Source organism: Dasypus novemcinctus, chromosome 16 (assembly GCF_030445035.2).
Source record: "Dasypus novemcinctus isolate mDasNov1 chromosome 16, mDasNov1.1.hap2, whole genome shotgun sequence".
Taxonomy (NCBI): domain Eukaryota; kingdom Metazoa; phylum Chordata; class Mammalia; order Cingulata; family Dasypodidae; genus Dasypus; species Dasypus novemcinctus.
Genome location: NC_080688.1, coordinates 9,593,068 through 9,665,156, shown reverse-complemented (window position 1 = coordinate 9,665,156; position 72,089 = coordinate 9,593,068). Strand labels below are relative to the sequence as shown.

At 37.3% G+C, this 72,089-nt stretch overlaps 2 protein-coding genes across 2 annotated transcripts; one reads left to right on the top strand and one right to left on the bottom strand.

Annotated features, from left to right (window-relative positions):
• Window positions 1-23,816: 23,816 nt before the first annotated feature.
• On the top strand, window positions 23,817-25,229 carry LOC105745080 (endogenous retrovirus group K member 5 Gag polyprotein-like). The gene has a single exon (XM_012521129.2). It carries the CDS (start codon window positions 23,817-23,819, stop codon window positions 25,227-25,229), a length of 1,413 nt encoding a protein of 470 aa, XP_012376583.2.
• A 17,747-nt stretch (window positions 25,230-42,976) lies between these two features.
• LOC101420270 (olfactory receptor 2L13) lies at window positions 42,977-45,570 on the bottom strand. The gene is made up of 2 exons (XM_023585716.2): window positions 44,663-45,570; window positions 42,977-43,001 (listed from the first exon to the last, which is right to left on the bottom strand). Exons 1-2 carry the CDS (start codon window positions 45,568-45,570, stop codon window positions 42,977-42,979), a joined length of 933 nt encoding a protein of 310 aa, XP_023441484.2.
• Between the last annotated feature and the right edge of the window lie 26,519 nt (window positions 45,571-72,089).

Sequence of the window (72,089 nt, the reverse complement as noted above, 5' to 3'; positions counted from 1 at the left end):
TAATTTTTAAAAGATTTTTACATTTTAAAATTTTGTTTTATTTTTTAATGATTCTTTTTTCTTTTTCTTTCTTTCTTTGTTTACTTTTTAATAATAAATTATCTACTTTAAATGATAGATAAATCACAAAAAATGTTACATTAAAAACTATAAGATGTTCCCACTTACCTCACTTCCCACCCACCCCCACTCCTCCCACATCAAAAACCTCTTTCATCATTGAGGCACATTCATTACATTTGGTGAATGCATTTTGGAGCACTTCTGCACCACATTGATTAGAGTTTACATTGTAGTTTACACTGTCCCCAAGTACATTTGATGGGTTATAGCAGGATATATAATGTCCAGCATCTGTCCCTGTAATATCACTTAGGACTGCTCCAAGTCCCAAAAATGCCCCCATATCTCATCTCTACTTCTCTCTCCCTGCTCTCTTGGCCACTTTCTTCAGATGAATGCTACAGTTTCATCCATTACTAGTCACAATAGTTCCACAGTAGAATATCAGTAAGTTCACTCTAATCCATATTTTATTCCTCCAACATATGGACCCTGGGTTGGTGATGTCTGCTCCCCTCTATATTGAGAGGGGACTTAGATCCCACATGGCTGATAGATGTGATTCTTCTGCTTGGAGTGGTAGGCACACTAAGTTCCCTGGTGAAATGGTTAACCATCTCTGCCTTCCTGTTTGCCAACCTGTGCAAGTCCAGCAAACCAGAGAGTAGGAGCTGCAACTCTGTAGAGGCTTAGGACCCAGCTGGCACATGGCCTGTCCAGAGATTGAAGCTGAATATACATCAACCCCAACACCAACCACAGGTTCAGTAAAAGAGATAGAAGAGGCATGTGTAGAAAGTTCATATCTGAGTCCAAATCCATCACATACAGGAACACAAATTCCCAGGTAGGGCACTCTGACAAGGCACTGAACACCAGAGCCAGTCACCATGATCATAGAACCTGTGTATCTCCATAGTCCTCAGGAGCACCAGTACTTGGGGTTATATCTATTTTGGCTGTCTCTGGGATCCTGCTGACATGTGAATAAGCTTGACCCCACTGATGACCTCCTGACTCCTTTTTGAGGACTCTTAGCCATAAAATTTCATTTGTCTTTACAATTTCCCTCTTTTATTTAAGGTCTCTTTCTAGATGCATCACCAGTTAATGATAGGTAGAAATCTCTTTGCATTAAGGAGGCTCATCCCTGGAAGTCATGTCCCATGCAGGATGGAAGGGAGTGCATTTACATATTGAGTTTGGCTTAGCAAGAGGCCCATGTTTGAGCAACATGGAGACTCTCAGGAGGTAACACTTAGACACCCTGCAGCTCTAGGCCTCATCATTCAAATTTCAGGTACACAGGCTCTTAAGCATAGTAATCAGTATCAAGGACCTATCATTGGACCATTCTTCTTCACTGGTCTTTGCCCTTGCATTTGGGGGCATTGTTGCTGTTCTATTGGGGGAATGCAAGAGAGCTCCCCAGGATGGGAACCCAGCATTCCCTCAGTTGTCATGTGAATCTCTACCCACTGTGTCAATACCAAATGAACATCCAAAAATATCTATAAACCCCATATGCATGCCCAGCTGAACTCCCTTCCATGCATCCCCCATCAATTACACCTCACATAAATGCTCCTACCCTTGTAAATATATATATATATTAATATTTATATTTATAATATGCTATGATAACAGTTTAATATGTAGCTTGAATCCTAAAGATGTTTAAGAAGGAATTGCTCTACAAGTTCCATTCAAAACTTACTTCTTTTTCAATAATCAATTGAATTCACACTGCTTCAGGACCCAGCCCTTCTGTTTCTCACAATTTATTTGGAGAGTCAATTTGTAATAATTGGAGTATGCCTACATTTTTAACTGTGACAATTTCTTAATCATTTCATGTTTTTTCAATTATATTTTATTAAATTAATACAGCAACATCTCACAAGGTAAAATAAAGGTCCTATAAGCCATTCTTCCTCACCTTCACAAACAGAGATTCAAATTATTTTACCTTTTATATTTATAAGTTTCCAAATATTTTAAAACAATAATAGATGCAACCATCATGGCCCACATGGACAAATTTGAACTGAGTTCTCATACAAATAACAAAACTAATACAAATAGCCACAGTAGTTTCTATTGAATCATTGTATACCTGGTTCAACACATTTATGTTGCATAATACATTAAGATTGGGATATAGAAATGTAAGAGGAAAAAAAATGTAAGGGATTGGGGTATAAGATGGTATCTGAGTGAGTGCACCTCATAATCTCTCCTGCAAAGAAGCAGCTGAGTAAGGCCGGAGTCCTGCTGGACCAGGCTGTTTCAGGTGCTTGCAGGGTAGACGGTTTCTGGGCATTAATTTGGTGAGACAGTGACAGAAGAGATTCTTGAAAGAAGTAGAAATTTATGTCTCTTACATGGAGGTCAGAAGTTGTGGGTGGGACCCTTCCTTCTAGGGTGGGCAGCCTGGCTGTGGTGATTCCTGAAATCATTGTTGTGCTGAGGTATTCCCTAACCCTGAGCGGGCTGTTTTGGGGGCTTGCAGAGCAGGAGGTGTCTGGATGTTGATTTGGTGAGACAGTGACAGAAGAGATTCTTGTGAGAGATGGAATTTTGGGTTTCTTTCATGGAGGTCAGAAGTTGTGGGTGGGACCCCTGCCCCTAGGGCTGGCAGCCCAGCCGAGACAACCCCTGAAAACTTTGTTGTGCTGCGGTGTCCCCAAACTCCATGTTTACTGGATGTGTGGTTCCCAGGTCTGTATCCCATAAACCCTGGTGGACCATGCTCCAGAGATTCACACACATTGAGTCTGCAATATCACAGACTTCCCATTCCTGAATCCACCATGCCCTGAAGTCCATCTGAGATCCTTGATTACCCTAGCCCTCCATGTTTTGTGTTGTTGTTGTTGTTTTCTACTTGAGCTTGGAGGAGTATACCAGCTGATCTGGGGAGAGTTCGGAAAGAAAGGAGAGGTGAATCTGCTGAGGAAGCACAATTTACCTAAATGTCCAAGGAAACTTGGTGTGGGAGAAGGTGGAGTCAGAAAATCAATTAGACCTCCCCTAACACACCTAAAGGGGAGGGACTGTAGGACATGCTATCCAAGCTTCCAATAGCATATTTGGGGTTTCTGGCAAGGTGTTAGAGCTCTCACGCTGGAAATAGAGAGTCATAGTGTTCTGTGTTGAGTTGGTTCAATAAGGACCCACTTGAATCTCCTACTACTGGACCTCTCAGGCAGCTTTCCTGCTGCCCTGGGAGAGAGAGAAGTGAGGAAGGGAGAAGGGGAGGGTCAGATCCCCAAGCATTTTATTTAATTGTAAAGAGGATTCCTAGCTTGAAACTTTGGTTATTTTCCTTTTTTTTTGTCATGATTGCTAATATTGCATTGTCTCCTGGGCTTTTCTCCCATTTTATCTCCCCAGTGTCCTTTTTATTTTATTGTTTTTTTCTCTTTTTCTTTTTCTTGCTTCTTTCCCCCCTCTTTCCTTTGCACCCCCCTTTTCCTCTTTTTTTCCTCTTTTCTCTCTTTTTCATTTTTTATTTATTTTCTTTATATAATAGGTGCTGCAGGGAGTGCTTCACATTTGTTGTGTTTCCTCATCCCCCATTTCCTTTTTCCTGTGTGTATTGATTTTGCCCACCTGCACGATTCCCTTTTCCCTACCTCTTTCTATCCTCCATCATCTACTGTTTCTCTTACATTCCTCCTCCCTTTCTTTGGCACCGAAATTGACTGACTTTTTATTTTTAATACCTTTGCTCTGTTTTCTGTCTTTTATCCACTCTTGATATTATTGTCTTTTTTTCTCTTTCCCTCTCTCATGAAAACACAGGCCTTTTAATCGATACTATATTCCTCCCCATATTCAGTTGACTGTCTCATTATAGGTACTCTACTTACTTCTATAACTCTACACAACTTACATGAGTCTAATATCCATTCTCTTAGATCTCACATTGTTGCTTTTTTAACATTTATTTACTATATTACTTTATACATTTTCTTTTCTTACTCATTTTGCTTTCCCTGGTGCTAATATTTTCCTTCAAAGTGAACTTAGCCAGCAATAACAAAATAGAGTAAGAAGAACAAAGTGACAAAGAGAAGACATGACACTTCTGCATGAACAACAATTAATTAATCCCCAAGACAAGACAAAGAAGCTAAAGAACTGATTAAATCTGTCAAGATAAAATGATGACCACACAGCAACAAAAAACTACAAACCAAAGCAATAATCAGGAAAACATGGATGAATCCAATGAACAAACCAACAACCAGGAAGGGGAGCAGAACATCAGAGAAGTAATTGGAGATCTCAAAACATATATTAGAGACCAACTTAATGAAGTAAAGGAGGAGATTAACAATATGAAGAAAACACTTGGAGAGAATACAGAAGAAATTTCAGACATATGCAAAAAGATAACAGATATGATGGTGATGAACACCACAGTTCAAGAAATCAAAAATACATTATCAGCAAATAGCAGCAGATTAGAAGAGACAGAGGAGAGAATTAGTGATGTGGAAGACAGTACATCTGAAATCAAACAGATAGTAGAACTGATCGATAAAACGATAGAAAAAATCCAATTGGGACTTAGGGACCTGAATGACAATGCAAAATGAACATACATACGTATTGTAGACATCCCAGAAGGAAAAGAGAAGGGAAAGGGGACAGAAGGGGTGTTGGAGGAAATAATGGCTGAAAACTTCCCAAATCTACTGAGGGAGATGGATGTACATATCCAGGAAGCCCAATGCATTCCTAACACCATAAATCCCAACAGACCAACCCCAAGACATATACTTGTCAAATTATCCAATGCTCAAAACAAAGAGAAAATTCTAAAAGCAGCAAGGGAAAAGAACCATCACATAAAAGGGAGACTCCATAAGGTTAAGTGCTGATTTCTCATCTGAAATAATGGAGGCAAGAAGTCAGTGGTATGATATAGTCAAGGAACTAAAAGAAAAACATTTTCAGCCAAGAATACTCTACCCAGTTAAGCTAGCATTCAAAAATGATGGAGAGATAAAAAGATAAATCTGTTTATTCACAGATAAACAGAAATTAAAAGAGGAAACCAACAAGAACTCTGCCCTTCAAGAAATACTAAAGGGAGTTCTGCAGGAAGAAAGAAAAAAACAGGAGAGGCAGAGATGGAGGAGAGTGTAAAAGCAACAAAAAAGGCAAAAGGAGAAGGAAAAAAAACAAACAAAATATGAGAAACACAAGTCCAAAGAAAATATGGCTAACATAAATAATTCCTTGAAAGTAATAATTCTGAATGTCAATGGATTAAACTCACCTGTCAAAAGATTCAGAAGGGAAGATTAGATAAGGAAATATGACCCATCTTTATGCTGTCTACAGGAAACACATCTTAGACCCAGAGATTCAAGGAGGTTGAAAGTGCATGACTGGAAAAAAATACTAAAAGAAAACAGTAACCAAAAAAGGCAGGAGTAGCTATATTAATATCAGACAAAATAGACTTTAAATGAAAAACATTTGTGATGGACAAAGATGGATACTACATATTAGTGAAAGGGATAATCTTTCAAGAAAAATGAACAATCATAAATATTTATGCTCCTAACAAGAGCACCTACAAACATGTGAGGCAAACACTGGAAAAACTAAGTGAAAGAATAGGTGCCTCTACAATTATAGTGGGGGACTTTAATACACCACTATCAACTTTGGATAGAACATCTCAAAAGAGAATCAATAAAGAAACAAAAACTTTGAACAGTACATTAGAGGAGCTGGATCTAATAGACATGTACAGATCATTACAACTGAGTACAACAGGATATACATTGTTCTCAAGGGCGCATGGATCATTCTCCAAGATAGACCATATGCTAGGTCACAAAGAAAGGCTCAGTGAATTCAGAAAGATTGAAATCATACAAAATAAATTCGCTGACCACAGTGGAGTGAAACTGGAAATCTGCAAGGAGAGAGGCCCATATTTGACACAAAATTATGGAAATTAAACAACACACTCTTAGAAAAACAGTGGGTCACGGAGGAAATCTCAAAAGAAATGAATAACTACCTTGAAATTAATGAAAATGATAACAAAACATAACAAAACTTATGGGATGAAGCAACAGCAGTACTGAGAGGGAAATTTATAGCCATAAATTCATGCATCAAAAAAGAAGAAAGAGCAAAAATTGAGAACTAACTGCACATATGGAGGAATTAGTAAAAAAATAACAAAGTAACCCCACAGGAAGAAGAAAGAAAGAAAGAAAGAACAAAGAGCAGAACTAAATGAAATAGAAAGTAAGAAAACACCTGAAAAGATAAACAAAACCAAGAGCTGGTTCTTTGAGAAGATCAAAAAATTGACAAACCCTTAGCTAGCCTAACAAAGAAAAAAAGAGAGAAGATGCAAATAGACAAAATAAAGAAATGAGAAAGGAGATATCACCACTGACCCCACAGAAAAAAAGACTATCATAAGAGGATACTTTGAAAAACTATATTCCAACAAAAATGACAGTTCAGAGGAAATGGACAAATTCCTAGAAACACATAAGCAGCCTATATTGATGAAAGAAGAAATTGACAATCTCAACAAAACATTCACAACTAAAGTGATAGAATCACTCAATAAAACCTCCCAACTAAGAAGAGTACAGGGCCACACGGCTTCACAGGTGAATTCTACAAAACATTCCAGAAAGAACTCACACCAATCTTGCTGAAACTCTTCCAAAAAATCCAAACAGAAGGAACATTACCTAACTCATTCTATGATGCCAACATTACCCTAGTACCAAAGCCAAACAAAGACACCACAAGAAAGGAAAATTACAGACCAATTTCTCTAATGAACCTAGACACAAAAATCTTCAACAAAATATTGCTAACTGTATTCAACAACACATTAACAAAATTATACACCATGACCAAGTGAGATTCATTCCAGGTATGCAAGGATGGTTCAACAAAAGAAAACCAATCAATGTAATACACCATATAAACAGATTGAAGGAAAAAAAAATCACATGATTATATCTATAGACACAGAAAAAGCATTTGGCAAAATATAGCACCATTTCTTCATAAAAACACAGCAAAAGATTGGAATACAAGGAAATTTTCTGAACATGATAAAGAATATATATGAAAAACCCACAGCCAACATCATTTACAATGTTGAAATCCTAAAATCTCTCCCTCTATGATCAAGAACAAGACAAGGATGCCCAGTATCACCTCTTCTATTGCACATTGTCTTAGAAGTACTTACTCAAGCACTGGGGCAAGAACCAGATATAAAAGGCATTCAAATTGGAAAGGAAGAAGTCAAAATTTCATTATTTGCAGATGATATGATCCTATACAAAGAAAACCCTAAGAGGTCTACAATAAAGCTTCTCGAACTCATAAATGAGTTTAGTAAAGTTGCAGGTTATAAGATCAATGCACAAAAATCAGTAGCTTTTCTGTACACCAACAGTGAGCAAGCTCAGGAGGAAATCAAGAAATAAATACTATTTACAATAGTCAATTACAAAATCAAATACTGAGGAATAAATTTAACTAAAGATGTAAAAAACTTATACACAGGAAACTACATAACACTGTTCAAGGAAATCAAAGAAGACCTAAATAAATGGAAGAATATTCCCTGTTCATGGATAGGAAGACTAAGTATTGTTATGATGTCTATCCTACCAAAACTGATCTACACATTCAATGCAATCCCAATAAAAATCAACATAGCATTCTTTAATGAACTAGAAAAACTAGCTAGGAAAGAGGCCTTGAATAGCCAAAGAGACAAATTGACATATTGAAAAAGAAAAACAAAATTGAAGGAATCACACTACCTTACTTCAAAACATACTACTATGCTACAGTAGTGAAAACAGCATGGTATTGGCACAAGGAAGAAAACACAGACCAAGGAAACTGTACGGAGAATTCTGATATAGATCCTCATACATATAGTCATATAATATTTGATAAAGCCACCAAACTGGGAGAGAATGGCCTATTCAACAAAGGGTGCCTGGAGAACTGAATATCCATATGTAAAAGAATGGAAGAGGATTACCAACTCACATCTTATACAAAATTCAACTCAAGGTGGATCAAAGACCTAAATATAAGGGCCAAGACCATAAAGACTTTGGAAAGCAGTGTAGGGAAGCATCTACAGGACCTAGGAATAGGAAATGACTTCATGAATTTCACCCCAAAGCACGAGCAGCAAAACAAACAAACAAACAAACAAAAAACCAAATAGATAAATGTGACTTCTTCAAAATCAAAGCCTTCTGCACCTCAAAAGAGTTTGTCAAGAAAATGAAAAAGAGCTCACACAATGGGAGAAAATATTTGGTAACCATATATGTGACAGGAGACTTACAATCTGCATATACAAAGAACTCCTATATCTCGAAAATAAAAAGACAATCAACCCATTTTAAAAATGGGACAAAGATTTAAACAGACACTTCTCCAAAGAAGAAATACAAATGGCCACAAAGCACATGAAAAAATGCTCGAAATCTCTAACTATTAGGGAAATGAAAATCAAAACTACAATGAGACACCATCTTACTCCCAAAAGATTGGCAGCTATGAAAAAAACAGAAAACTACAAATGCTGGAGAGTATGTGGAGGAATGGGAATACTCATCCACTGTTGGTGGGAATGCAGAAGGATCCAGCCATTCTGGAGGACAGTTTGGTGGTATTTCAAAAAACTAGCTATAGATTTGCCATATGACCCAGCAATTCCACTGCTTGGTATTTACCCAGAGGACCTGAAAACAAGGACACAAACTGATATTTGCACACCAACATTCATAGCAGCATTGTTCACTCTTTCCAAAAATTGGAATCAACACAAATGACCATCAATAGATGAATGAATAAATAAAATGTGGTATATACATACAATGGAATACTACTCAGCTTTAAGAATGAGTACACTACAAACACATGTGATAACATGGATGAATCATGAGAACTTTTTGTTGAATGAAGCAACCCAGGCATTGAAGGACAAATACTACATGACCTTAATGATATGAAATAAGTAAACCAAGCTGCCTCAAAGAGTGAGAGACTGGATGATAGGCTTAAAGGAAATTGCAGCATAGAGGAAGGATACAAACTGCCACCTACCTGGGTTAAATCTATGATAAGCTGGAGGTACTTTAGTATAAGGAAACGATAAAATGGGGGCATAAGCTTACCTTTTGGTGGGGATTTGTGGGCTTGAGGGGGGCTAGGGTTGAGGGAATGGGTAATATTGCTCAAGAAATTGGGGGAAGGGTGGGGGAACATATGAACATAGGAGATTGCCAGGTATTTGGTTGAGAGTATAATGCGAAGAAAACTTTTTTCAAAAATATAATAAGGGAGATTACCTGTTTAAGATGCTTAAAGGGGATAATCTGACTCAGGAAAGGCTCCTAGGGAGTGTGTGAGTGCTCATTTTGCCATAGTGGTTATATCATTGGATAGAGACCCATATAATTAGAGTGAAGGTATACCCACATCCCGGAGAGGACTGATGTTCTCAAATAGAGGGAATTGTTCCTCTCGAGAGAAATGGTGGCTCCCAATGCATTAGGGCAGTTGAGCATGTCAAGCCCTCAACACTGTTGCAACTATCTCTGAACATGGCCCTTCAAGCAATGAAGATTGATTGTCACTGTGGGCCCTGAGGGGAGGGGGAAAAAGGTATTGAATAGATGGAATCAATGTAACTGTGTGGGCAATAGAAGTGTTCCACAAGATTATGCAAAGATGGATATAAGACATGTTAAATTACACCAAAAACGTATAGGGGCTGATAGGCTAAAATGTAAATCATAATGCAAAACATAATATAATTAAAAATTTAGAAAATTGTATAGTCTAAAATATAAACAACAATGTAAACCCAAATGTTACCTAGTTTACTAGGAAACTATTGTCTCAATATCTGTACATCAGTTTCAGTAAATATAGTATGAACATGTAAAAAGATTATTGCTGTGACAGGGAAAAGGGTTTTATGTTGGATATTTGGGAGTGCCATATATTGCATATATGAATTACTGAGATCTAAAACTTTTGTGAAGATAAGCTTAATAATTAGGAAAAAAAAGAAAGGAAAAGAAAAGGTGTAGACACTGAGGAAAAGATGTAAGAAGTTGCCTTGCCAATTTGCATACATGGCAATACTTATTGCAGTGATAGAAGGCAAAACACCAAAACAAAGCTTTTGCATTTTTAAATTTTTTGATACCCTAACTTATTTTTACCTTAATTTTTCTAAATTAATATGTATTCTCTATTTAACCTATCAACTCATCACTATATTCCACTTTACTATTAATGGAACCCGGCAATATATTGGGCTTCAATTTTGAAGAAGATTTGGATGACAGAGAGGTTCAACAATGGCAGGGAAGGAATACTGGTGTGGGATGTTATTGACAGGGGACACATGTTTGGCAGGGAGTTTTCCAGGGCATATATCCAGGGTATATAAAAATGTTTGGATATTTTCATAGTTGCTACAATTAAAAACAACAACTGAGGGAGCACTGAGTTCTGAACCAGGGAAGCTCTATCACAGTCCCTAAAGGAACAGCAACAATCCCCCAAGTGCAACGGCAAAGACCAAAAAAGAAGGAATGTCAAACAATGAGCCCTTGATACTAATGACTATGCTTGTAAGCTTGTGCACCTGAAATAAGAACAAAGCCTATAGCTGCAGGGTACTTAAGAGTTACCTCCTGAGGGCCTCCGTGTTGCTCAAATGTGGCCAATGTTGAAGCCAAACTCAGCATGTAAATGTGTTCCCTTCCTCCCAGCATGGGACATGACTCCCAGGGATGAGCCTCCCTGGCACCAATGGATTACTACAAGTACCAGCTGATGATGTAACTAGAAAATGACCTTGAATAAAAGGGTCAACTCGGGCAAGCATAATATCTCAGTCTACATATAATACCAAGAGTTAAAAATGCTTTTTGACCTGAATCAAAGGGGGAAATGGAAAGGACAAATGAGTTTATATGGCTATGATTCTCCAAAAAGAGGCAGGAGGTTATCAGAGGAGTTGCCCTTATGCACACCTCAGCAAGTCCCAGAGACAGATAACGTAGGTACAACCCCAGGTATTGGTTCTTTTTGGGCTACAGAGACCCACAGGTTCTATGGTCATGGCAGATGGAGTTCAGTGCCATGTCAGTTGGCCCTACTTTGGAGTTTGTGTTTCTGTGTAATGGAGCTGGACTCAGATGTGATCTTTGTCCACAAGCCTCTCTTACTTTGACTGGATCTGTAGTTTGTGTGGGGTTTAGTGTATACCCAAGGGACCTGAATGTCTGGACTGACCATATGATAGCCAGGCCCTGAGCTTCAACAGACTTGCAACTCCTACACTCTGATTTACTGGACTTACCCCACTCAGCTAACATGGAGGGAAGAAGGTCAACCATCACACCAGGGAGCCAAGAGTGCCTACAACTGAAAGCAGGAGAATTGCATCCAGCATCCATGTGGAATCATATCCCTCTCTTGACATAGATGTGGAGTGAACACAATCATTCTATGGTCCTCAGGATTGAGGACTAGAATATGGATTAGAGTGGACTTATTGATATTCTATACATGAACTATTGTGATTAGTAATTGAAGAAAATCTGGCATTGGTGTGGAGAAAGCAGCCATGGTAGTTGCTGGGGGTAGTGAGTGCGAGGAAGGGATTTGATGTGGGGGCATTTTCAGGGGTTGGAGTTGTCCTGGGTGGTGCTAGAGGGACATTTACCGGACATTGTATGTCCTCCCATGGCCCACACTTTGGACTATGACATGAGGTGCAGTGGTGCTCAGAGATGTATTCACCAAGTGCAATGAATGTCTCATGATGATGGAGCAGTTTGTTGTTATGGGGGGAGGAGTGAGGGGAGGGATGTTGGGGGTTTATGGGGACCTCATTTTTTTTTAATTTAACATTAAAAAATAAAGACAAAAAAAGAAATGTAAGAGGAAGGTTTAGGTGTAATGCTTGGGGAAAGGGAATGTGGAAATCATGATTCCTATTATGAAGTCTGTAGAAAAACTTTCTTTGGGCCTTACTAAGGTAAATATTTTAAATGGAAACAGAAAGGACAGACTTTTGTCTTGAAGGCATTTGTAAAACTACTGATCAAGCATTGGTGCTTTAGAGACCTCGCAACCAAGTGTGACAAATATTTGAGTAAATAACTCTGCCTTCATTTTAGTTACAAACATAGTGTGACAGCCACATACAGTGAATTCTTAATGTTCTCATGCTTTCTTAGGCATCTCAAGGACTTTTCTTCTTTCAGATCTCAACAATAAGGACCAGAACCTTCCTGATGGAGCATGTTCTGGACATAAAGTTTTATCATCATTGCAATCTCAAAGATTGTTTGCCTATTTGTGCTTTTCTTTAAATACAAGTCTGGAATATCTCCTGAAGTTATGTATCTAAAATAACTATTGATTACATAGCTGTTCTTAGTCCACAATATGATTCTCTATGAAAGCACAAATATGTATATATCTAGAATCATGTGTAACTTACTCTTTGTATATTTTATGCTTCTTTACTCTTAGACCTAGCATCAAACTGAAAAAAATATGCTTATCCCACTCTCATGACTTCATTTATGCAGTAGCATATGCCTAGCATACTCTACCTCATATTCTTTAACTGAATACTTTTATTTATCAATACTGACTAAGGCCACATATTGAAGCTTCCCTGAAGGTATATTTTGCACTTTGACAGCACCCTTTTTAGCATCAAAAAAAATAATAATAATAATCTTCAATATTATAGCTATATCAACACTGTATTTTTCAAGGTTCTCCAGAGAAGCAGAACTTGTAGAGGCTGGTATATATATAATCCAAAATTATGGCATCAGGCTGGACATTTTTGTAAGAGTGATAATATTGCAGCCTTGAGTCTGAAATTCATAATGGAGTTTGGCAGACTAAAAGTTCCAAGGGGGATTGATACTGTAATCTTATTGCAGAATTTCTTCTTTCTGGAAACCTTAGTCTGCACTAAATTCACCCAATGGATGGCATAAGGGCCACCCACATTATTAAGGTTCATCTCCTTTATTTAAAATCAAGTGATTGTAGATGCTACTCCCATATATAAAAAACCTCCACAGGACCCTCTAGGCCAGTAATTGGCCAAACAACAGACCCCTTTAATTTATTTAATTGACAAATCAAATTAAATATTACAAATACTATCAAAATTGTATGTTAATTTGTAATCTCCCTTCCTGGGTCATAAACCAGTAAACATCAGGACTTCAATTTCTGAATTTCTCAAGGTTGGTCTGGAACTATTTGCTCTGCTTTGAAAATGTATCCTTAATGCAGAAACTTCTCAACACTATCACTTTCACCAATGTCACTTAATCCAAACACCCATGGTATATCTTTCAGTTCATTTTGATTTCCTCCCAACTGCTCTCCTATCCTCCCTTATCTATACAGAGACTTCTCAAAGGACAAACCGGTATGATATTTGACAAAAATAGCTAGATCGTGCCACTCATCTATTTAGAATCCCCTGCTTGTCATTCTACTATAGGTAAAGTCCAAGTCTATGTAATGAACACCATAACTTATAGACTGTTCCCTTCCATCCCCTTAAGGCCCTACCTCATCTCATTCTCTTTTTAATGCTTATCCACTCTTATTAGAAGTTTTATCTACTCATGCTCTTTGAGTCAGCCAGATATGGCCTGCTTGCAAGATCTTCATACTTGTAGTTCCCTCTGCTCAGAATGTTCCTCAAAAATATCTAAGAAAACTATTTACTGCCACTTTACCAGGAATAATTTTACCTTCATAGCATAGCCTTCTATGAACAGGTCAAGTATTCACATCAGCCCTGTTGTCTTAATTCACTGACATTTTATTTTTTCATGATACTCATAAACTATAATTTACCTATATGTATATAACTTCTCATTATTTTAATTGTTTTCATTTCAACCACCATTTATTTTTTTGAATAGCTGTATCCTTTCCAGTCTAAGACAATGCTTGAAAACTGAATTAAGTTTGATCAATTTAGTACCATCTGTTCTAAACAATTTGCAGCAATTTTGGTAGTCTATAAAAAATGGCAGTCATAATGCATTCTTTTATTTATCCTAAAGATTAATGAAAAATTTGATAATAAAGACTTGTAACAAATTTGTTATGGCTAAGGTCATGTGTCAACTTGGCAAGGTAAAAACATCCCATTGTATGGTGAAGGAAGCAATAGGATGAGACCCAATAAAGCAGCATTCTCTAGAATAAACAGCCAACTTCCTGGTGACAGAGTGAGTACATTTTACTGCTTCCATCATGGAAAATGTGGAATTTGTTCTACCTGGAATAGAAACATACTCTGGATATGGGCTTGCCTTCACTGCACACTATGCACCACTACTATATATGTACTTACACAATGCATTATACACCAACATAATGTTCCTTATAGTATTTCTTCTGGCCAAGGAAGACACTTCATGGCAAATGAAGTAGAGAAATGGGAACATGCTCATGGAATTCACTGGTCTTACCTTGTTTCCATTATCTTGAAGCTGTTGGATTGATAGAATGGTGTAATGGCCTTTGAAGGCTCAATTAAGACAATTGAATTGAAAATACTCTGTCAGGATGGGTAAATGTTCTCTAAGAGACTATGTATGTTCTTAATCAGTGTCCACTTTATTGTTCTCTTTCTCTCATAGCAAGAATTCACAAGTCCACAAGAGTAATTTTTCTTCATGTCCCTGAACTCTTAAAACTTGCTGGTCAACAGGTCTTAATTCCAAAAAAAGTGGTGCTCCCACAAGGAGTTGGAATATTTATTCCAGTGAGCAGAGAGTTAAGATTGCAACTTGACCACTTTGGGATCCTCATATCTCTGAAACAATAGGCAAAGAAGGTAATTACTGTAGTGGATGAGGTGACTGATCCTGTTAATTATGGGAAAATAATATGTGCTACTATACAATCAAATTAGAGAAGACTTTATTTTGAATGCATGAGAACCCTTTGAGCCACTTTTGGTACTGTGAACTGTGATTAAAGTCAAAGGAGAATTGCAACAACTGAATCCAAGCAAGACTACTAATGGTCCAGAAAATTAAGGAATGAAGTTGTCTGTTGCCACACCAGTTAAAGAACCATGGCCAGATGAGGTGCTTGCTTAGGGTAAAGGAAATATGGAATGGGTAGTGGAGGAAGAAGCTATAACCATTTGACAAGTTACAGAAATGAGAAAGATAATGGATATGAATATTCATTATTTGTTTTGTTATTAATAATCTTGTATATATACAAATATAAAACATATTTGTTTTATTCCCTATATTAGTCCTTAATTATATTCAGAAGTTTAGTTTACTTGAATTATGCTATAGTTTTTAAGTCATAGCAATTCCATTTTAAGAGTGACTATTATCTAAGAACTAGCACCACCTTCCGAGGAAAGTCAGTTCATTTCCACTTACATACATGACAATTCAATATTGTCAGGTGAAAATATTACTTTTCATGACAATGGATGAATTATGATGGTTAGGCTTCTGTGTCATCTTGGCAAGGTTGTAGTATCAAGTTGTTTGATCAAGCAAACACTGGCCTGATGGTTACTGTGAGAATGGATTAAAATCATCTGTAAATTGATTGCATCTATGACTGATTACATGTACAACCAAACAAAAAGAGATTGCCTTAAAAAGTGAACAAAGTTTCATCCAATCTGCTGAAGTCCTTAAACAGAAAGCTGATGATTTCAGAAATCAGTTGGATTTCCATCTACACTTGTCAGTCAGCTTCTCCTGGTTAATTCATCAAAAATCCTCATCAGCATTCTCAGCTTGCATCTTACATCTTACATCCCCACATTTGTACAAGCCGATCCCTATAATTAATTTCAAAGTGTCTCATATTTTTTGTTTCTCTGGAGAAAATCAATTAATGCAAAGGTCAATATGAAAATTGTGCTTTATGGAAAATAAAAGTAAAAATTTTACACTTTATTAAGTACATTGTACACAATGTTTTGAATCATAATAACAAAAAATAGTGCATTAATCCTGCAATGTTATTTTCTAACATTTCACATAGGGATGAAGAAGAAATAAAAGATTTCTGGATGATTTTGAGAGTATCCTTTTACTCATTATCTTCAAGAAAAATATTGGGATATAACAGTCCTTGGGTAATGAAGATGTTATATTAGTTCTATTCTAGAATTGTTATTCATTTTGTTTTATATTAAGATCTATAAACACCCAGGAAATATTTTTTTTTATGAGTGAGGAGTATAGAACATTTTATTTCTTCCACTTAACTATACAATTTCCACTTGGTTGCTATGACCATCAAATACCAGCATATTTTTTCTATATTTTTAAATTTTTAAATTTTTTCTTATCTTTTTAAAAAAGATACATGGATCACAAAAAAATTTACATGTAAAATCTAAGAGGCTCCCATATACCCCACTCCCCACACCCCCCAATGATCCCACATCAACAGCTTCTTTCATTAGTGTGGCACATTCATTATATTTGATCAGTATTTTTTGGATCATTGCTACACAGTACGGATTATTGTTTATGCTGTAGTTTACACCCTCTCCAAGTTCATTCAGTGGGTTATAGCAGGATATATAGTGTCCTGCATCTGGCACTGCAATATCATTGAGGACAACTCCAAGTCCTGAATATACCCCAATATCACTCCTATTCTTCATTCTCCTGCCCTCAGCAACTCCCATGGCCACCTTCTCCACATGAGTGCTACAATTTCTTCTATTACTAGTCACAATATTTCTATAGTAGAATACCAGTAAGTCCACTCTAATCCATATTTTATTCCTCCATCCTGAAGACCCTGGGATGGTAATGTCCACTCCATCTCTAAAAAAAGAAGGGGCTTAGATTCCACATGACTGATGGATGGGATTCTCCTGCTTCTAATTGTAGACACTCTTGGTTCCCTGGTACAGTGGTTGACCATACTCACCTTCCTGTTAGCAGACATGGGTAAGTCCAATGAGCCAGATAGTAGGTGTTGCCACTCCACTGAGGCTCAGGGCCCAGCTGGTACATGGACAATCCAGAGAGTCAAGTCTCCTGAGCATTCATCAACCACAGTTTCAGTAAAACTGATGGAAGAGGCATGTGTACAGAAGTCACATCTGAGTCCAACTCCTTCCCAGTCAGGAGTATAAATTCCAAAGTAGAGCCAATTGGCAAGGCACTGAATTCCATAGTCATCTGTCATGACCTTAGGACAGGGTTGTCTCCATAGCCTTCAGAAGCACTACTATGTGGGATTGTATCTCCTTTGACTGTCTCTGAGACCCTACTGAGAAGTGTGTAAGCATGACCCCTCTGATGACCTCCTGACTAATTTTTTTAAAGATTTATTTATTTCTCTCTTCTTCCTGCCCCCCCCCCAGTTGACTGCTCTCTTTGTCTATTCACTGTGTTCTTCTGTGACCACTTCTATCCTTATCAGTGGCACTGGGAATCTGTGTTTCTTTTTGTTGTGTCATCCTGTTGCATCATCTTGTTGTGTCACCTCTCCATGTGTGTGGCACCATTCTTGGGCAGGCTGCACTTTCTTTTACACTGGGTGGCTGTCCTTACAGGGAGCACTCCTTGTGCATGGGGCTCCCCTACACGGGTAACACTCCTGCGTGGCAGGGCACTCCTTGCACACATCAGCACTGCACATGGGCCAGCTCCACATGGGTCAAGGAGGCCCAGGATTTGAACCACAGACCTCCCATGTGGTAGATGGTTGTCCTATCCATTGGGCCAAGTCTGCTTCCCACTCCTGACTCATTTTTAAGTGTCTTAAACATATAAACTGATTTGTCTTTATCATTTCCCCTGTTTACTCAAGGTCTTTTTATAATTGTATCACTAGCTTGTGCTTATATTACATAAAAGCTGTATCAAAAATATAGATGATTCTCATATACTTCCCACAGTTTTCCCATTATTACCACCTTTCATTAGTGTGGTAAATTTGTTAAAACTGATGAACACATATTGAAACATTACTACTAACCATGGTCTATATTTTAAGTTGTACATTACATTTTGACCAACAGAATTTTATATATTTAGACAAAATGTATAAAGGCCTGTATCTATCATTGCTATATCATGCAGAACAAATCCAAAGACCCAAAATGCCCCACAGTCCACATTTTCTCCACTTTTTCTCACCTCAAACCTCTGGTGCCCACTACCTTTATATTAAAGTTAAAGGTTCAAAGTATTTTTCAGTGAGATGGCTAAATAGATTAAGGATATTAAGAAGACACTGGATGAACACAAAGAAAAATTTGAAAGTATACACAGAAAAATAGCAGATCTTATGTGAGTGAAAGGTGGAATAAATGAAATTAAAGAAACATTGGAATCATATAATAGATTTGAGGAGGCAGGGGAAAGGATTTGTGAGCTTGAAGAAATGGTCTCTGAAAGTGAGCATACAAAAGAACAGGTGAAGAAAAGAATGGAAAAATTGAACAAAGTATCAGGGAACTAAATGAGAGCAAAAGGCATGCAAACATGTATCATGTGTGTCCCAGAAGGAGAAGAGAAGGGAAAAGGGGCAGAAGGAATATTTAAAGAAATAATGTTAGAAAATTTCCCAACCCTATTGAAGGGCATAGATATCCATGTCCAAGAAGCACAACATACTCTCATCTGAAAAAATCTGAGTAGACCAACTCTGAGACATACCAATCAGAATGTCAAATGCCAAAGACAGAATTCTGAGAATAGCAAGAGAAAAGCAATGCATAACATATAAGGGATACCCAATACGATTAAGTGCTGACTTCTCACCAGAAACCATGGAGGCAAGAAAAGAGTGGTCTGACGTGTTTAAGATACTACAAGAGAAAAAACTTCCAGCCAGGAATTTTATATCCATCAAGACTGCCTTTCAAAAATGAGGGTGAGATTAAAATATACATGGATAAACAGAAACTGAGAGAATTTCAAAGCAAGATACCAGATTTTCAGGAAATACTAAAGGGTGTGCTAGAGCCTGAAAAGAAAATACAGGAGAAAGAGGCCTGGAAGAGAGTCTAGAAATGAAGATTATATCAATAAAATAACTAAATGTGTCAAAAGAGTGGTGAAAGTAAAATATGACCAATAAAACTCAAATAGGAATAAACTTAAGTAGTGATATAAAGAACTTATATTCAGAAATTTGCAACTCAAAGTTGAAAGAAATAAAAAGAACAAAAAGGAATGTAGACTCTGAGGAAGGAATGGAAGTGATTGTCTTGCCACTGAACATACAGGGCAAGAACTATTAGAGTGATGAAAGGCAAAACAGCAAAAAAAAGTTTAATGATATTTTTCATTTTTAATACCCCAATTTATTTTTTATTTATTTTAATTTTTCTAAGTTAGCGTGTATTCTATTTCTAATATTTAAACATATCATTAATATTTCATTGTCTTACTAATTGAATTTGCCCACATATTAGGCTTCATTTTTCAAGATGTTTTGTAACACAGAGGGGTTCAACTATGGCAAGGGAGGAGCACTGTTGTACAGTGTCATTGGTAGGGAACACGTCATTGGGATGAGTTCTCCAGGGCAGGTATATAGGATATATAAAAATGATTGGATACACTTTGGGTATTGTCATAGAATGTAGAGTTACACACAACAACTGAGGGAGTGCTGAGTTCCTAGCCAGGGGAGCACTGAAACATTCCCCAATGGAACAGCAACAATCTCCCAAATGCAAGGGCAAAGACCAGTGAAGAAGGATGCTCCAATGATGGACCCTTGATACTGATGACTATGTGCTTGAAATTTCAACTAGGTCTAGAGCTGCAGGGTTCTTAACAGTTACTTCCTGAGAGCCTCCATGTTTTTCAAAAGTGGTCACACTCTAAACCAAACTCAGCATGTAAATGCATTACCTTCCCCCCAGCATGGGACATGGTTCCTAGTGATGAGCCACCCTGGCCCCAAGGGATTACTACCAATTACTAGCTGGTGATAGAACTAGCAAAAGACCTTGAATAAAAGGGGGAAATGTAAGGACAAAAGATTTTATATGGCTAAGAGACTTCGAAATGAGTTGGGAGGTCATCTGAGGGCTCATATTTATGCACGTCTCAGCAGGATGCCAGAGACAGCCAAGGTAGGTACAGCCCCAGGTACCAGTGCTCCTGAGGGCTACAATGACACACAGGTTCCACGGTCATGGCAGATGGCTCTGGATATCAGTGCCTTTCCATTGGGCCCTACTTTGGAATTTGTGTTCCTGAGTGTGATGGAGTTTGACTCAGATGTGACCTTTCTACACATGCCTCTTCTGTCACTTTTACTGAAACTATTGTTGGTGCTAGGGATGTTGTATACTCAGGAGACTTGAATCTCTGGACTGGCCATGTGCCTGCTGGGCCATGAAACTCAGTAAAGTTGCAAAAGCTACTCCCTGGTTCATTGGACTTACCCAGGTCAGCTAATAGAGAGGTGAAGATGGTCAACCACCACACCAGGGAACCAAGAGTATCTATGATGTCATGCAGGAGAATTACATCCAGCAGTCATGTGGGGTCTAAATCCTCTCTTGATTTAGAGGTGGAGTAGAAATCATCATCCCAGGATCCACAGAATCCATCTATTTAGTTCTCCATCTATTTATTAGTGGGGTTTATTGCATTAATTGATTATCTTCTTTGAACTGCCCTTGCATACTGAAATGAAACCCACTTGATCACAGTGCAGAATTCATTTAAGGTCTTATTGAATACTATTTGCATTTTGTTGAGGTTTTTCCACCTAAATTACTTAGAGAGTTTGTCTGCAATTTTCTTTTCCTGTAACATCTTTTTCTGGCTTTGGTAGTAGGCTGATTCATCACAGAATGTGTTAGGTAATCTCCCTTTTCTTTACTTGTTTTCAGGATTTTGACCAGGATTGGTAGTAGTTATTTCCGGAATGTTTTGTAGAAATAAACTCTGAAGCCATCTGGTCCTATGTCTTTTATTTGTTCAGAGATTTTTTCATGACTGATTCAATCTTATTATTTGTTATTCATATATTAATGCCTTCTACTAATTTTAGAATCAATATAGTTTTTTTTAATATATATCTCCAGGAATTCATCCATTTAATTTCAGTTTACAAATTTAGGCATAGGGTTGTTTATAGTTGCTTATGAACTTTTTAATTTGATGGGGTCAATTGTGATGTCCCCTCTCTCTTTTCTCATTTTATTTATTTGCATCTTCTCTCTCTCTCTCTCTCTCTCTCTCTCTCTCTCTCTCTCTCTCTCTCTCTCTCTCTCTCTCTCTCTATGCTATTCTAGCTAAGAGTTTACCAATTTTATCTGATATATCATCTTTTGGTTTTTTTAATTTCCCTCTACTTTTTTATTGTTATTGTTGATTTTGACATTATTTCTTCTCTAATTTTTTTTTTATTTCTTCTGCTTCCTTTGGGATTACTTTGCTGTATTTTTACTAGTTCCTCTGGGTGTACAGTTGGGTCTTTGATTTTAGCTCTCTCTTCTTTTTTAATGTAGGTATTTAGGATTCTAAATTTCCTTCTTACCAGTGCTTTCAATGCACCCTACAAGTTTTGATATGTTGTGTTCTCATTTTAATTTTCCTTGAGATATTAACTGATTTGCTTTGCAATTTCTTGTTTGACCCATGTCAAATTATTTTTAGAATTTCTTGTTTAACCTTCTCATATCTTTTAAAATTTTTGTATATTTGTGTTTTCCATCCATTATCGATTTCCAGATTCATTCCATTGTGGTGAGAGAAAAGGTGTGTTTTTTATCATTTTAAACTTTCTAAAATGATTGAAACGTATTCTATGATTAACTTGTGGTGTATCCTGGATAATGATCCATGGGCACTCAACAAAAAAATATATATTTTGCTGTTTTGGGATGCAATACTCTGTATATGCCTGTTAAGTCTAGTTCCTTTAATATAATATTCAAGATCTCTTTTTTATTGATCCTCTGTCAAAATGATCTGTCTATTGTTGACAGTGGTGTCTTAAAGTCCCTCACTGTGTCTGTAGAGGCTTCTATTTCTCTCCTGAATTTTATGTTTATCTCAAGTATTTTGGGCCACCTGGTCAGGTGCATTTTTTTCTTTCTTCTTGATAGATTGTCACATTTATTAATATAGAGTGTCCTTCTTTGTAATTTATAACAGTTTTTTATTGAAAATCTGTGTTATCTGATATAAATATAGCTACCTCAACTCTTTTTGGGATACAGTTTGCATGGAAAGTCATTTCTCAAACATTCATTTTTGATCTATTTTTGACTTTGGATATAACATGAGTCTCTTATAGAGGGCATTGAAATGTTGTTTTTTAAAAAATACATCTGCCAATCTCTGTCTCTTAAATATGAGCTTATTACATTAACATTCAATGTTATCATTCTAAAGACAATACTTAATTCAACCATTCTATCTCAATGCTTATATATGGCATATCTTATTTCTGTCTCTCTTTTGACCTTATTAATTACCTTTACTAAAATAATCTTCTGAGGTAGGCAGGGCTCAATGTTCTGACAAAAATAATGAAGTTAGGGCAAAATGCTATCTAAGAGATCTGCTATGAGATCTGAACACTAGGAGAGTGCTGCCCATCATCCTGGAGAAAGACAGAGAGATAAAGAGGCTAAAGGAAAACCAGGAGTTACCCCTGTGGCTGAAAAATGGCACATATACCAAAATTTGAATAGCCTTGGTAAAACTCCTCATTCACTGCAGGCAATGGAGTGATAAAGAACTTTCTCCTCTCAGGCAGGAAGAGGAATCTGATGGATGGCAGAGAAGAGTAGCTTTTCTTCAGTAAGTGAGGGACCATTTACTCCCCGGCAAGCACAGGTGTGGCTGACGAGTTTGGCAGAGTCCAAGGTATGAGATGGAAAAACGTCTCCCTTGAAAGGTGTCAGGGTTTGAGGTGGCCAACGCCTCCCCTCAAGCCTTCTTCTGCCCATCTCCGCAGCTCACCAAACCTGCTAGCCACCCATTAAAAACCATCCCCCTAATTCAAACCTTTCCCTAGCAACTGCTTATGGTAACCAATTAGAAGCTTCTAGTAGTTGAGCCAATGAACGGCTTACACGTCACCCTGTGCCCTATAAAATGTGTGTACTTCCGCAATAAAGCAGACCTGCACCATCAGCCAGTCTCCGAGTAACTTCTCTCATCAGTCTTACCTGCTGTGAGGCCCTGCGTCAAGTGGCGCCCGAACAGGGACCCTCAGCAAACCTCAGGTAAGACCCCCGCCCACATCATGGGCTCGCGCTTTCTAAGCGACAGGCTCCGCAGGTACGGGCGCTTGCTGCACTCTTAGATTGCCACCGTTGTAAAGTATCGGTCCAACAACTGCAATGCTATTGGGACCTCCTTCTCCCCTTCAATCCCTGGCTCCTCACAGCGAACCTGTGGGATTCAGATACTTACCGACTCCTAACTGACAGAGTAACTACCTCCATGCAGCATGAAAAAAGAACCTTTCCCCTGGGGTTAATCCCTACCCTAATCACCATTAAATCCTGCCTTCAAGGCAGTGCCCCCCCCCCCACAGAAACCTTCCCAGTTGAGACCAAATCTAAGAAATCTGCCTCCTCCAACAAGGACAACGAGGTCTCTTTGGTGTTCCAAATGAATAATCTTTTAGAAAAAGTGGAAGCTAAGATGGCAGATCACCCATCTTCTAGCCGCACAAAGGAACTTCCACCTTCTTCTCCAGATCAAAACCGTAAGTCCCTATACCCTGAACTCCGGCCCTCCTCCCCGGAACAAAAGCAGAAGCACGGCTACGCCAAGCTTCCCTCTTCAGAGAGTGCTCCCTTTCCATCAGCGCCACCTGGTGGCATGGAGGAACATTGCACCAATTATCCCCAAGTAGCCCGAGCTTCTAATATCGAAAAGGCAACTCAGGAGAGGAATCCCCTATTCACCCTCTTCAGACAACCTGATTTTAAACAACACTCTCAATTATGGCCCGAGTTGCCTGATGCTTATTTTCAGGAAATGTGCCATGCTCCTGACGCCAGTCAGAGTGCTTATAACGCAATGTTGGGAACTAATAAGTCTAAGGAAGAAAAACTGTCCTCAGGGGATGATAACTTGTGGCCTACGCTCACCCCCGAGGCTCAAATATTTCCAGTGAATCTCAACCGAACACCTCAAAGACCACTCCCTTGGTATCCCATTGAGCATACCGATATAAAACGCCTTAGGGAAGTGGTCCGAGATGATGGGCTTAATAGCCCTTATGCCCAAGAGTTACTAGATAATATAGGCATTAACCTTAACACCCCACGAGATTGGCATCAACTAGCACGAGCAGTCCTTACTTCCGGACAATATATTAATTGGAAGGCCCACTATCAAGACCAATGTGAAAGACAAGCAGAAGAGAATCAATCCAGAGAAGTACAGCTTAACCTAGAATGTCTCCTCGGGACAGGAATCTATTCCAACCCAGCAGTGTACGTTCAAGCTCCTCCGCAGTACTGGGATCAAGTAAGACACTGTGCTTTAAGAGTCTTTAAAAATTGCTCAGCTACTAAAACTGACAAAATTACTAAACTCATACAAAAGAAAGATGAGGACTTTTCCACCTTTGTATCCCGAGTACAAGAAGCTTGCACCAGAAAGGTAGAAAACGCGCAAGCCCAAGAGGTTTTAGCCCGCGAACTTATCTTAGATGGGGCAAATTCAGTATGTAAACAAGCTATAGGCCCCATTAGGACTGCCGACATCCATGACTGGATCTTAGCCTGCAAGGACTTAGACCAAAATACCCCAATACTAGCTACCACCCTAGCAAAAACACTTGCAGAAGCTATGGCTCTCTCTCAAAATGCAACCTGTTTCAATTGCAAAGCCCCAGGACACTTCGCTAAAGAATGTCCACAAAAAGGACAACCTACACGTCCTAAACCTCCCACTCCCTGTCCTCGGTGCCATAGAGGGTACCATTGGGCTAAAGATTGCAGATCTAAAATTGATAGGGAGGGGAAGCCTTTAAACTCCAAATGGGGCACACCCCAGCCCCACACCCAAGGGGTATCCCCTACTTGCAGCACCCCAAAACCATAATGTGGACAATTCCCATAACAAAGGAAAAGCCTCTCCTCTCTATCAAAGCTGACAATTGGTGGTTTCATGGCACCTTAGATTCAGGAGCAGAAGTGTCTTGCTTCCCTGCATGTTATCAACATTTATGGGACACTATACCTGGTCCACCTATCCAGGGAGCTACAGGAGAGGCTGCCACAGTACAAACCGCACAACCCATACCCTGGGAGGATGAAGAAGGACATTCAGGCACATTTCAACCCCTATTCGTGCCTTCCCTTCCACTATTCTTTGGGGTCGGGACATATTACAGCAAGCTACAGTTTGTCTTACCACCAGCCATCCCCCCCAATAGAGTTGGCCATTGTCCCCGTGGAGCAACCACAACCCACTCCTCTCCAATGGGACACAGAGGAGCCTATATGGGTGGAACAATGGCCTCTTCCATCCCACAAACTTCAAGCTTTACAACAACTAGTTCACCAACAACTTCAAGAAGGACACATTGAGCCCTCTGTAAGCCCTTATAATGCTCCTGTCTTTGTTATTCATAAGAAGGACAAAAACCAATTCAGGCCTCTCCATGATTTACGAGAAATTAATAAGCACATCCTTCCAATGGGTTCCACTCAGCCAGGGCTACCTCATCCCTCTGCCATCCCTAGGAAGTACTATATTTATATCATAGATATCAAAGACTGTTTTTATTCTATACCCTTACATCCAAAAGACAAACATAAGTTCGCCTTCACAGTACCCCTCCCAAATCATCAAGGAGCGAACCCTAGATACCAATGGAAGGTACTTCCCCAAAGGATGAAAAACAGCCCCACCATATGTCAAAATTATGTCAATGCAGCTGTCAAACCTCTTAGATCAGAGTACTACCTCATTCATTATATGGATGACTTACTCATAGCTCATGAAAATGAAGCTACTCTTAACAAAGGACTTATACAGTTACAATCCAATCTTCAAAAGATAGGCTTACACATTAAAACAGAAAAAATACAAAAAATACCTCCCTTCACCTTCCTAGGATATTACATCAACCAAAGCAATATCAGGCCCATCTCCCCAAAAATCGACATCCCAGACACCTTAACTCTCGCCCAATTACAACAAGTATGTGGACACATTAATTGGATTAGACCCAGTCTACCTATTACAGCAGCGGATTTGGAGCCTCTATTTAACCTTTTAAGACTACCAAAATCTGCCATTAGCAACCCAGCAAAATCAATTAAGATAACACCAGAGGCAAAACAAGCTGTGTCCAAAGTGTCACAAGCCCTTACGCAAGTCGCTGGCCAGTGGTATGATTCTCAATCTCCAATCCTCGCCCTTATCATTAATGCGCCAAAAGTACCTATGGGAGTCTTATGGCAAGACGGGCCATTGCTTTGGTCCCACGTCTCCCTCTCCAAGCTTAGTCGTGTCACCCCACTTATAGAAGCCTTCATACAGTTAGCTTCTAACCTAGTCCATCTTTCCCGACAAACATACAATTGGGATCCTTCTTGTATAATTTGGCCCCTCAATACATTACAAACAAATCAATTATTAATTGACAATATATCTTTTCAAACACTGCTAACCACGTATATGGGATCATGGGATAATTATTACCCTTCACATAAACTTTTACAAGGTATCCAGCACCTGTCCTTTTGCCCAGGACATGCATTCCCCTCAAGAACAGCTATTCCACATGCCATAACAATCTTTACTGATGCATCGAAAACAGCTTATGGCTTTGTTGTGTACCACCATTGTGCCAATCCCTTGACAAAACAATTCCCCTTAAAAGATTCAGTCCAAAGAGGAGAATTGCTGGCTATAGTAGCAGCCTTGCAAGCATATCCCAATCGCCCAGTGAATATTTTTACAGATAGCCAATATGCATGTCAATTATGTAAAGTTCTAGCATTTAGTATATTTACACCCAAGGAAGCACCGTTAGATAGAGCTATCATCACTCTCCAAAAGACTATTCAACAGAGATATCACCCATGGTATGTATCCCATATACGTAGTCATTCCAACCTTCCCGGACCTTTAACCGCCGGGAACGAATTAGCTGATAGGAATGTACAAACATTCATTATCTCTATACTCTCTGAAGACCTTATAACTCAAGCCAAAAATCTACATGCTAGGTTTCACTTTTCTGCAGCATCTCTCCATCAATTACTACCCAACCTGACCAAAGAAATATGCAAACATCTTGTACGATCATGTGCCACATGTGCCCCCTTTTTACCCTTAGGGCCCCTACAGCCACAAGGAGTAAACCCTAGAGGGCTCAAGCCCAATGCCCGATGGCAGTTAGATGTTACCCATGTGCCCAGCTTTGGCAAACTTAAATACGTACATGTTATAAAAGACACCTTCTCTGGCATGACGTATGCCGCTGCACTTGTGGGAGGAAAAGCGAAACATTGCATCAAGGCTCTCTGACAAGCTATTTTATTTATGGATGTGCCTTGGGATGTTAAGACAGACAATGGGCCTGCTTATCGCCGCAACTCATTCAGGCAATTTATCCAAATGTACAATATTACACATCATTTCGGCATTCCATATAACCCCCAAGGACAAGCCATCATTGAACACACCCATCATCTGCTCAAACAATTAATAAAAAAGGAGCAGTCCCTCCAGCCTGCATCTCTGGATGAAATCATCACCAGAGCACTTATACACATCAATCTATTCACATTTGATGATAAAGGCCTTTCCCCTATACATAAACATTGGGGACCCTCCCACGTCCCCACACCACTTCCACTAGTATATTGGAAAGACCCACAATCTCAGCAATGGAAGGGACCCAGCCCCCTCTTAACCCAGGGACGAGGGTATGCTTGTGTTTTTCCAGATGACAAACCGCAACCTATCTGGGTCCCAGGCAGAAACACCAAGCCCTACACCGGCACGCCGGTCATCACGCCGCGAGAGACGTCGCCTGCGCACCGTAATCTACCAAATGAGGCAACTCAGCACCAACATGATACTGAGAACACTGTCTGATGACCAGCTCCTGACAGAGCTCCACTCCCTTTACTGGTGAGCTCGACAAAATCACTCTCCCCCTACGATGCTACACGCCCTGCTCATTCTCCTATCTCTGCTAACCCCCGGCAATGCAGAAATAGTCTGAGGTGCAGTTCGCCACCCTCCTGGATTCCTATTCCTTACCCCTGACAGCCCTAATTTTCCCAGACCCTACTCCTCAAATTGCAGTACCTCTCTACTCTGTAACCCACACATACCCATCACTTCCAGAGCCATAAATGCAACCATAGATCCACCGAAGGATTCTCTGCTACTCCACTATATCTCAGGAACTAACACTTCAAACTCAACAGGCTATAACAATACCATCCTCTTTTCCCCTAACCCCATGGGAGACTTCTTCCTTCGCAAAGAGTACATCGCTATTAACGGTACTTGGCCTTGGCTCCTCCCCGAGGCAAACAGAACCACATTTGGCACCGCCCCACCACCTCCGCTCCCGCTTTGCACAGCTATCCACAACCAATCATCTCAATTAGAGGACTTTACATGGCAACCCTGTCTCTCTACTTCTGCTCCATATACCCTGCACCCCGGTAATACAGAAGGTTCGCTATGGATAGATCCCATAGCTAGATTCCATCACTCCCAACCACCGCCTGCACCCTTCTAAACGCAATCCTAGACAACACATTCGCACTGTCTTTGGTGCACATCAATTCTGTGGGAGCCTAGGTACATGCCTTAACCTCCGTGTCTTCCTCTGCTTTCCCAACTGCACCTTCCACAATGGCACATATACAGCTAACGATACGTGGGAACCATCTGTCCACCTTAATACTACACATACACGCAACTGTTCTTCTGCATTTCCTTGCGTTAAACCTCCCTTTGCCTTCTTTACGTGTCCCTCGCTAAATGAGTCAAAAGTCTGTAACATATCCAACTGTTGGAACCCCATATATCCCTACGCATTTATCATACAGCAACCTACACTTCTATGGGTCCCTATGAAGGTTTCTTCTTGGGTTGCCCCTGTCTATCGCCAATATTCCCCACAGGTACCCGGTCTGACGCACGCCAAACGAGATTTTGGAATCACCGCTGCCATAGCAAGCATTTTCATTCTCAGCATGGCAGCCGCTACCGCAGCCGCCCTCGCGCTTACGCAGAATGCCATCACCGTAGAGACCCTACAAAATATCACTAACACTATCTCTGCCTTTGTCAAAGAGCAACAGCAAATAAACTTCCTAACCCATCAAGCCATTCTAAACCTCCAACAACAAATCGACCTCCTATCCGAAGACGTCACCGCGCTATGGCAAGTCTCCAGCACAATCTGTGATGGACGCTATTCCTTTACCTCTCTCTGCATCACGTCTGTTCCTGTGAAGAATCATACCAGATATAACTTGCAATCCTGGATTGTCAGTTCTTATAATACTTCATTTTGGAACTTTACCACAAATCTTCAAAATCACCTCAACACCTTGGAGAATATCCATATCCCAACCATGTCATCCAACTTATTGAACAACATCATATCCAAAATAAGTTCATTGTTGTCTCCGTCTTCCCTTATCGTTTATGGTTCCTCTTTCATCATAATCCTTATTGTAGTATTAATAGCTAAACGTGTTTACCGATCCTTAGCGATAGTGAAGCGCGACCAAAAACTTATAGCCGCTGCAACCATTGCCTTAAATAAAAAAAGAGGGGGAACTGAGGGACCATTTACTCCCCGGCAAGCACAGGTGTGGCTGACGAGTTTGGCAGAGTCCAAGGTATGAGATGGAAAAACGTCTCCCTTGAAAGGTGTCAGGGTTCGAGGTGGCCAACGCCTCCCCTCAAGCCTTCTTCTGCCCATCTCCGCAGCTCACCAACCCTGTAGCCACCCATTAAAAACCGTCCCCCTAATTCAAACCTTTCCCTAGCAACTGCTTATGGTAACCAATTAGAAGCTTCTAGTAGTTGAGCCAATGAACGGCTTACACGTCACCCTGTGCCCTATAAAATGTGCGTACTTCCGCAATAAAGCAGACCTGCGCCATCAGCCAGTCTCCGAGTAACTTCTCTCGTCGGTCTTACCTGCTGCGAGGCCCTGCGTCAAGTAAGTTTGTCCTGCTGAGCTGCGTTTCAGTCATAAAAATAACCCAAGCCTACCCTGAAGCAGACTCAGGAAGAGGTGAGGGGATCTGATCAGGCAGACAGTCACACTCACCTGCCATGGATGAGAGAACAATTGGGTCACTAAGAAGGCAGAGACAGTCACTAACCAGCCCTGGAAAGAAAGAAGCCAAGAGAGATATCTGTCAAACTGATTGAGACCCAATTTTTCTGATGGAAAGAGGGCAAAAAATGCCACAGAAGCTTTCAGAAGACAACATAACCCATAGAGTAGGTGTACCTCAGTGTAAGAACATCAGCCTCACATATAGAAGGTCCCTGATTTGATTCCTGGCACCCCCTAAGAGCAGGGATCCAGAGAGTGACCCACTGGGTTGTCAGGTAACCAACCACAACCTTACAACAGGGAATAATTATACTGAGAATTGGGTTTTGTTTTTTTTTTCAGCTTTTTTTTACCTCATTTAAAAAATATTTTTAAACATTATTTTATTTTTTAGTATTTCTTTTACTTACTATTGGTGGTTATATTACCTGTGGAGAGCAGGCTGCAGGGTGATTGATTAATGAGCACCAGCAGCCTAAAATGATTCCTAAGAGTCTAAGAGGGAAACCTTTTTTTCCTGGGCTTTGTTTTTTGTTTGTGTTTTTATTTTATTTTTTCCTTTTATCCATTATCTTATTTCTTTTCTTTGTTTTCTTTATGTTTTTACTTTCATTTTTCCCCTCTTAAATTGCTTTTTTAATTCCACCTTTTCTTGCTTGGTTTTCATTTTATTACTTTTCTTTTTCTTCTTATTTTTCCATTTTTTAATTTTATTTTTATTTCATTTTATATTTCCATATTTTTGTTCTAATTTCTTTGTATTTTTTTATGATTTTCAGCCTTATTGGTCATTTACCTGTTTTTTAATTGTTCTTTTTCTTTTTTTTTGTTAAATAAGTTTTTATTTTTTTATTTTTTTATTTTTCATTTTTTTTATTGACTTTGTAATAATATTACATCAAAAATATATATGTGAGGTCCCATTCAACCCCACTCCCCCACCCCCCCTCTCCCCCCCAAAACACTCGTTCCCATCATCATGACAAATCCATTGGATTTGGTAAGTACATCTTTGGGCACCTCTACACCTCATAGTCAATGGTCCACATCATGGCCCATACTCTCCTCCATTCCATCCAGTGGGCCCTGTGAGGATTTACAATGTCCAGTGATTGCCTCTGAAGCACCATCCAGGGCAGCTCCATGTCCCAAAGACACCTCCACCTCTCATCTCTTCCTGCCTTTCCCCATACCCATCGTCCACCATGTCCACTTTTCTCAATCCAATACCACCTCTTCTATGTGGACATTGGATTGGTTGTGTCCATTGCACCTCTATGTCAAGAGGAGGCTCAAATTCCACATGGATGCTGGATGCAATCCTCCCATTTTCAGTTGTAATCACTCTAGGCTCCATGGTGTGGTGGTTGTCCTTCTTCAACTCCATCTTAGCTGAGTGTGGTAAGTCCAATAAATCAGATTGTAGGTGCTGGAGTCTGTTGAGGCTCAGGACCTGGCTATCACATTGTCAGTCCAGAGATTCAAATCCCCTAAATATATCTTAAATCCCAACGTTAACTGCACCTCCAGCACATTAGCATGAAAGTCTTATGAAGGGAGATCCCATCTGAGTCCAGATTCATCACACATAAACACCATTTCCAATGAGGGGCCATCTGCCCTGGTAGTTAACCCCATCGGCCATTGCCATATAATTGTTCTTTTTCTATCTTTTAAAATTATTACTAAAAATATTTCCTATTCATCTTGCTTTTATTTTCTCTGGTTTTAAATTTTTTTCAGGGGAACACAGACAACTAAAAGTCTATAGACTATATGTAATATCAGGTGTTAAAAACTGCTTTTTGACTTTGGATGAAAAGGGGGAAATGGAAAGGACAAATGAGTTTACATGGCTAAGAGTCTTCAAAAAAGTTGGGAGGTCATCAAGGGGTGATGCTTATGCATGCCTCAGCAGGATACCAGAGACAGCCAAGATAGATGGAAAGCCAGGTGCTGGTTTTACTGAGGGCTGCAGTGACCCACAGGTTCTATGGTCAAGGCATATGGCTCTGAAGTTCAGGGTCATGTCAGTTGGCCCTACTTTGGAGTTTGTGTTCTGGTGTGTGATGTAGTTGGATTGAAATATAACCTTTCTACACGTGCCTCTTCTGTTACTTTTACCGGACCTGTGGTTGGCATTTGGGTTAGTGTGTACTCAGGAGACCTGAATCTCTGAACTGTCCACATGATGGCAAGTCCCTGGGTTTCAGCAGACTTGCAGCTCCTAACCTCTGGTTTCTTGAACTTACCCTGGACAGGGATGTGAAGAGGGTCAACCACCATACCAGGGAGCCAAGAGTGCCTACAGCTGCAAAAAAAAAAAAAGAAAGAACGAAAGAAAGAAAGAAAGAAAGAAAGAAAGAAAGAAAGAAAGAAAGAAAGAAAGAAAGAAAGAAAGAAAGAAAGAAAAAGAAAAGCATAGATTACAAAGAGAAGCAAACCATATGAATAAGCCCATCAAGATAAAAATGTCTAGATACCAATAAAAATATTACAAGCTGTATAAAGAAGCAGGAAGGCATGGTTTGGCCTAATGAAAAAAACTAAAAAGCAGGAGGAGATTCACAACATGGAAAATCTAATCAAGGATGTCCAAAAAATAACATGAAATAACTTAATGAAGTGAAGGAAAAGATAAGGAATATTAAGAAGGCATTGCAGGAACACACTGAAGAAACTGCAAAACTGCATAAAAAAATAAATGGCTCTGATGGCGATGAAGAGCACAATGCAAGAATTCAAAAATATGCTGGGAGCATGTAACAGCAGATTTGAACAGCAGAACAATTAGTGATATCAACGTTAGTATTACTGAATTCAGACAGATGGTAGAAAGGGTGGATAAAAAGAAAAATATCAGTAGGACACAGGGATATGAATGACAACATGAAACAAACAAATGAATACAATATAGGCATCCCAGAGATAGAAGGAAAAGGACAGAAAGAGTTTTGGAGGAAATAATGGCTGAATATTTCACAACTATTTTAGGGACATGCATAAACATGGCCAGGGAGCACAGCACACCCAAAACAGTATAAATCCCAAGAGTTCTGTCTACCTCGAGAGATATACTTATCAATTTTTCAAATGATCAAGAGAAGGGGAAACAACAGGCTCTGAGCCTCAACAGACTTGCAACTCCTACCCTCTGGTTTATTGGACTTACCCCAGCCAGCTAACATGGAGGTGAAGATCAACCACCACACCAAGGAGCCAAGAGTGCCTACAACTGAAAGCAGGAGAATTGTATCCATCATTCATGTGGAATCTAAGCCCCCTCTTGATATAACTGTGGAGTGGACATAACAATTCCAGGGCCTACAGGATGGAATGATAGAATATGGATTAGAGTGGACCTCCTAATATTCTATTCATGAACTATTGTGATTAGTAATCAAAGAAAATGTAGCAATTGACATGGAGAATGTGGCCATGGTACCTGCTGAGGGTAGGGAGTGGGAAGAAGAGATGTTATGTGGGAACATTTTCAGGACTTGGAGTTGTCCTGGGTGGTACTGCAGGGACAGTTACTGGACATTGTATGTCCTCCCATGGCCCATTGGGTGGACGGGAGAGAGTGTAAACTATAATGTGGACCATTGATCATGTGGTACAGCAGTGCTCAGAAATGTATTCACCAAGTGCAATGAATGTCCCATGATGATGGGAGGAGGTTGTTGCTATGGGAGGAGTGGGGTGAGGGTGGTGGGGGGTAAATGGAGACCTCATATTTTATAACGTAACATTAAAAAATAATAAATTAATAAATATATGTATCTTGTGGAAAACAATAAATTATAAAATACATTAAAATAAAAGGGAGAGACTGAAAGTAAAACAGAAGAGTTCCACCACATATGAGGGAAGTTTGGTAAGATTAAGCATTGATTTTTCACGGGAAAATATGAAGACCAGAATGTAGGAGTATGACGTAGGTAAGGAGCTAAAAGAAAGAAAGAAAGGGGGAGAAAAAAAAACAACACAAAACTGTCAGCCAGGAATCTTGTCTGGCAAAGTTTTCCTTCAAAAAATGAGGGAGGTTTCAGTCTTCATAGAAAAACAAAAACTGATAGAATATGTTGTCAAATAAGCAGATACGCAAGAGTTAATAAAGTGCTGCAGCCTGAAAGAAAAAAAAAAAAAAGAGCCAGAGATTTTGAGAGAAGTTTAGAAATAAATATTTTTAAGAAGGGTAAACTAAAAGATAAGAGTACAGACAATAGAAGGATATAACAAAGAGCCCAAGAACAAAATGGATGAAGTATGTCTTTACAGTAATAACTCTGAATGCTAATGGATTGATCTACCCAATCAAAAGACATAGACTGATAGAATGGATTTAAAAATATGAGCTATCTATTTGTTGTCTACAAGAGACCTACCTCAGGCTAAAGTATGCAACCAGTTTAAAAGTGAAGGTTGGAAAAAAAAGGTGTTTATTTAATAGCAAGTAATGAGTTGGATTTGACCAGATAAATATAAAATAACAGTATAATATATGAACAATAATTAATCAATGCAACTGGCAAATTGTTCCCATTATTAGTCCATATTTATTTTTCATTCAAAATAAACACTTCCTTTTAATTGAGCAGGGTTGGAGAGAGATATATTTTTTCATACTTCATTTTTTTTGACACTTTCATATTCATACACTTTAATATAATCTATCTGGATCATTATTCTTTAAGCAATATTACTTGAACAAGATCATGACTTTTATTGATTCATAAAATTATGAGTTGGAAAAATGTTCTCTGTTGTAATTCATTCCAATAAAATGTGAAAGATTTCCAAATAAGAATACGATTATCTAGAATGATTATGGCCTAAATTTAAATTTAGTAACTAAACCAATAATTTACTTCATTTTGTAAGATTGTTATGTACAATATTTAGGGTTATAATATAAAAATTAAAATTATGTTTTAATTAATTTTATTGTATTTGATTTATTTACATTTATAAATGTCTGCTGCTATGCTATTTTTTTATAATCAATTATAATGAATCTAAACTGGACTTGCACTCTTTATTACAGTTTGTAATTTCTTTCAAACTATTTTTTATTAATTTACAATTTTACAATAAAAGAACTTTAAATGCTAAAAATAGTCATTGATTATACACATTAAATGGATCATATGATAAATGAATATATCTCAATAAAACTTAATAAACAAATAACTGTGCAAGAATAGCCAAAAATAACAGCTATGTTCAGGATGGTAAATGGAGATTCAGAAATTAGGAATTTTCTTAGTCCACTTTTTATTTGTTATTATTAATATTAGTAGTAATAGTATTGAAATATTGAAAATGCCTTAATGATGATTGAAGTGATGAATGCACAAATCTGTGATTATACCAAATATCAATAAATTTGATCATTTAAAAATATCAGACATATATAAACCTAAATTAAACATGGCTAATGTAAGTAATGGCTTGAAAGTAATAACAATGAATGATAGTGGATTAAGCTTTCTAATCAAGAGGCATGGATTGGCAGAATGGATAAGGAAAAATGACCCAACTATATGTTGTCTACAAGAAACTCACCTTAGACCCAGGGATGCAGGGGGTTGCAAGTGAATGGTTGAAAAATAATATTATTGCAAACAAAAACAAAAACAAAAATTGGGAGTAGCTACACTAATATCAGACAAAAGAAAATGAAATGCAAAATAATATAAGACAAAGGACACTATATATTAATAAAAGGTCTACTCAATCAAGAAGGACTATCTTAAACATTTATGCACCTAACCAGGGGCCCCAAAATACTTTATGCAAACATTGGAAAAACTAAATGGATAAATACCTGCCTCGCCTCAACAATTAGAGTGGGTGATTTTAATACATGGTAACACCATTAGACAGAACATCTTGATAGATCCAGTGACACTGAATAATAAGTAGAGGATCTAGACCTAAGAACCACAAACTATTACACCCAAATATGGCAGAATGTACATTCTTCTTGAGTGCACATTTTTCATTCTTCAGGAAGATCCATATGTTAGGTCACAGAACAACTATCAATGAACTCAGAAAGATTGAAATTATGCAAAATAATCTCTCTGACAACAACTGAATGAAGCTGTAAATCAGTAAGTGGCAGAAAACCAGAATAGGCACAAAGGTATGGAAGTTAAACAACACATGTTTAGATAACCTGTTAGTCACAGAGGAAATTGTAAAATATATCAATCACTACCTTGAATAAATTAAAATGAGAACACAACATATCAAAACCTATGGGATGCAGCAAAAACAGTGCTGAGAGGGAAAATTATTTCCAGAAATGACTATATTAAATAATGAGAAAGTGCTAAAACCAAAGACCTAACTGCACACCTGCAAGAATTAGAAAAAGAACAATAAACTAATCCCGAATTTGGCAGAAAGAAGGAAATAACAAAGGAATAACAAAGGTGAGAATAGATATAAATGAAATTGAGAATTTAAAAAAAATTGAAAAAATTAACAAAAAAAAGTCATTCTTTGAGAAGATTAATAAAATTAATATATGGTTAAATAGACTAAGAAAGAAAAAAGAGATAAGAAGCAATTACATAAAACAAAAAAGGAAGAGGATGTCACAACTGATATCACAGAAACAAAGAATATCATAAGAAGATAGTTGGAAAAATTGTGTGCTAACAAGATGGAAACTTATATGAACTGGACAAATTTCTAGAAACACACAAGCAGCTTACACTGATGGAAGAAGTCATTGATTAACTCAATAAAGAAATCACAAATAATGAGATTGAATTAGTCCCCCAAAACCTCCCAACTAAGAAGAGCCCTGAATCAGATGACCTCAGAGTTGAATCCTACCAAACATTCTGTAAAGAAATAACACTAATACTAGTTAAACTATTCCAAAAAATAGAAGTGGAGGGAACATTGCTTAACTAATTTCTTGAGGACAATATCATCTTAACACCAAAGCCACACAAAGACACCACACGAAAAGAAAACTATAGACCAATTTCTCTAAAGAACCTTGGTGCTAAAATCCTCATTAAAATACTAATAATATTAAACAATACATCAAATGAATTATATGCTGTGAACAAGTGGGTTTCATCCCAGTTAAACAAGGATGGTTCAACCTAGGATAATCAGTTTAATACACCACAGTAACAAATCAAAATAAAATAATCACATGATCATCTCTATTGATGGAGAAAATGCATTTGACCAAATTCATGAACATTTCTTGATTAAAAAAAAAACACTTCAAAGGATAGGAAGAGAAGTAAATATCCTCATTATGATAAAGGGAATATATGAAAACCAAACAGCTAACATCTATTCAATGACGAGTTGTGGAAGACTTTCCATATATGATCTGGAAAAAGATAAGGATGTCCACTATCACCATTCTTAAGTTTTTGTTAGAAGTAGTTGTTAAAGCACTTAGGTCAGAGAAACCTAAACGTCATCAAAATTGGAAAGGAAGAAGTAAAAGTTTCAATATTTTCAAATCACATGATTCTATACATAGAATTTCCTGAAAAATCTACAACAAAGCTTCTAGAGCTGATAAATGAATACAGTAAAGTGGCAGCATATAACATAAACATGAAAAACCGGTAGCATTTCTGCACACCATTAATGAATCATCTGAAGAGGAAATCTAGAAAAAAAAATACCTTATCAACTAAAATAATAATTTAACTGGGCATAAATTTAACTAAAAATGTAAAGACCTTGCACACAGAAATGTGCACAACATTGTAAAAGGAAATCAAAGAAAACGTACATGAATGGAAAAGTATTCCATGTGCATTGATTGGAAGATGTCTATCCTACATAAATTGATTTACAGACATAAGTCAATCTCAATAAAAATTGCAACAGCCTATTTTACTGAATTGGAAATCTAATTATGAAAATTATTTGAGGGGAAAGAGCCCCAAATAGCCAAAAACTTATTGAAATGGAAAAATGAAATTGGAGGAAGTATTTATACAGGGAAGGGATAAGATGAGGGCATAGCAATATCTTTGGGTGGGGCTTCACAGCCTTGAGGGGCACTAGGATTGGGAGGATGGGTCAGATGGCCAAAGGAATTGTGGGGAGGGCTGGGGGGAACAGTTGAACATGGGAGATAGTCAGGTATGTGGTTGAAATTATAATCTTGAGAAAGCTATTTCGAAAATATTATAAGGAATGATTACCTGCTTGAGATGCTTAAGGGGAGGCATCTGGCACAGGGGCAGACTTCTAGGGAGTATGTGAGTGCTCATCTTGTCACAGTGTGTTATATCATTGAATGGAGACCTATACAATGAGTGGGAAAGTGTACCTACATCCTGGGGAAGCCTGGCGGTGTGAAATAGAAGGAATTGTGTCTCTTGAGAGAACTGGTTGCTCCCAATGGGGGTGGACAGTCTAGTATGCCAAGCCCTCAGCATTGTTGCAAGTATCTGTGAATCTGGTCCTTCAAGCAGTGAAGATTGATTGTCACTGTAGGCCCTGAGGGAAGGGGCAGAGAGAAATAGAATAGATGGAATTAGGGTAATGGGGGGAGGAGCAATGGAAGTGTTCCAAAAGATCATGTAATGATGGATACAGAACATGTTAAATTATACCAAAAATGTATAAAATCTATAGGCTAAAGTGTAAACCATAATGTAAAACATAATGCAACTAAAAATTTAGAAAATTATACACTCTAAAATATAAACCATAATGTATACCAAAATGGAACTCTGTTTGGTAGCTATGTTTCAATACATGTACATCAGCTGCAGCAAACATGACATGAACATGTAAAAGATCACTTCTGGGGAAGGGGGAAAATGGTTTGATGTTGGATATATGGGAGACCCCTATATTGTATATGTGACTTTACTGCGATTTAAAACATTTTTGAAGACAAAATTAAAAATTAGAAGAAGAAAAAAAAGAAAGGATGTCTACACTGAGGAAGAAATGAAAGAAAATGCCTTCCCACTGCTCACATAGGGCAACACATATTACACTGGTGAAAGGCAAAATATCAAAATCAAAGTTTTAGGATTATTTTCATTTTAATACCCCAATTTATTTTTATTTTATTTTAGTTTTTCTAAATTTGTATGTATTCTATTTCTAAACTTTAAACCTATCACTAATATTTCATTTTCCTATTAATTGAATTTGGAAGTATATTATGCTTCATTTTTAAAGAAGTTTTGGACAACAGAGGGGTTCAACTATTGCAGAGCAGGAATGTTGGTGTGGGATATTATTGATGGGGGACAAGTGGATGGATGGGAGTTCTCTAGGTCATGTACAGAGATTACATAAAAATGTTTGGATATATGTTGGGCAATTTCATAGTATTTACAGTTAAAAAAGACAACTGAGGGAGTGCTGAGTTCCTAGTCAGTGAAGCTCTTTCACATTCCCCAATGGAACAGCAACAATCTCCCAAGTGCAAGAACAAAAACCAGTGTGGAAGAATGCTCCAATGATGAGCCCTTGATACTGATGACTATGCTTATGAGCCTGTATGCTGAAATTTGAACTAGGCCTAGAACTGAAGGGTGCCTAAGAGTTACCTACTGAGACCCTCCATGTTGCTCAAATGTGGCCAATCTGTTAGCCAAGCTCAGCATATAAATACATTACCTACCCCCCAGCATGGGACATGTCTCCCAGGAATGAGCCTCCCTTTCGCCAAGGGATTATTACCAATCACTAACTGGTAATTTATGTAGAAAGGGACCTTGAATAAAAGGGTCAACTCAGAACAGCAGAATAGTTCAGCCTACATGTAGGATCTTGTGTTAAAAACTGCTTTTTGACTTTGAATAAAAAGGTGAAATGGCAAAGACAAATGAGTTTATATGACTGAGTCTTCAAAAAAGAATCAGGAGGTCATTAGAGGGGTTGTGTTTATGCATACTTCAGCAGGACCCAGAGATAGCCAAAGTAAATACAACCCCAGGTACTGGGTCTCCTTAGGGCTATGGAGACCCACAGGTTCTATGGTCATGGCAGATGGTTCTGGAATTCATTGCCATATCAGTGGGTCCTACTTTGGAGTTTGTGTTCCTGAGTGTGATGTAGTTGGACTCATATGTGGCCTTTCTACACATGCCTCTTCTGTTACTTTTACTAAACCTATGGTTGATGTTGGTGTTGGTGTATACTCAGGAGACTTGAATCTCTGGACTGGCCATGTGCCAGCTGGGCCTTGTGCCTCAGCAGAGTTGCAACACCTATTCTCTGGTTCATTGGACTTACCTAGGTCATCCAGTAGGGCAGTGAGGATAATCAACCACCACACCAGGGAACCAAAAGTGCCTACAACTGCACTCAGGAGAATTGCCTACATCGTTCATTTGGAATCTAGGCCCTCTCTCAATATAGATGTTGAGTGGACATCACCATACCACGGTCCACAAGAAAGAAAAATAAAATATGGATTATTGTGGACTTACTCATATTCTACTATGGAACTATTGTAACTAATAATGGAAGAAATTGAAGCATTGATGTGGACAAAGTGGCTATGGTATCTACTGAGAGCAGGGAGAGAGAAGAGATGTGATGTGGGGGCATTTTTGGGACTTGGAGTTGTCCTAAATGATATTGCAGGGACTAATGCTGAACATTATATATCCTGCCATAACCCACTGAATGTACTGAGGGAGAGTGTAAACAACAATGTAAGCTATTATCCATGTAGTGCAGCAGTGCTCCAAAAAATATTCACCAAATGCAGTGAATGAGTCACAATGATGAAAGAGGTTGTTCATGTGGGAGGAGTGGGATGAGGGAGGTGGAGGGTATATGGGAGCCTCTTATATTTTTTGAATGTAACATATTTTGTGATCTACGTATCTTCAAAAAAATACAATTAAAAAATTGTTAGGGGTGTGGGGTGTGGGGAGTGGGTTATACGGGAACCTCTTATGTTTTCCAATATAATGTTTTGTGTGATCTATTAACTTTAAAGGAAGATAGTTAAAAAATAACATAAAATAAAAATAAATAAATAAATGATAATTAAAAAAACAAACTTGTTAATGTATTGATAAATGTTTTTTTAACAATTCTGAAAGAGTCTCAGAAATTATTCCTTCAAATATTGTTTCTATCACATTTTTTCCTTCCCTTTTCCAAAGGAATTTCCAAAAGAATTCTCAGGTTGCTTCTCAGTTCCGTCTCTCTGGTTAGCTCCAAATCATGGCTTATCTTTTTTTAATTTCAAACTTTTTCACTGTAATGACTCTAATTACACAGTATATTAGGCTGTAATGCTTTTAAGCAAATAACATTATAAGGTTTCTTCTAGATTTTTTATTTTCCTTGAAATAAAGGGTCATTATGAATTAACTAATTTACAATTAATAGAATTGTAGGTACTCAACTTGACTTCCTATTTAATAATGTATCTTAACATTGTTCCTATGAAACATATAGACATGATCCCATTTATTTCACCCAAATAAACCATTTAATTATAAATATGCATTATGATTTACATATTAAATTTTTTATTGATATACAGTTTACTTTTGGCTACAATACAAATTGCAGTAATATTAGATTATATGTCATTCGTCATTCACATATCTGTTAAAGATATCTCCAGAAGTTATACTACTAAGCCAAATTTTTGATTAGCAATAGTAAAATTTTCACTGCAGATATTAAATACCTGTACATCACAATAATGTGTGAGAATGTGTTTTTCCAACGCCTAAAAGCAGAACACTTTGTTCTTTAAAGCATTTTATTCTTTCCAAATTTATTAGTGATTACAGATTTCTCAGTGTAGTTTTAATTTGCATGTGATACTGAACATCCCATACATCTTAGAGTCATTTATATTTTCTTTTTTTTTTCAAAGATTTACTTATTTATTTCTCTACCATTCCGCCCCCCTCACCCCCACCCAGTTATCTGTTCTCTGTGTCTATCTGCTGCATCTTCCTTGTCCGCTTCTGCTGTTATCAATGGCACGGGAATCTGTGTTTCTTTTTTTGTTGCATCACCTTGTTGTGTCAGCCCTCCGTGTGTGTGGCACCATTCTTGGGCAAGCTACACTTTCTTTCATGCTGGGCGGTTCTCCTTACGGGGCACACTCCTTACGCGTGGGGCTCCCCTATGCCGGGACACCCCTGCGTGGCACGGCAATCCTTGCGCGCATCAGCACTGCCTGTGGGCCAGCTCCACATGGGTCAAGGAGGCCTGGGGTTTGAACTGCGGACCTCCCATGTGGTAGACAGATGACTTAACCACTGAGCCAAGTTTGCCGTCTATATTTTCTTATCTAGGAAATGTTGCCTATTTTTCAATTGAAATGTAAGTTTTATTTTTTTCTTTTACTGATGTTTGGAACACTTTATATATCATTACCCTATGTATGCATAATATAATTCCACCCTATTACAATTTTCATTTACATTTATTTTTTCTATAAAATGAATAAAGCCATATGGAAATGTTTATAGTCAAAGTAATCCATATACTCTTTAAAATAATAAACAATGCTTCATATTTTAATGGATTTTTGTACTCTAAGATTATATTTTTAATTTTCTTATATATTTAATTAAAGAACATGATCACATTAATGTGATGTGTCATAGACAGAGCTGGCTTACTATTCATTTGAAGAAACTAAGGGAATTTCTAGGTAATGAATCTTTGTGTATAGAGAATTTGTCTGCAGCACTTCATTGATAAACTAGAGATCTAGTGATCACAACACTGGGTATGGCAATTAGGTAGTAGAAAGGGGCAACACTAGACATAATGTAGCTTTTAGAAACATTTGAATATGAATTTAATATTGGAAAGTTTTGTGAATCCAATAAGGAATCTTTCCTTGTCAAATGAAAATACATCTGTATTTTATGAAAATAAATTTGATGGCAATATATAGGATATATTTTAAGTTTGAAATGACCTAAAGTCATGTAAAGTACTTAGAAATATGCTAAACGAGTCTAGAGAAAAATAATGGGAATGTGACCTTGAGCAGAATGGAGACAAGAGTAGGCTCTTCTAAATCCCTGTTTTTCCTTTTAATTCTTTTAATCTTTATTAAATCCACTTCATAGGGTAGCCTGAAGTAACATTTTTATATCTGTACAATAACAATACTTAAACTGTGGATAAATACAACATTATGATTTATTAGCATACAATTTCATCCTGTGTAAGTTCCTGGTTTTAGTTTACATATCAAGTCTGAGAAAGTTGCTATTTTTATTTTAAATGGTTCATGTGGAGACTCCTAATCATTTGTCTCCTTGACTCTAAGCTAATATGGTTTCAGATACAAATCTCTTCATTGAGATCATTTAACTATATAGTTTTATTAATTTCAATGTAGAATAAATTGCCTTTTATTCTAATATCCCAAAGTAGGTCACTTACTCAACATTTTTGTTAAAATCATAAATATCCTACATCAAAGGATATCCCTTCAAATATTTTATATAAATGGATATTATGGGATAGAGTACCAATGTCTATTATAACCAACATATACATGTAAAAAAGGAGAAGAAAAGATAAGTGAATTCTTGAAAAGTTTACATAAACGTGATGATTTCCCTTAGTACTTCACATTCCATTATCCATATTTTATACATAATGTTATATTTTATATACCACATATACATCCACATTTCACTGGGTGCTCTAAGGCTGTGCTATCCAAACACGATAGTCACTGGTCCCATATGACAACTGGCTATTTGAAATGTGTGTCATCAAATGTGAAATATACTTTAAGTAGAAAATACACAAAAGATTTTGAAGACTTAGCATATAAAAAGGTAACTAGGACATTAATTTATGAGTTCCATGTGCAAATATATTTAAATAAAATAATATAAATATATTAATTGCAAAATATGCATAATTATATATGTAGTATAATGTGTGCGAATGTTTCAATAATTAATATGTAATGAATACAAATGTTTATATATTGATAAAGATTATAACATTAATATTTGGAATAAAATAATTATATTAAATAAATACCACTGCTTATTTCACTTTTTAAATTTTAGTACTAATTTTTAAAAATTAAATATAAAACTCAAATTATTTATATTTTCGACAACACTGCTCTAGGATGTTCTAATGAACATGAAAAGGGGGATAAAGAATAGAGAGCAAGGATGACAATGACTATTCTTTCCTTGAAGCAAATACCCCAAACACTCTTTTCATGGCACCCAGCACTTCCTTATTCCTCAGGCTGTAGATAATGGGATTGAGCATGGGGGTGACGATGGTGTAGAAGACTGCCAAAATCTTATCTTCGGAAGGTGAGCGAAGCTTCCTGGGTCGAAGATAAGTGTAGACAAAGGGAGCATAGTAAAAGGTCACTACAGTTAAATGTGTTGAACAGGTGGTGAAAGCCTTTTTCCTTCCCTCTTTTGAGCGCATGTGGTAGACAGCAAAAAGGACCCGGCCATAGGAAGCAGTGATGCCAAGGAAAGGAAGGAGGAGGAAGAGGCTTGTGCTCACAAAAACCATGTACTCATAGACCCAAGTGTCCATACATGCAAGAAGCAACATGGCTGGGACATCACAAAAAAAGTGATCAATGGCCCTGGACTGGCAGTAAGGGATGTGGAGGGCATAGGTTGTGTGTGCCAAGGAGTTGATGGACCCCAAGATCCAAGATCCTATGATCATCTGGACACACATCCTTTTACTCATACGAATGGGATAATGAAGGGGGTGACAGATGGCCACGTAACGATCGTAAGCCATGGAGGCCAGCAGTAAACCTTCAGAACATGCCATTGTCAAGAAAAAGAAACTTTGCACGCCACATCCCAGGAAAGAGATGCCTTTCTGACCAGAAAGGAAGTTGAACGCCATCTTGGGGACAGTACTGGAAATGTACATCAGGTCCATGAGAGAGAGCTGGCTTAGTAGAAAGTACATAGGTGTGTGGAGACGGGGATCCAAACGTATGAGGTGAATCATGGCTGAGTTACCCATTGAGGCAAGAAAGAATATGACAATGATCAGGGTCAAGAGAAGAAGGCCAGTTTTGTTTTGGGGAAACAAACCCAACAAAATGAAGTTGTTTGAAGTTTGATTAGATTTCTCCATGAAAACTTACTTCTTTAACTTTCCTCAAAATTAAAAAAAAAAAATTATAAAAGAAACATGAAACAAAATGAAACAAGAGCATAAAAATAACTGAATTTATTAAAACATTTTTGCAACCAAATGTACTTCCTCCAACTCTTCAGCTTTTGTTCAATCAATTGAAATATGTGAATTGATTTCCCCTTCCATTCTTCTATGGCAAGTTCACTAACAGATACACATTTTTTTTTAAGTATTAAATTTATCGTTATAGGTCACAAAGTTAAGTTAAGTAACTACAACATTCTACTCTGTAGAACACTGACTGGTCAGATTTATCACTCGAAATGTATCTGCAAGTCACAAGAACAGGAAAATGAAGTAATCACCTATATTCCCCCAAAATCTATAATTAAACACAAATAGTCACAATGTTAACTGAACATATTAATTAATAGTACACAACACTCATGTGTTTGTTAAGGGTTGTTGTATGGGAATGCCAGCCTTGTGCATGATTGTTTGTAAGTTCACATCATTTATAATAAACAAGTATTTTTAAAAATAAAAAAAAAAATCAAATGCACAGATTTTCCCAATTAATTATCTGATAGTGGATTTGTAGCAGGAATAGAGATATAATAAACAATACATTGCAGTCTTAGAGATAATAAATTATGTGACGTGTTCTTCACATTCTCTCATTTATTAAAATATCCCCCATAATGTGTATTTATGCATTCACATATTATTTTATCAATATTAAAATTAGTATCTAGAGATAGGAAGAATAACTTTCTCAAATACACATACTGATAAAAAAATTTTTGAATCTGTGTGACTTCTTCATATTTCTAGTACTTCCAATGTTTTGGGTTTCCTAGTTTTTATAAATGACATTATGTGAAAAATATGTAATCCATATCATAAATTGTGAAATCATTACCTTATGGCAATTTATCAAGGTTTATTTCTTATTTCAAGGCTAGCTTAAAGCATATTGAAATTAAAGGACATTTATTTTCTCCTCCAATAGTTTAGTATAAAAACAATAGATATCGACAGAGTCAAGCAGTTGCAGTGCTGTCGAAGTAGAAAAGCAGATATATGGCAAGGGTCTCTGGCTTCCACCTTCATTTATACTTTACCTATGTTTGTACTTAACCCCTTCAGATTTCATTGTTCTACAAATAATTAAAAGTAAATATTAATCATTAGGATAAATACTTCAAGAAGAAAGAAAAATGAAGAAAATTTCTTTTTGAAAATGTTTTCTAGATTTTATGCCCAAGACATTTCATAAGAGTTCTTATTTGTAACTTAACTTTCTTCATATCTCTTTTCTTTATGTTACCTGAATTCAAGCAGTTCACTCTTTTCTCCACTAAGTGTCCCAAGCATTAAAAAACTGTGACTGTGGCATTTCTTTTATTTCTGTCACATGTTGTAGCTGTTTTTTTTCCTCTATCCTGTTTCTGGATGTGCCCTCTTTGAAGAGGACGCACGAAACCATGTATGATCCTGGATATTAACTTGCATAATAATTTTGGATTAATGGTTTTAAACAGTTAAGATCAGTGATTAGTTTTTTTTCTGAAATTATTTACGTTCACTATATTAACATAAACTGCTACTTTGACAAGCATGGATATAAGTGTGAAATAGATTTGTGATAGAAAAATGGGAACTCATTTTTATAGCTGTCTCATTGCCAAATAATAATGAAAAGTGTATAATCAAGGACCATAGCAGGCACATTTTTATATGAGGGCACTATATGGGATTATGACTCCATTTGCTAAAAAAAGTTTCAGAGGACATAAGAGATAAAAATCATCATAATGATACATTTATTGTACACAAAAATTTTTGTCACTAATTGCTATTAAGTATTGAAATGCATTGGAGATTGAAACATACAAGTATCTGCAACCAAGGCGTTAAAGTTTAGTAGATAATAAACACACACACAAAAAACCATAAACTCAAACTGGGAATCAAATATTAAATAATAATTGATATATAAGAAGAATAATTAGTATAAGGGAGTAAAGAAACTGTGCTTTCAAATGGAGAATAGTATTGGAGAAAAATTCTGTAAGGCTTAATATTTCAAAAGGTCTGGTTAAAAAACATCCTCTACAGAAAGAATAGCAAATTAAAAGCCCTAGAGTCAGAACATTTTTTTTTTTCTATGAAGTACTCAAACACTGTGATTCTGAATCTTACAGGATGCAAGAAGAAAATTGGAACGATATGAGAGCATTTTGTGTAGAAAATGATAAGGACTTAAATTTTGTTCCATGAGATGAGAATCCATTGAATGGAAGGATCTAAAGCAGGGCTTCTTAACCAGGGATCCACAGAATCCCAGGAGTTCTAGAGAAAGATTTCAGGAGGCCATGAGCTTGAATCAAAAACAAAACAAATTATTTTCTCTGACCTCTAACTGAAATCTAACTATCCCTTAACTTGCAATAAATTAGAGTAATACCTATTTCATACCACATGACAGTGTTGAATATCTCAAAAAATCACCTATGCTCATTTTGCTTAATTAAGGCTGATATTCCAGGGGGGAGGGAATGTATAGGCCAAACACTGAATAAACAGAGACAATTTTAATCATAGGCCCATGACATTGAAGGGAGACACACATTTCTACTTAAATTCTCTGTAGCTCAGAGCACCATATTGATCGTTCAGTGAAATTTACAATGTATTTTTTCCTAAATTGAAAACTGACACTTTATCAAACTATGGTATATAATCATTACAACCAGGATACTATAAACCAGGGATTTGAAACTTTTAGGTCATGGGACATGTGAGTTACTTTAGAGCATTGCATCAATATCCATTCATACATATCAGCATTCTTTATTTTTTTATTTTTTTAAATGATTTTTTTTTAAAGATTTATTTTATTTATTCCTCTCCCCTTCCCCGCCCCACCCTGGTTGTCTGTTCTGTGCATGAATTTAACTTATCTTCCTTAATAAAGGATTCATAATTCTTATAATGAACATGGCTGGCAGTTATTTAAAGCATTCTAATAGTTTATAATTTAAAATAATTAAATTTTAAATCTCAATTTTGATGCATTAATTCATTTATTCATCAAGCTTTATGTTGTTTTTCTTTAATCCCTGCTATAATATGATTTTGTGATACACAGATTTTTAAGATAATTTCAAATGTCTACTTGGTAATGAATTTTTTTTTAAAGATTTATTTATTTTACTTATTTCTCTCTCATCCCCCCCTACCCCCCCGCCCGGCCCGTTGTCTGTTCTCTGACTATTTGTTGTGTGTTCTTCATTGTCTGCTTCTGTTGCTGTCAGCGGCATGGGAATCTGTTTCTTTTTGTTGTGTCATCTTTCTGTGTCTGGGCGTGTTGCGCCATTCCTGGGCAGGCTGCACTTTCTTTCACAATGGGCAGCTCTCCTTACAGGGCGCACTCCTTGCACATGGGGCTCCTCTACACAAGGACACCCCTGCATGGCAGGGCACTCCTTGTGTGCATCAGCACTGCGCATGGGCCAGCTCCACATGGGTCAAGGAGGTCCAGGGTTTGAACCGCAGACTTCCCATGTGGTAGACGGACGCCCTATCCACTGGGCCAACTCCGCTTCCCAGCATTCTTTATTGTGTTTATAAAATGCAATGGGATTATATGAAACATGGCACATTAGTTACATTATAACTTAGAGAATATGTCCCTGTGGCCAAAAATGGATGCACAAAAAGTCTGTTTTGAACTTCATAAAAGATATAAGGCTAAAATTTATAGTTAAAATAAAATAATCAATTTAGGAGAGAAAATATATATAAGTTGCCCACTTGAAGAGTCCTGCATTTATTTTGCAAAAGGTACAGATAATGTGCTCCTTTGTAAAGTGTCACAGACAATCAAAACTCAATAATCAAATTGGTTTTTGTCTATGCCTCAGCTAACCCAAACTCAAACACTTCCTAGTAGAGCTGTAAAGATGCAATTAAGTGAGGTCTGTACTTTCCAAATATAGTTTGTCTTCAATTCAATAGTTGACTTCCTTTGTCAACTTACATTTGTTTAACTGATAATAAGATTCAGGCCCAGAGAAATTAGGTATCTTATCCACTAAAGATTAGCACATGTGGGATTCTAATAAATTCCTAATACCTCTTTCTTTATTTTAAGGTGACTCTTGGCTTTTCAAATTTGATATGGAGCTGCCTATTCTGGATATTAAAAAACAAGTTTTCTGATGAGAGAAACACCTCATCCCCAAATTAGCCACTGAAGATTAAAGCCAATCCAAATTAACTCAATTCAATAATATTATCATGACTCACCTTTTCTGAAGTGCTTGAGTTTTCATATTTGGGTGAATAAGTAGTTTCATGACACCATTTTCTGGTAATTGTCCACTGAATTATTTAAAATTTAAACACCAAAGGGACTTCACATAGCCACACAACTAAACTATGAGATCATGTCACTAATCAATATGCCCTGTATCAAAACTGAAACCTTCTGTGTGAAACCAGAACCTCTTCATTATAAACTAAAATTTAAGAGAAGGAAATTGCCACAGAGCTTTTCATAGCATCCATTCCTCATTGTCCACATTGTTCATCAGCCTCTTTAACATGAAACTTATGAACACATCAAGGGACATTTTGTTTAGAATGTTATGGAAACAGAAAACAACTTCACCCTCTCTTAGGAAGTATTTTCCATTTAAGATGTCTAGATTAATACCAACATCTTCCTCTCCTATTAATTACTTCCAATGAAATCAAAATAAGCCATTTCATACCTCATCTATTAAAACTGCCTCAGCTTCAACTGTTAGAATAAATAAGCATTAGTCACTATCTTTTATGGGCAGAATCTTACATTGTCAAGCCTTTGATATTCCTTTTTTTCCCCTATAATTGCTCCCAATTGTCCAAGTCCACAGGGGCCAAAACCAAGGTCATTTCACTTGATTTTCATTATTTTTAGATTAACTTAAATTTGTATTTAAATACAACAATCAATTAATCTGGAGAATTCTGATCATTTGTCAGCTTCTCAGAAGTAGGTCAAAAAGGATGAGACTGAATCTTCCAAAGTACGATTTGAAAGATATAAAGATGTTAGATAATATTTATGAAAATCTTTTCATTTTGTAACCAAGAGAACTGAGGAAAATATATGGTTAAACCAGTCATGAGTAGACAGCTAAATAAGAGCAGAATTCATATCAGGGATAGTTTCCTGTTTACAGTCTAATGAATTTCCATAGGTAATTATTAGTGAGTGTGACCAAATGATGCTATGAAAAAGGTGTTTTCTTCTTCTGGTTGTGGAGTAAGTAACAAGGTGATTTATGAACATATTAATTCAGCCAATGGCTGTACTGAAGTAGCAAGTTGAATCTTACAGTCAATGAAATAAAATGAGCATGGCACTCAGGAGAGTATAGTTGCCAGATACACCACTGATTGGGATTTTGACATGGGCAAATCACTTTAAGATGCTACCTTGTTTCTAAAGATATAAATCTGGATTTTGTAAAGGATTCTCTAAGATTTAAATAAAAAGTTATATGTCACATATTCACATAGTGTATGCTGCAGGGAGGGGAATCAACAAAATTTAGTATCTTTTATTATTCTTTTCAAACAACAGATTTGCAAGCCCAGAGAAGTGTGCTGTGGTAGATTGAATTGTATACTAAGTTTGGACCTTTTTGTGGTCTAGGGCCACATTCTGTTGGATGTAGACCAACTGTAAACAAGGTCTCTTGAATATGTTGTTTCGATGAACAAGTGACCTGACTGAATCAGACTGAGTTTTCCTTTGGATTAGCAGAGTCCTTTATAAACAGAATGAAAGTCCAACAGAGAAGCTGCAGGAAATAACCAGAAGCTAGAAGGTTACAGACCCTAGAAAGGAAAGAAGATGCTGCCACATGCATGTCATGTGACACAAAATCCAAGGAGCCCCAGAGATTGCCAGTAAGTGAGAAGATACCAATCCCAGGATTATGCAAGCTTTCTAACTTCTACCCTCTGAAAAATTCCTGTTGCAAAGCCACCTCCTTTTATTGTAGTTTTCTTAGCAGCCAGGACAATAAAACAGGAATATTTAAAGAAAGTTAGACTTTTAATTTTGAAATATTGGTTTTATTTAAAATGAGATCACTAATGCTAGGAAAAGATGATTGAATATCATTTAACAATACTTTAATGAATAAATATCTGTGTGTTCTTTCTCTGTCCCTATATAAATATCTAAACAAACATACATATATATGTATGCACGTTTATTACATATATGTACATATAATGCAAATATGATACAATATAAAATTAACACATAATATCCGTTGTTTTTAATTTTCAGAAGGAATATGTTATGAACAGAAACAGATACAGAGGTTTTTTTTTTTTAATAATTTTTGATATCTTGTAGAAATCCCCCCCCGATAAAGTGTGGTTTTCCTTGCCTGGCAGAAATCCAACCAACTTAAGCATAATACTCAGTGTGTTAGCATGCCCAAAAACTCTGTAAGGAACAAAAAAAGCTTTCCTGGAAAAACTCTAATCCTTGCTAACTGAGCTCACTTTAAACATGTGAACATATTATAAACAAACAGCAAGTTAGACCCTCAGCAATCTCACTACATATCCCTAGACTCTGTAGACTTTCTCTCTCCAAACTAATAATCCATGCCTCCTCACCTCTTCCCAAATTCTAACATGTTTCTACTCTTCTTACACTCAGCAGTAAAACATTATCAATTGATTGAAAATTTCTATCAATCAAAACTCTAATTCTCCTGGCACCAAATGTCAACACATACCCATTTTCTTGCTTTCTGTGACAGCACAATGCATGACCCTGATCCTGTCTAAACTCACCCGCTGATATATGTGTGGAATTTAATGCCTCTCACCATCTCCTGTCACCACTTCTCTTTCTACTGGATCATTTTACCGGCACAAAAACATATATAATTTAGATGGATATAGTTATTGAATATCAGGATCATGCTCTTCAATCTAACATAAAAACTGGACCAGAAATTGGATGTCCTTTCAGACCATAGATATAGAAGTTTCTCATTATTAGGGTAGAAGTGTTGGTCAATATTATAGATAAGAGATTTTTTTGTTCTGCTATCAGTGAGAGAAGTCAGACTTTACTATCCCTAAAAGACAGTGGTGAAAGGAGATATTCCAGTTAAAGGGAATTTTGTCTACTGAAAGAAGAGAAAGCCTGTGTTACACCTCTAAACCATTCATAGTAGGAGGAAAAGCAACTGCTCATTAGGGATTTGGAAAGAATGAAATAAGACTGGCAAATTTGGGAAAGGACTACAGATTGTAATTTGTTCCAATGGCTTGCTTCAGAATGGCATCACTTCAGGGAAGGACTTCAGTAATCTGGTGGGAACACTCACTCTTCCTGTGTTATATAAGCACCACTCACCCTGGTGCTTACTTTATGGACCCCTTTGCAAAATGTTTATGGTAGCTTGGATGCAGACATGCACAGAATCATCAAGATGAACTGGTCTTCAGTATCTACTTGTTAAAGTCCAACTGGTCAGCAGGATAAGCCAAAGACAACTCACCGATGCCAAAAAAAGAATAATTGGGCAAATGAACCAGGCAACTGGGGACAAGCTGATTATATTGGACTTTTCTATCCTACAAATGGGGATAATTTATTCTCCAACAGATGGACACACAATTTAGGCATGAACCACCAATTCTTATTACTGAGATTCCATATTTGTGAATTCCTTCACTCATTAAAATTTACTTGCAATCCCCAAATCATGCCTGCAGTGATTTTATACATGCTTAAAGTGGCAAAATATTTTGACTCTTTCAATGAGCTTTTTCCAGCTGAGGATAAAGAAACTATGTTCCTTCTTGGTTCAGCTTTTATACTGTAATCAAATTTCCTTTCTGCAGTATATTTAGTGCCATATTTTCAAATTTTTGTGCTTTGGTGATTTATCTGTTTAAAATGATCTTCAAGCACAACGCTGAAGTTTGTCTAGTGCTGTTAAGCACAAGAATGCTGTATTGTGCACAATGGGGGAATTCATTTATTAATTTAATCATGAGTTACAGTACTATTGGCCCTGAGTTCAATGTTAATGAACCAATAATATATATTTAATAAGTTTTTTTTTAAACAAAAACATATGTTAAAACAGGTTACGTTTGATTGAGGATGATGTTGTGGCTAGAAACATTCAAGCAACTAAGCCTGTATTTCCCCTAGGAGCAACAGTGTAGTACTCGTTACTTCAGCAGTTGATGGCTCTAAAGAAAATAACTACCATGAATAACTCAATTTGCCTGTTTGCCTTCCAGATAATATCACTTTCTACTGTTCTACTATTCATGGATTTGCATAACGCCTTACACATGGGATCTTATCTGTATATATATATATATATATAGCCTCTGGGCAACAGACAGATTTTTATCAAAAAAAATGGGAAATTGACTCACTCAAATGGAATCCACTCTTTGCATCACATGTACTGTTATCTAAAAATGTTTCTCTTGACACCATAACAGAAATGAATGCTGAAGGCTATTAAGTGACAGCTTAGAAAAACACTGTGCAGGGTTTTGTTTTGTTTTTTTCTTTCGTAGTTTATGAATTAAACCAGTGGCCCTTATGTTTCCTTCAGGCTCAAGTACATTACCAATGAACATATATTAGAGTGCCAATTTCATTACTGCACATAGTAACCTACTTAAATATGTGTTGATTTCTGTTCATGTAATCTTGATTTTAGTGTTCACTGTGTAATAATTTCCGCAGACTTTAAAAAAAAATTGTATTCTGTGCCCATAAGTACAATCAAACACTTTTCCTCTTAATATATATATTTAGATATATATTTCAGTGCTCTTAATTTTGTTCACAATGTTGTGCTACCATCATCCCCATCAATTATCAAAATATTTCTGTCATTCCAAATAATGACCCTGTACAGTTTAAGCCTTAATGCCCCATTTCCTATCCTCTGGTAACCTATATTCTATATTCTAACTCTCAAAGTTTCCTTATTTTAATTGTTTCCAAGCAGTGAGGTCACACAGTATTTGTCCTTTTGTGTCTGGCTTATTTCAATCAATTTATCTTTAAGGTTCATCCAAGTTGTCATAATCATCAGGACTTCTTTCCTTTTCACTGCTGAATAATTGTCCATTGCATACATATACCACATTTTGTTAAACCATTCATTGGTTGATGAACACTTGAGTTGCTTCCATATTTTGGCAATTATGAATAATGCTACTATGAGCATTGGTATATAAATATGTTTGAGTACCTGCTTTCAGTTCTTAAGGGTTTATACATAATAATGTAATTGCCTAGTCATATGGTATTTCTATACTTAGATTTCTAATTAACCACCAAACTGTCTTCCACAGTGGCTGCACAATACATTGCCCTCAGTAATGAATGCATGGTCATATTTCTCCAATCCTCACCAATAATTATTTACTGGTTTAATAGCAGCAATTCTAATGGGTGTGAAATGGTATCTTATTGTGGTTTTGATTTGTACTTTTATCATGACTAATATTGTTAAGCATTTTTTTTTCATTTGCCTTCTGGCTGTTTGTACATAATTTTTTTATGTAAAAATTTTTAAGAGAAAAATTTAGGGTTTTCAGAACAATCATTCATAAAATAAAGGTTTCTCAAGTAGCACTCCACTACCAATATTGGTGTGGAAAATTTGTTATGATTGATAATAGTAATTTTTTTATAATTTTATTAAATTTTTTAAATTTAATTTCCTTCTGTTAAAGATACCTAAATCACAGAAAATGGTACATTAAAAAAAAATCAGAGTTTCCCTTATACCCCACATCGCACCTCACCCCTCTCCTCCAACATCAACAAACTCTTCCATCATTGTGGCACATTCATTGCATTTGGTGAATACATTTTAGAGCGCTGCTGCACCACATGGATTATAGTCTACATTGTTGTTTACACTCTCCCTGAGTACATTCAGTGGGTTAAGGCTTGTAGAGATGTCTTCCCAAGTCTATCAGCCATTTTTAATTGAATTATTTGCTTTTTGTTAATTATTCCCTTTTTTAATCTCATGCTGCACAGAATGGTCATTATTTTTTATTTTTATTTTTATTTTTCCACACTCCCCATTCCCACACCATCATTCTTGTAAACTGTATTTTTTGAAGATATATAGATCACAGGCAAGAAATGTTACATTAAAAAATATGAGAGAGGTGGGGCAAGATGGCATCTGAGTGAGTGCACTTTACAGTCTCTCCTGCAAAGAGGCGGCTGAGTGGGGATGGAGTCTTACCAGAGCAGGCTGTATTGGGGGCTTGCAGGTTGGAGGGTGTGTGGACATAGATTTGGAAAGAGAGTGGCAGAGGTGGTGCTTGCTAAATGTAGAAATGTGGCTTACAAGTACAGAGGTCAGAAGCTGTGGACTGGTGGGAACCTTCCTCCTGGGGCTGGATGCGGCAGTGTTCCCTGAGAACTGTCAGTTGTGCAGTGAAGTTCCTGGGCCCCATGGTCCCGGGATGTGTGGTCCCCAGGTCAGTGTCCCCTGAGCCCCCATAGCCTGTGTTCCATGGACCTACGTGTCCTGGGTCTGCAGAGTCCTGGACTTCCCTTTCCCAAGTCCAGCCCTCCCAAAGTTCTGGGATTGCTTTAGCCCTTCAGTTTTGGGTTTTGAATGGAATCCATGGGTGGGAGGGATTCCATGGGAGGTGAGGTAGGTGGGCCTGGCTAGTGTGGGTTTGATTTTCTGGTGTTTCTCCCCCCATTTTCTTTCCTTTTTTTCTTTTTTTGCACTTGGAGGAGCATATCGGCTGGCTTAGGGAGAGTCTGGGAAGAGAGGAGTGGTGAATCTGCTGAGAAAGCCTGATTCACCTAATTACATTGGGAAAGGAAACTTGGCCTGGGAGAATGAACAAGCACTCTCATAGCACACCTAAAGGAGAGGGAGTGTAGGAGGTGCTTTCCAAGCCTCCAATAGCATACTTTGGGTTTCTGGTGAAGTGTGGGTGCGCTCTCTCTGGAAATTAAGAATCATTGTTTTCTGTGCTGAGCTGATTCCACAAGGGCCCACTTGAATCTCTTACTGGACCTCTCAGGCAGCTTTCCTGCTGCCTGGGAGAGAGGGAAGTAAGGAAAGGAGAAAAGGGGGAACATCAGATCTCTAAGGGTTTTATTTAACTACAAACAGGAGTCCTTGATTGAAACTTTCCCTAGTATTTGGCTGGATTTTCCTTTCTCTTTATGCTCCTAAGGCCATTTTTTCTTTCTTTTTTCCTTCTCTTTTTCTTTTTCCTGCTTACTTCCCTACTCCCTTTTGTCCCTTTTATTTTCTCTTTCTTTCTTTCTCTGCTTTCTTATTCTTCTTACATTAGGTCAAGCAGCGAGAGCTTCACACTTGCTGTATTTCCTCATCCTCCATTTACTCTTTTCTGTGTGTATTGATTTCGGCCACAAACACTATTCCCTTTCTTCTACATCTTTCTATCCTGCATCATTGATCGTTTCTCTTATTACAACTCTCTTTGTTTGCCCTCCTATTTTTTTGACTTTTTATTACTAATACTTTTGTTCTGTTTTCTGCCTTATATTCACTCTTTATATTATTGTCCTCTTTTCTATTTCCCACTCTCTTGAACACACGGGCCTTTTAATTCACACTGTACTCCTCCCCATATTCAGATTTTAATGTACTCTACTTTTCTTACTGTTACAACTCTACATACCTTACATGAGTCTAATGTCCATTCTTCTATATTTCACATGGTTCCTCTGTTAATATTTATTATCAATACTACTATTATTCATTTTCTTTTCTTAACTCCTCTTGCTTTCTCTGGCCCTAATACTTTCCTTCAAGTGAACTTAGCCAACAACAAGGAAATAGAATAAGAACAAAGTGAAAAAGAGAAGATTTAGCATGGATGTAAAAACAACAACTAATTAAATTCCAAACTAGACAAAGAAGCCAAGCAACTGACTAAAGCTGGCAAGATAAAATGATGACCAGACAGCAACAAAAAGTTAAAAACCAAACCAATAATCAGGAAAACATGCCCCAATTGAATGAACAAACTAAAATCCAGGAAGAGGAGCAGAACATTGAACATATATTAGGGATCAATTTGATGAGGTAAAGGAAAAGATTAAGAATATGAAGAAAACAACTGGAGAGAATACAGAAAAAATTGCAATCATATGCAAAAATATAATGGATATGATGGTAATGAACAGCACAATTCAAGAAATCAAAAATATACTCTCAGCAAATAACAGCAGACTTGAAGAGACAGAGGAGAGATTAAGTGATCTGGAAGACAGTACATCTGAAATCAAAAAGATAGTAGAAATGGTCAATAAAAAGATAGAAAAAATCCAGCAGTGGGTTAGGGACCTGAATGACAATGCAAAATGCACCAACATATGTATTATAGGCATCTCAGAAGAAGAGAAGAGAAAGGGGACAGAAGGGATGTTGGAGGAAATAATGGCTGAAAATTTCCCAAACTTATTGAGGGAGACAGATGTACCTGCTCAGGAGCACAACACACTCCAAACAGCATAAATCCCAACCAGACTACCCCAACAGACATATACATGTCAAGTTATCCAATGCTCAAGACAAGGAGAAAATACAAAAAACAGCAAGAGAAAAGAGAACCATCACATTCCAAGGAGGCTCCACAAGATTAATTGGTGATTTCTCATCTGAAACCATGAAGGCAAGAAGACAGTGGTATGACATAGTCCAGGTCCTAAAAGAAAAAAATTTCCAACCAAGAATACTCTATCCAGCAAAGTAGCATTCAAAAATGATGGAGAGTTCAAAATATTCACAGATAAACAGAAACAAAGAGAGTATGCCAACAAGAATCCTGGCCTTAAGGAAATACTAAAGGGAGTTCTGCAGGACGAAAGAAAAAAACAAGAGAGACAGAGTTGGAGAAAAGTGTAAGAGCAACTAAAAAGACAAAAACAGAAAAAGAAAATCAAACAGAATATGACAAATACAAATCCAAAGAAAATATGGCTAATATAAATAATTCATTGAAAGTAATAACATTGAATGTCAATGGATTAAACTTACTGTCAAGAGACTCAGACTGGAAGATTGGATAAGGAAATATGACCCATCTATATACTGTCTGCAAGAAACACATCTTAGACCCAGGAATTCAAGGAGATCGAAAGTGAATGGCTGGAAAACAATCTTTCAAGCAAACAACCAAAAAAGGACAGGAGTAGCTATATTAATATCAGACAAATAGACTTTAAATGCAAAACAATTGTGAGGGGCAAAAATGGGTACTACATATTAGTGAAAGGGATAATCTTTCAAGAAGAAAGAACAATCATAAACATTTATGCTCTTAACAAGGGTGCCTATAGATATGTGAGGCAAACACTGGAAAAACTAAGTGAAAGAATAGATGCCTCTACAGTTATAATGGAGGAATTTAATACACCACTATCGACATTGAACAGAACATCTCAACAGAGAATCTATAAAGAAACAAAAACTTTGAACAGTATATTAGAGGAGCTGGACCTAATACACATATACAGAACATTACACCCAAATACAGCAGGATATACATTCTTCTCAAGTGCACATGGATCATTCTCCAATATAGACCACATGCTAGGCCACAGAAAAAAATCTCAATGAATTAAGAAAGATAGAAATCACACAGAATAATTTATCTGACCATAGTGGAAAGAAGCTGGAAATCTGCAAGAGTCAGAGACCCAGATTTGGCACCAAGATATGTAAGTTAAACAACACACTCTTAGAAAAACAGTAGGTCAAGGAGGAAATCTCAAAAGAAATTAATAACTACCTTGAAACTAATGAAAATGATAACAAAACATGGCCAAACTTATGGGATGCACCAAAAGCAGTTCTAACAGGGAAATTTATAGCCATAAATTCATACATCAAAAAAAAAAAAAAGAAAGCTAAAGTTGAAGAACTAAATGCACATGTGGAGGAATTGGTTTAAAAACAGCAAACTAACCCCAAAGGAAGAAGAAAGAAGAAATAACAAAGATCAGAGCAGAATTAAATGAAATAGAAAATAAGAAAGCACTTGAAAAAATAAACAAAACCAAGAGCTGGCTCTTTGTGAAAATCAATAAAATTGACAACCCTTAGCTAGATTAACAAAGAAAAAAAGAGAGAAGATGCAAATACACAAAATAAGAAATGAGAAAGGAGATATAAACAGTGATCCCACAAAAATAAAGACTATCATAACAGGACATTTTGAAAAACTATATTCCAACAAAAACAACAATTTAGAGGAAATGGACAAATTCCTAGAAACACATAAGCAGCCTACATTGACAAAAGAAGAAGTTGACAATCTCAACAAACCAATCACAAGTAAAGACACAGAATCAGTCATTAAAATAAAAGGGTCCTGAGCCAAATGGCTTCACAAGTGAATTCTACAAAACATGCTGGAAAAAACTAATACCAATCTTGCTTAAACTCTTCCAAAAAATTGAAACAGAAGGAACATTGTCTAATTCATTCTATGATGCCAACATTACTCTAGTACCAAAGACAAACAAAGACACTACAAAAAGGAAAATTGCAGACCAATCTCTGTAATGAACCTTGATGCAAAAGTAATCAACAAAATACTAGCTAATCATTTTCAACAACACATTAAACAGATTATACACCACGGCCAAGTGGGATTCATTCCTGATATGCAAGGATGGTTGAACATAAGAAAATCAATTAATGTAATATGCCACATAAACAGATTGAAAGAAAAAAATCACATGATCATATCTACAGATGCAGAAAAAGCATTTGACAAAATATAGCACTGTTTCTTCATAAAAACACTGCAAAAGATTGGAATAGAAGGAAACTTTCTGAAGATGATAAAGGGTATATATGAAAAACTCACAGCTAACATCATTTACAATGGTAAAATCCTAAAATCCTTCCCTCTAAGATCAGGAACAAGACCAGGATGACCACTATCACCCCTCCTATTTAACAGTCTTAGAAGTACTTGCTTGAGCACTGAGGCAAGAACCAGACATAAAAGGGATCCAAACTGGAAAGGAACAAGTAAAAATTTCACTATTTGCATATGATATGATCCTATACATAGAAAACACTGAGAAGTCTAAAACAAAGCTCCTAGAATATAAATGAGTTCAGTAAAATCACAGGTTACAAGATAAATGCACAAAAATAAGTAGCATTTCTGTACACCAATAATGAGCAATCTGAGGAGGAAATCAGGAATCAAATATCATTCACAATAGTAAATAAAAATATCAAATCCTAGGGATTAATTTAACTGAAAAGGTAAAAGACTTATACACAGAAAACTATACAACACTGTTCAAGGAAGTCAAAGAAGACCTAAATAAATGGAAGAATATTCCCTGTTCATGGATAGGAAGACTAAATATTATTAAGATGTCTATCCTACCAAAACTGATCTACAGACTCAATGCAATCCCAATAAAATTTCACACATCATTCTTTAATGAACTAGAGAAACTAACTATGAAATTTATTTGGAAAAGAAAGAGGCCCTGAATAGCCAAAGACATATTGAAAAAGAAATATGAAATTGAAGGAAGCACACTACCTGAGTTCAAAACATACTACAAAGTTACAGTAGTGAAAACAGCATGGTATTGGCACAAGGATAGATACATTGACCAATAGAACCAAATTGAGAGTTCTGATATAGATCCTCTTATATACAGCCATATGGTATTTGACAAGGCCACCAAACACTCTCAACTGGGAGAGAATGGCCTCTTCAACAAATGGTGCCTGGAGAACTGGATAGCCATATGTTAAAGAATGGAAGAGGATTACCAACTTACACCATATACAAAAATCAACTCGCAATGGATTGAAGACCTAAATATAAGAGCTAAGACTATAAAGACCTTGGAAGGCAAAGTAGGGAAGCATCTACAGGACCTTGTAATAGGAAACTTCACACAAAAAGCATGAGAAGCAAAAGAACAAATAGATAAATGGGACTTCCTCAAAATTAAAGCCTTCTGCACCTCAAAGGAGTTTGTCAGGGAATTGAAAAGAGAGCCTACACAATGGGAGAAAATATTTGGTAACCATATATCTGATAGGAGACTTATATCTTACATATATAAAGAACTCATATCTTGAAAATAAAAAGACAAACAGCCCATTTAAAAAAATGTGAAAAAGATTTGAACATACATTTCTCCAAAGAAGATATACAAATGGCTAAAAAACACATGAAAAAATACTCAAAATCCCTAGCTATTAGGGAAATGCAAATCAAAACAACAGTGAGATACCATTTTACTCCCATAAAACTGGTAGCTATTAAAAATCAGAAGACTACAATTTTTGGAGAGGATATGGAGGAATGGGAAAACTCATCCACTGCTGGTGGGAATGCAGAAGGATCCAGTCATTCTGGAAAACAGTTTGGTGGTTTTTCAAAAAATAAGCTATAGATTTGCCATATGACCCACCAATTCCACTGCTGGGTATATACCCAGAAGATCTGAAAATAAGGTCACATACTAATATATGCACACCAATGTTCATAACAGCACTATTCACTATTGCCAAAAGTTGGAATCATCACAAATGCCCATCAACAGATGAATGGATAAATAAAATGTGGTATGTACATACAATGTAATACTACTCAGCTATAAAAAATACAGCACAAACACATGTGATACCATGGATGAATCTTGAGAACCTTCTGTTGAGCCACCCAGGCATTGAAGGACAAATACTACATGACCTCTCTGATATGAAATAAGTAAACCAAGCTGTCTCAGAGAGCTAGATACTGGATGATAAACTTTAAGGTAGTTGGAGGGTAGAGGAAGGTTGTGAGCTGACAGCTACTTGGGTGAAAACTATGATAAGCTGGAGGTAAGTATTAGTACAGGGAAGGGATAAAATGGGGGCATAAGGACAAATTTGGTTGGGTCTGTGTGAGTTTTAAGGGTGCAATGGGTTGAGACGATGGGTCAGATTGCCCAAGAAATTGGGGAGAGGGTATAGGGAACATTTTTTCATGGGAGATTTTCAGGTATGTGGTTGATGTGATCCAGAGAAAACTCTTTAGAGAAAGTAATAGGGAAGGTTGCCTGTTTGGGATGCTTAAGGGGAGGCATCTGACACAGGGCAAGCTTCTGGGGAGTGTGTGAGTGCTCCTTTTCTCATAGTGGATTATATCATTGGGTGGAGACCCATACAATGAAAGTGAAGGTATACCAACATCCTGGGGAGGACTGATGTTCTCAAACAGAGGGAATTGTATCTCTTGAGAGAATTGGTGGTTCCCAATGGGTTAGGGCAGTCAAGTATATCAAGCCCTCAACATTTTTGCAAGTATCTCTGAATATGATGCTGCAAGTAATGAAGATTGATTATCATTGTGGGCCCTGAGGGGGGTGGAATCAGGGTAACTGTGGGGCAATGGAAGTGTTCCACAAGATCATGCCATGATGGATATAGGTCATGTTAAATTACACCAAAAATGTCTAAAAGTCTATAGGCTAAAATGTAAACCATAATGTAAAACATAAGATAACTAAATATTTAGAAAATTGTATAGTCTAAAATGTAACTCATAATGTAAACCCAAATGGAACCATGTTTGAAATCTATCATTTCAAAATCTGTACATTAGTTTGCAGCAAATATAATATGAACATGTAAAAAGATCACTCTTGGGGAAGGGACAAAAGGTTTGATGTTGGATATGTGGGAGTTCCATATATTGTATATGTGAATTACTGTGACCTAAAACTTATGTCAAGAGAAATTTAATAATCAGGAAAAAAGAAAAAGAAAGAAAGGAGGTAGACACTGAGGAAGAAATAGAAGAACTTTCCTTGCCACTCTACAGACAGGGCAACACCTGTAGCAGTGATGAAGGGCAAAATGTCAAAAAACAAAACTTTTTCATTTTTTCATTTTTTTGATACCCCAATTTATTTTTCCTTTAATTTTTCTAAATTTCTATGTATTCTATATATAACCTTTAAGCCCATCACTATATTCCATTTTTCTATTAATGGAACCTGGCAGTATATTGGGCTTCCATTTTGAAGAAGTTTTGGACTACAGAGAGGTTCAATTATGGTGGGGAAGGAGCACTTGTGTGGGGTGTCATTGGTGGGGGGCACACAGTTGGGAGGGAGTTCTCTGGGGCATGTATACAGGGTACATAAAAAGGTTTGGATATTTTCATAGTGGTTTCAGTTGGAAACAACAGATGAGAGAGTGCTGAATTCCTGACCAGGGGAGCTCTATCACATTCCCCAACGGAAGAACAAAAATCCCCCAAGTGCAATGGCAAAGACCAATAAAGATGGATGGTCCAAAGATGAGCCCTTGATACTGAAGGCTCTGATTATGAGCCTGTGTGCCTGAAATATGAACTAGGCCTATAGCTGTGGGGTGCTTAAGAGTTACCTCGTGAGATCCTCCATGTTGCTCAAATGTGGCCACTCTCTAAGCCAAACTCAGTATGTAAATGCATTGCCTTCTCCCCAGCATGGGACATGACTCCCACAGATAAGCCTCCCTGGCACTGAGGGATTACTATCAAGCACCAGCTGATGATGTAACTACAAAAAGACCATGAACAAAGAGGTCAACTCAGACTGGCAGACTATCACAGCCTACATGTAATGTCAGGTGTTAAAAACTGCTTTTTGACTTTGGACAAAAAGGGGGAAATGGAAAGGACAAGTGAGTTTTTTATGGCTGAGTCTCCAAAAACGAGACAGGGGGTCATCAGGGGGTGATGCTTATGCATGTCTCAGCAGTGTACCAGAGACAGCCAAGGTAGATGGAAACCGTGGTGCTGCTTCTTCTGAGGGCTGCAGTGACCCACAGGTTCTATGGTCATGGCAGATGGCTCTGGAGTTCAGGGTCTTGTCAGTTGACCCTATTTTGGAGTTTGTGTTCCTGAGTGTGATGAAGTTGGATTCAGATATAACCTGTCTACACATGCCTCTTCTGTTACTTTTACCAGACCTGTGGTTGGCATTTGGGTTGGTGTGTACTCAGGAAACCTGAATCTCTGAACTGTCCACATGATGGCAAGGCCCTGGGCCTCAGCAGACTTGCAGCTCCTAACCTCTGGTTTCTTGAACTTACCCTGGACAGCTGACAGGGAGGTGAAGAGGGTCAACCACCACACCAGGGAACCAAGAGTGCCTACAGCTGCAAGCAGGAAAATTGCACCCATCATCCATGTGGAATCTAAGCCCCCTCTTGATGTAGAGGGGGACTGGACATAACCATCCCAGGGCCCACAGAATGGAGGACTAGAGAATGTATTAAAATTGACTTACTGGTGTTCTGCTGGGGAACTATTGTGTTTAGTAAGGGAAGAAATTGTAGTAGTGATGTGCAGAGGGTGGCCACGGTGGCTGCTGATGGTCGGGAGAGGGTAAAAGAGATATGGTGTGGGGGCATTTTCAGGATTTGGAGTTGTCCTAGGTGGTGCTGCAGGGATGGAGGCTGGACGTTGTGTGTCCTGTTGTGGCCCACTGGGTGGACTGGGGGAGAGTGTGGACTACTATGTGGACCACTATCCATGTGGTGCAGCAGTGCTCCAGAATGTATTTGCCAGGTGCAGTGCAGTGGATGTGCTGCAATGATGAAAGAGGATGTTGATGTGGGAGGGGTGGGGTGGGTGGGGTGGGTATTATCTGGGGATCTCATATTTTTTTTAATGTAACATTTAAAAGAAAATAAAGAAGAAAATAAAAGAATGACTCTCAGACTTTTAAATCAAATGAAATATGCCCTGCAGGTGTACTGTACTGTAGAGGACTCTTAAATCAGGTTACCTTCCCAATTTCTCTTTATTTTTATGAAAATATTTAGCCTTTCTCTGTCCATTTGTGTATTGGAAGGTATTGGAAGCAGATAAATTGTTTTTGAAATTTCACAACTCTATATCCAGGTAGAACTTTGCCCCAAGACAAAATGTGTTTCTTCAAATTGATTGTGATATGATTTAGTCCTTGCATTTTTAATAATTGAAGGAATTTTTTAATATTGTGATGTCTTTTTGGAATTCATAGGGTGGAGTGTAGCAGTTTGATATAGTTATGAATTCCAAAGTAGCTACTGAATTATGTTTGTAAACTGGTCTTTACCTAGGCATGATTAACTTATGATTAGGGCTTTGATTGGGCCAAAGCATTAGGGTGTTGAGTCCCTAATACTTGGTGGGTGGGGACTCACAAATAAAATACATGGCAAAGAACAGAGTTGCTGTTTTTAATGTTGGAATTTGATGCTGAAATCTTAAACTGGAATCCTGGATAGTAAGCACACAGTAGAAAGAGAAACAAGCCCTGGTAAAAGAACAACCCTGAGCCTGGAGAGAATCAAAATCTTGGAAGTGAGGAATCCAGGAAGCCTGAACACTGTCAGATGCTGGCAACCATCTTGCTCCAACATGTGTATAAACACTTTGATGAGGGAAGTGATTTTTGCTTTATGGCCTGGTAACAGTAAACCCCTATTCCAAATAAATACCCTTTATAAAAGCCAACAGACTTCTGGTATTTTGCTTCAGCACCCATTTACCTGACTAATACAAAGTCTGAATCACTTACATTGGAAAGATAGATTATCAAATAATCCAAAGTAAATCCCGCTGACAGGGTGCCAAATTCCTGAGATTGTCTACCCTGCTTATAGTGTCCAGATATCTCTAGTTATTCAGGGTCACTCATGCTTAAGGCACAGTTCACTGTTTCAGTCAGTGAGATTCTTCTTAGTTCTGCATAATAGTAACCTCTGAAATGATCTTGACTTACTTTGAAATCCTTTAGCTATAAAAACCTATTAGCATTTGCTATTTCTTCCTTTTGGTCAAGTATCTTTAAAAATGCTTCACTAGTTGGCACTTGGTAACAATTCCTCTGTGCCAGAGATGCCCATCCATGGGAGTGATGTTCCATGATGTCCCATTGTGTGACTTTCTTCACCATAAGATTATTTATATCTATTATTTTTCTGTATTTTCCTCCAGTGTTTTATTTTTATTTTTATTTTTTGCTTTATTTTCAAATAAACTTTAGTAAAATCACATCTAAAATATGATATAATAATGTGGAGACAGTGGCCACAGGAGTTGCTGACAGCAGGAAGAGGGAAAAAGAGGTGTGATATTGGGACATTTTTGAGACTTGTAGTTGTCCTCAATGATATTGCAAGGACAGATGCAGGACATTATATATCCTGTAATAACCCTCTGCATGGACTGGGAGACAGTGTAAACTAGAACATAAACTATAACACATGCTGTTTAGCAATGTGTCAAAATGTACTTATCACGTGCAGTGAATATACCACACTAATGAAAGAAGTTGTCAATTTGGGAGGAGTGAGGGGTTGAGGAGTAGAATATATAGGAACCTCTTATATTTTTTAATGTAACATTTTGTGTGATCTATTTATCTTCAAAAAAAGATATCCAAAATGAAAAGAATATGGATGGGGAGCAGTTGAGCACCTGCCTCCCATGTACAAGGTCCTGGAATCAACCCCTGGTACCTCCTAAATATATATATTATTCCCATATACCCCACCACTTTCCCTCTCATATTCTTCCCTGTTATAGACATCTTACATGAGTATGTACATTTGTTACAATTGAAGTATTTCTGCTATCTGTAATCATTGGTTTAATTATGATTTACACTTTGCACTGTACAGTTTTATAGGTTTTGGCAAAATGTATAATGGCCTATATTCTTTGTTACAAAGTCATGCAAAACAATTCCAATATCTTAAAAAATTCCCTGTATCCAGTTATTCTTCTATACCGTTCAACTAAGAACTTATAGTAATCACTAATGAAGCAGGCTAGAAAGATAGGGAATAGAAGGATCTGAAACCTGACAGAGAGCCAATGTGGACATCAGTAACCCCCAAGAAGGCTTCTGGAAGTCCCTTACCCCCAGGATTCTGGTACACTGAACAAAGACTTCTGGGATCAAGGAAAAGCCCCAGATGTTCCCTAGGGACTTTATCATTGAGTCCTCACTGGGAGATTGATTGGTGGGGTAATCAGTCAAAACAGCAAACAGCTGAAACCCTTCCCCAGCCATTAGCAAAAGGGTGGAATAATTAATACTTTATAAAGCAAACCACAAGGCTTGAGCACATTCTTGTCCTGCTCTCTTGCCTCTGGAACTGTTCCTGCCCTCTGGGCACTGCTCTTGCCATTTTTCCTCTGCCATGTGGCTACACAAGTAAACCTGGGCATTTATAATCTATAATGGGGAATTGTAGCTTGTAAATCAGCCCTCTTTATCCCTTTTCACCCACTTCCTCTCTACTGGGAACCCCTGATCTGTTATTTCCTCCCATTTCTCTTCCTTCCCTATCTGAATAAATTACTGGCCTAACTCACCTGGCATGCTCTTGAAATTCATTCATTTCTACATCATAGCCAAGAACCTAAATAAAATCTGGTAACAACTAACATTCAAGTAATCAAGAATAAGATTCATAGTTACATGCATTACTATTGATGGTATGACATAGTATTTTGTTAGGCACTGCCTATATGTGCAAACCCCTCTATTTAAGGATCAAGCAGGCCCTCCCAGGATGTAAATTTAATATTTTCTTGTTTATTGTGTGCAGCTCTACCCCCTGAGTTAACACCTTATGACAAGATGAACCCATTTATTTTCACTAGAAGCATACGTCAGGTCCAGGCTTTCCAACATATTCCTCCACAACTATTTTGATTTGATTTTTGTAAATGGTGTGTGTTAGAGTACCTCATTTTTTTTTTATTTTTTATTTTTTGGCTAATGAAGTTCCAGTTTTCTCAGTGCTGTTTGTTGAAGAGACTATTTTTTTCTCAATAGAGTGATCTTTGCTATCCTGTCAAAAGTCAGTTGGCCATCAAAGTGAAGATTGATTGCTGAGCTCTCAATTAAATTTCATTTGTTTATCTGTCCTTCAGCCATTACCATGTGGTTTCAAAACTGTAGCATGGTAATGTTTTTATTATTATTATTATTATTGTACTATTTTAAATATATATAGATTGCATAAATGTTATATAAAAATTATAAGGAATCACCATATGCACCACTCCCAACAACTCTCACATTTCCCACATTAACAAGACACTTCATTAGTGTGGTACACTTATTACAATTGAACACATTTTGGAGCATAGTCACAAAGCGTGGATTATAGTTTACATTGAAGTTTACACTTTTCCCCACACAATTTTTGAAGTTATGACAAGGCATATAATGGCTGGTAATGAGTTTTAAGATTGAGAAATCTGAATCTTTCTTCTTTTTCAAGATTGTTTTACCTTTTTTGGGCCCTTTACCATTCCATATATAATTAATAACTGGGTTTTCCATTTCTGCAAAGAATGATGGAGTTTTGACTAGGATCACATTGAATCTATAAATTACTTGAGGTAGTATAGACATCATAAAAATATTTAGTCTTCCAATGAATTGGAATGTCCTCCCATTTATTTAGGTCTTCTTTGATTTGTGGTAGCAATGTTATGAAGTATTCTATGCACAAGTCCTTTACATCCTTGGTTATACATATGGCATAGGTAACTGTTTCTTTTGGTTGTTATTGTTAATGGCATTCTTTTCTTCATTTGTTCTTGAGATTGTTCATTGCTTGAGTTTTGTAAGTGGAATTCTTTATTTCTTCTTCATATTATTTATTGATTGCATATAGAGGCACTACTGGTTTTAGATATTGCCTAGTATCTGATATGGTAGTTTGAGAATTTTGTGGCCACCATAAAATACCATGTCCTTTGAGCTAACTCATTCATGTTGGTGTAAAACTAGAGTGGGTGGAAACTTTGATCAGATTATTTCTATTAAGCACCTTTTATTATATTTTTCATTAAGATATTATCCAGGGTGGCTCTTAATCCTCCAACTGGAATACTTTAAAAACAGGATGAACAAGGAGAGATAAGCCTCAGAGAGAGAAACTCCCAGAACCTGAGAAAGAAAGTCCAGGAAGCCAGAAGCTCAATGGAAACCAAGAGAGAGAAAGGCACAGGGGCAGAGAAAAAGTCAAAGGAAGTCAGAAGGTGAAAGCAAAGAGAACAGGAGTATAATGGATAGATAGGAAGCACCATCATTGTACCCTGTCATGTGACAGGAATCCAGACTCACTGGAAGCCATGTATTTATGGAGAGAGCTTTTCCTGATACCTTGATTCTGACCTATTTATCAAACTCAGAAATGTAAGCTAAGTTAATAAATCCCCATTGTAAAAGCAAATCCATTTTTGATATATTGCTGTAGTCTTTAGAAATTAATTTATTAGCTCTAGGAGCTTAGGTGTGGATTTTATAAATATAGAACCATATCACCTGCAAATTGGTAAAGTTTTACTTCTTCCATTCCAACTTCAATGCCTTTCATTTCTTTTTCCTGTCCAACTGCCCTGTAAATTTTAGTACAGTGATGAGGGAGCATCATTGCGTTGCTCCTGATTTAGAGGTAAACTTTCAATCTTTCAATATTAAGTAGGATTTTATCCATATTTTATATGTCCTTTATCCTATTGATATAACTTCCTTCTATTCCTAGTGTTTTAAATGTTTTTCATCATGAGGGGATGCTGTATGTTGTCAAATGGATTTTCTGCATCAACTGAGATGATCCTGTGTTTTTATGTTTACTCTTCTAATGGGTGTATTTCATTAATGGATTCCTTTATGTTGACTCAACCTTTTATAGAGGTGAATCACAATTGAACATGGTGTATCATTATTTTAAAATGATGTTCATTTCACCTTGATAGTATATTTAGGGAATTTTGCATCTATATTCTTATGAAATATTGGTCTTTAGTTTCCTTTACTTGTTTCTTTATCTGGATTTGAAATGAGAGTGACCTTGCACCCAGAGAATAAATGAGGCAGTGTTACTTCCTTATTTTATTTAGCAAAAAGCTGTTGAGAGCAACATATCTGAAATGGGTTGGTTCCTATAATGGGAATTTATTGTGAAAAGCATATAGTTTTGAGGCTATGAGAGTGTTCAAATCATGATATCAGAGATGCTGTCTCACCAAATGTTGGCTGGTAGTGATCCTTGACTCCTGCCTTGTGGCAAGACACAATGTTGACTCTAGAAGTCTGGCCCTCTGCCTTCCTCCCTGAGCTCAATTGTGGAAATTAGGAATATAGATCCTCTCCCTTCTTTCTCTTTCCCTCCCAGTTTTCTCTCTTTGAGCTTCTGGGGGGTCTCTTTCCCAGGCTCTGTGCACAGCTATTTCCAGTTTTCATCCTCTTAGAACCTCTTTCTTAGCTTCTCAGGGTTTCTCTGTCTCTGTCACATTCTTGTGTATCTGTGGCATTTAGTTCTTTTGTTTATAAAGGACTCCAGCAAAAGGACCAAGAACCCCCCAGGCCATGTCTCATCAAAGTAATCCAATCAAAGGTCCCCAGGTGAATCTAATTCAGTCAAAGACCCTATGCTTATAGGAATGAATTAATTTTAAGAACCTAATCTTTTCTGGGATGCCCAAAAACCTTCAAACTCTCACACCCCTATTCTAATATTTTGAAGAGTAGTCAAAATTAGAATTAAGTCTTGGAATGTTTGATAGGATTCCATTGTGAAGCTGTCAGGTCCTAGGCTTTTCATTGTTGGAAGATTTTTTTTTTTCTGATTCCATGTCTTTATTAGTGTTTTAGTTTACTAGTCTGCTGAATTGCAATACACCAGATATCAGTTGGCTAAAAAAATGGGGAATATTATCTTAGAAGCTTAGAGTTCTGACGCCATGAAAATGTCCAAATTAAGGCATCATTACGCAATGCTTTCTCTCTGAAGACTAGCTGCAAGCAGTCCTAGACTCCTCTGTTACAAGGCACATGGCTGCATCTGCTTGTCTCTACCTTTCCTTCTAGGCATCATTGCTTTCATCTTCTGGTTGCAGTGACTCTCTTTCACCTTCTGTGACTTTCTCCTGCCTTTCTCTCTGTATTCAACCTCTTAATTAAGGACTCCATTATGAGGGTAAAACTTAGCCTGGGTCATGCATTAATTGATGTAATGTAATCAAAAGGCTGTTAATTCTACTAATTAATCAAGGGACCCATTTACACTAGGTTCACATGCTCAAGAATGAACCAGGTTTAAGAACATGAATTTCTGAAATACATACAGGGTCAAACTAACACAAATTGTCATTAATTTCTTGAGATCTCCTATTTCCAATTGAGTCAATGTAGGTAGTTTGTGTGTTTCTAAGAATATGTCTATTTTATCTAGGTTATCTACCTTGTTAGCACATAGCCGTTCATAGTTTCCTTTTATGGTTATTTTATTGGATTAATTTGCAATGCCCCTCTTTTCATTTTTAATTTTCTTTGTTTGCATCCTCTCATTTTCCTTTGTCAGCCTAACTAAAGGTTTTTCAACATTATTGAT

Bases quoted from the DNA above. Each gene is read 5' to 3' on its own strand.
- LOC101420270 (XM_023585716.2), bottom strand. From the start codon at position 45,570: ATGGAGAAATCTAATCAAACTTCAAACAACTTCATTTTGTTGGGTTTG. The intron at 43,002-44,662 runs GTTTGGGGTATT...ATATAATCTTAG, and splicing joins CTGGGTGCCATGAAAAGAGT to AGTACAAAAATCCATTAAAA.
- LOC105745080 (XM_012521129.2), top strand. From the start codon at position 23,817: ATGGCAGATCACCCATCTTCTAGCCGCACAAAGGAACTTCCACCTTCT.